The 72,089-nt window shown below is 38.0% G+C and overlaps 2 protein-coding genes and 1 long non-coding RNA gene across 5 annotated transcripts; all 3 read left to right on the forward strand.

Annotated features, from left to right (window-relative positions):
* Positions 1-5,111: 5,111 nt before the first annotated feature.
* On the forward strand, positions 5,112-14,301 carry LOC113092851 (gastrula zinc finger protein XlCGF57.1-like). Of its 3 annotated transcripts, XR_003287633.1 has the most exons (5): positions 5,112-5,170; positions 5,702-5,858; positions 10,822-13,604; positions 14,023-14,109; positions 14,161-14,301. XR_003287633.1 is itself a non-coding variant. In XM_026258618.1 (3 exons), the coding sequence occupies exons 2-3, from the start codon at positions 5,774-5,776 to the stop codon at positions 12,171-12,173; spliced, it is 1,437 nt and encodes a 478-aa protein (XP_026114403.1). In that variant the 5' UTR covers positions 5,112-5,170; positions 5,702-5,773; the 3' UTR covers positions 12,174-14,010. The 3 variants fall into 3 exon arrangements, 1 of the variants encoding a protein (XP_026114403.1); XR_003287632.1 differs by having other exon boundaries at positions 14,023-14,301; XM_026258618.1 differs by lacking the exons at positions 14,023-14,109; positions 14,161-14,301 and having other exon boundaries at positions 10,822-14,010.
* Positions 14,302-32,385: 18,084 nt separating this feature from the next.
* Positions 32,386-45,468, forward strand: LOC113092859 (gastrula zinc finger protein XlCGF67.1-like). The gene is made up of 3 exons (XM_026258634.1): positions 32,386-32,456; positions 33,042-33,198; positions 43,714-45,468. Exons 2-3 carry the CDS (start codon positions 33,114-33,116, stop codon positions 44,166-44,168), a joined length of 540 nt encoding a protein of 179 aa, XP_026114419.1. The 5' UTR covers positions 32,386-32,456; positions 33,042-33,113; the 3' UTR covers positions 44,169-45,468.
* A 54-nt stretch (positions 45,469-45,522) lies between these two features.
* LOC113092863 (uncharacterized) lies at positions 45,523-47,428 on the forward strand. Its single transcript, XR_003287639.1, has 2 exons — positions 45,523-47,002; positions 47,157-47,428. It is a non-coding gene; the product is annotated as an uncharacterized LOC113092863 (long non-coding RNA).
* Positions 47,429-72,089: the final 24,661 nt, after the last annotated feature.

The following is a 72,089-nucleotide window of genomic DNA, read 5'->3' on the forward strand; positions in this document are numbered from 1 at the left end:
TGGACTTCCTATTTATTACAGAGACATGGATAAATCGGGATGAGTGTAGTCCTTGTGAGGAAATTTGTCCACCTGACTATATGTTAATTAATACCCTGAGACTGATGGGTCGTGGGGGGGGGGTTTAGCTACTGTTTGTAAGGGGCAGTATAAATGTCACCGATTATCGACCGCATGTTACTCGAGCTTTGAGGTTCAGTTATTGTTATACTGTTTCGGGAGTTGTTGTTTATCGACCTCCAAAGTATAGTCAAGTTCTTATCCACTATTTTATTATTGTCTGAACATATTTACTTGTTGGGGATTTTAACATTCATATTTGCTGCCCTAGGACGCCTTTGGAGAAGGAGTTTTCTGATCTGATGGACTCATTTAATTTTATACAACATGTATTCGGTCCCACACATGAAAAAGGACATACTTTGGACCTTGTTTTTTCTTTAGGTCTGTCTATCTGTGATGTTGTTGTTAATGATGCCTGTATCTCAGATCATTTGCCTGTTACTTTTAATGTAAATGTGCAAATTGAGAAGGTGGAGCATCAGTCTTCTTATATACGCTCCCGTACAATCACTCAGTCTACACCTCAGGCGTTTGGTGATATTTTTATTACTCTTTCTGATGTATCATGGCCTGAGTCTGTAGCTATTACGGTAGATCCAGATGAGTTACTTATGGCTTTTAATACTGTGTGTTCTGGAGTTTTAGACTCTGTTGTTCCTTATAAGATCAAGCATAGTAAGGTTAATCATCAGCCGTGGTTAAATGACCAAACACGGGATCTTAGACAGCAGTGTAGGCGAGCAGAACGGGCTGGGAAAAAGGATAAACTTATGGTCTCGCAACAGATTTTACATGATTTACGTATGCGATATCAGAAGGCTGTAAAGGATGCTAAAACAGCCTTTTTTTTCTAAAATTATATCACAGCATTCAAAATCACCTAAAATTGTTTCAATCTATTAATAGGTTTTTAAATTTAAATACTGTCTCAATACTACCATCCACTGAGTCTTGTGAGAAGTTTTTAAATGTCTTTTTAGACAAAGTTAATACAATTAGATCTGGTTTTCATGACTGGAATGGCTTGACAGGAGACATTTTAAAAAACGTCAGCACGTTTGATAAATTTGATTTGGTTTCAGTTAAGGATATTAGTCTTATTATTGGTAAGTTGAAACGCCCAGCTGCTAGTTGGGATGTTTTGCCTTTTGATTTGTTGGCTGCGACATTCGATTATACTGGGCCTTGTATTACTGCTATTGTTAATTGCAGTCTTTATACAGGCACTTTTCCTTTAAGTTTTAAGCAGGCGGTTATTCAGCCCCTTCTTAAAAAGACTACCCTTAACCCGTTGGATTTTAATAATTATCGGCCAATTTCAAAGCTGCCTTATATCTCAATAATTTTGGAAAAGGTAGTTTTATCTCAGTTAAGTTCTTTTTTTGGCTAAAAACGAGGTGTTAGATGTCTTTCAGTCTGGTTTTCGGGCAGGACACAGTACTGAATCAGCTTTATTGCGAGTCTCAAATGATTTATTACTTATTGCAGACTCGGGAAATACTGGGGCTCTAATTATGTTGGATCTTAGTGCAGCTTTTGATCTAATTGATCACGATATTCTTATTAGTCATTTGGAACATGTTGTAGGGCTGAGAGGGACGGTTTTAAAATGGTTTTCCTCATATTTAAGGGGACGTTCAATTTCTGTGAGGGTTGGGGATTTTTCCTCCAGGTCAGTTTCTCTGGATTGTGGAGTTCCTCAGGGTTCAATTCTGGGACCTATTCTCTTTTCTTTGTTTTTGCTTCCTCTAGGCCAAATGTTTAAGAAATATGGTATATTTTATCACCTATATGCCGATGACATTCAGATTTATTTACCGATTGGAGCTGGAGGATCAAGCCCTAATTTATCCCTGGTTGCTTGTTTAAAGGAGGTGACCAGCTGGTTACAACAAAACTGCTTGCAGTTAAATGCCAGCAAGTCTGAAGTCATGGTGTTTGGGATGAAAAAGGATGACAGTGGTTTAGCCGATTTTCTAGGTATATGGGAAATATACGTTCAGCCTAAAATAAGAAATTTAGGTGTAATTTTTGACTCTGCTCTTATGTTTGACCATCAGGTTAAAAATGTGGTAAAAAATTGTTTTTATCAGTTAAGGACTATTGCGAAAATGAAATCTTTTTTGTTTGTTCCTGATCTGGAAACAGTGATTCACGCATTAATCTCTACACGCTTGGATTACTGTAATGCTCTATATGTAGGAATCAGTCAATCTCTCATCTCAAGATTGCAGCTGGTTCAAAACGCTGCAGCGAGGCTCCTGACTGGTATTAAGAAAAGGGAGCATATTACACCTGTTCTGAAAAGGCTTCATTGGCTCCCTGTGAAATATTGTATACAGTATAAGGTTTTGTTATATGTTTATAAAGCTGTTCACGAGTTGGCCCCGGAATATATCAAGGATTTGGTGCTTATGAATTCTGGTAGATCTCAAAGGTCTACAAGGGGATCGAGCTTTCTCAGTCGTTGGACCTAGACTGTGGAATGCTCTTCCTCCTGATATAAGATCTGCACCGTCAGTTGATGTTTTTAAAACTCGTGTGAAAACGTATTTGTATTCCGTTTCTTTTAAATTTTTGACTTTGTCATTCCATAATTTGTTTTTTGTGGGTTTTTTTGCTTTTAGATGTACAGTCCTTTGGTCTACCTTGTAGTTGAAGGGGCTATATAAATAAATGAGACTTGAGACTTGAATGAAAAAGTGGGACAGATGCTCAATTTGCTTGAGGCGGGACAAAGGGTAAAATTGCTGTACAGTACAACAAAGTGTCACAGGTGGTCACTCTTATTCGCGCCAGTTATTCAGCCAATATAGTGTAAGCCTATGTATTTCTCAATTGTGTCTACTATATAAATTACAAAGGTATTTCAAACGACCCGCGACCCGAATATCATGAAAAATATTTTTGGATGACTCATAACCGCGGGTTACCGCGGGTGACCGCAGGCACCTGCTCATTTCGGATCAACCCGCGCATCACTGCTAGTTGTATGTAGGATTGACACGGAGTGGTTGAACTAAGTATTGCAGTCCAAATTCAAAATACTGGAGAGGGGTCCCTCCTCATCAGACTTGACACACATGTAGGTTGCCAGATTGATGAAATTAAATATTCTGTGTTTTCCAACAGCTGGTTACCCGGGATGCTGAAATACAATTGGGTAAACTGGCATTGGATGTGTTTCACAAACCAAAACTGGCACATTTTCAAAGGAGAATAACTGACTGTAGCATTGTTTTTCAGATAAACAAATATGTTAACTTGGCATGTTTCTTAAATATCTGCAAACATATTATGGGATTTTTGAGGAATGACTTGCTGTAGCCTGCAGTGGACATCCAGCCAGGCCCACATCCAAGTGTGACGTCACGTCACAGACCACGCCCATGTCAAAATACATCACATTCTCATTAATTTTGAAAAAGAAAGAAGCATCGATAAGAAGATAATTTGTATTGTTTGCCAACCGCTAAAAAAGAAGCTGCTATTTGCAGTGTCGGTAAGTAAAAAAAAAAAACAATCTTTGGTCTTCACTAACACTTAAAACGTTGACAAATGTGGTTTTATTAACTAAGTTCAGGAGGAGCACGATCAGATAATCATCCAACTTGGCACAGGTGCATCTCGTTTAGTTAATCGAGCTAAACTTGAGACCAGGACAACTAGAGCCCCAGATACAGATCCCCTGTAAAGACCTTGTCTCAGAGGACCACCAGGACAAGACCACAGGAAACAGATGATTCTTCTGCACAATCTGACTTTGCTTCAGCCTGGAATTGAACTACTGGTTTCGTCTGGTCAGAGGAGAACTGACCCCCCAACTGAGCCTGGTTTCTCCCAAGGTTTTTTTTCTCCATTCTGTCACCGATGGAGTTTCGGTTCCTTGCCGCTGTCGCTTGCTTAGTTGGGGTCACTTCATTTTATCTTAAAACTTCATTAATATAACATTCATGTGTACTTTTTTATATCATTGTGTGCTTGGACAATTTTAGTATTTCTAACTGGAATTTTTTTAATTATTATTACTGACATTTTTTTTACTAAATTATTTTAGCCATTTTAATTTTAATAGTCCCTATCAGTCAAAATCAATTGTTTTAAAATCAGTATTGTGGTATTCCTTCCCAGTCATTGACTTTTAATAAAATCATCTTTACCAAGAAAAGCTGAAATTTAATTTCTTTATATTCTTGAGAGACACTGATGGAATGAAATGAATACAATTTCATAATGATTTAATATAATTTAATAAATGAACAGATGGTTAAGTCTCTCTGCAACCACAAATTTAATTTGAGTTTGCAATATTCAGAAGTTATTTCTGAAGATGTTTATATTTGATAAGAATATCACAAATGCTCTGTAGTTTATCATGAATTTAAAACACTTCACACTTGTTTATATTAATATATAAGATTAGATATAAAGCTCATCTGGATTGATGGCTCTTTAAAATGCACAGTAAATAATCTCTTCAATTCTTCTTCTGTCTTAATATTTAATATTCGTTTTCTAGTGTGAAATCCGTTCAGATGTACAAGCACCAATAAGTAGAGCAGAGGTTAAAACCATCATAAAGCAACATTCACATAAAATATGACAGGAATATTGGAAGACAGCGGATACAGGACGTAATTTATACAGTTTACAAAATCAAGTAATCACAAGCATGAGGAAGAGCAGAAGCCCTAGGGATGAGATGTTAGTCTGGTTTAAATACAACAAAAATAAATGCACAAGTGGATGAACTAACCATGACAGTTGAGTATTCATTAGGGAAGTATCTGGGAGAATAAACAATTTCATTAATTGCATTTCTGAAAAACACGGGGCTAAGTAACAGAATTTAATAGGAGGGGTTTTTTTGTGTTATTTTTTCCCCTTTTCTCTACCTCTCATTTGACGTCATTCTAGTACCCACAGTCCAGTTTAGTACGTGGCAGTAATGCACCTTTGAGATGAGTTGCCAACCGCCATTAAACGTGGAAGAAGAAGAAGAAACGCAATCCTTTCTTTTTAGCGAACAAGACTTTTATTTTGGTTTGGCGATGTGACGTCATACGGTTGCGCCGCTCTCCTGCGTCTGCGATTCGACTAAAGAAAGGTGTGTGTTTTTAATAATTTAAAGCGGTTAAATCAATACAAGTCATTCCGATAATAAATATGTGTAAAGAAACTATTACATAGTTTAACATTGTAATGCTTTACCTAGTGATATAAGGGTGTGACTAAAGCGCAAACACATAATGAAGTAAACACGAAATGTCCGTCTAATTTCTCTCATCATATCGTGAATCAGTTTATAATAAACACGATTTCAGTCACTTGCTACTAAGTACTAATAAGATGAACAGAGCGTTTTAAACCTAATGCTTTAAAATCTTAAAATAGACTGCACGCTGCTCAAAACAGTGTAAATGCAATAATGACATTTAAAATAAAGTGCAAACGTCTCCATGAAAATTTATTAAATATAAAATTGAGAAAATATCGAATAGAAATCTTAATGAACCTTCTATATATTGTATCACTGTATTAATTTGAGTTTTTATTATTCTTTATCTTAGGTCACCATTAACTCTCACCAGTGTGCTGACTAAGTTACTGATATTTTTATCATTCTCATCTTAAACAGGACAAAGTGTCCAAACACACAGAAAAACTCCTGCTGAAGCGACAGAGATCCACGTGACACTCTGTTATAAAGATGGCATTTATTAAAGAGGAGAGTGAAGACATTAAGATTGAGGAAACATTCAGAGTCAAACATGAAGATACTGAGGAACAAACAGGTTGGTTTTCATTCTCAAAGCTGAACTCACTCATTTGATCTTTAATTAAATGTGCAGCTGTACAGAAATTAATGATATTTCTAAATAGAGCCCGACCAATATGGATTTTTGGGGGCCGATGCAGATATTAACTCGAAAAGAGCCGATTTATAAGCCGATATTTTGATTTTGAAAATAAACTGGATATTAGACCCATTTCCTATAAACTGCACTTACACAACATTCAATAGCAAAATATCTGCCTGTTCTATGTATGTGTGCTGAATAAATGATTTTCCAGAAGGGATTTATCTTTAAAAAAAAAAAGCTTTAGATTACGGTCTCAATGACTAAACAATTGCACATCAAAAGTATATATATTTTTTAATGATCAAAAAACAGTCCGATTTAAAACATTTAACACTTTTACTTTCTTCCAGTTGAAGCTGGTTTCAACAGTCTGTGTGTGTACTGTAAATAAATTATAATACTAAAGTTAAAGTATTTGCAGAAGTAGTCCCACACTTTGCTGCTACAGCATTCACCTTTTTCAACCATCTGTAGGGCAGAAAGAGAGACAGAGAAAGAACAAGCATGTGTATTAATAATATCACCATGTATCATTACTCGTACCATCATTAGAATTATAATAATAATAAACAGGGATCTCCTACATAGGCAAAATTTATATATATATATATATATATATATATATATATATATATATATATTTTTTTTTTTTTGTCAAGCAATAGGTATTACCTTTTACCTACTTATATTTAACAATATTATTACAACATTTTCCTGTTATGTCTGTAAAGCTGCTTTGAAACCATCTGTAAAAAAAAAGAAAAAAGCGCTTGTTCAGCTCACATTTATTTACATGTCCCCTCTGGTTTAATAATTTCTGACGCACCTACTGTAGTTACTGTAACTACACTATATTTTTCTCTCACAGACACATTCACAACGGAGCCGTATATCTCCTCTTCTCTTTGTGCAGTCTGAATCAAAACATCGTCATGCACTGGCGAACGTAAAGTTAGCCTACCGTTACCGGAAGATTACGGAATCAATTCGAAGTTGAATGGTTAACGTTAGTGTCATGAACACACCGCTGTCAATTTTGAGAAAAACCACCTTCAAACAATGCATTTAAGGGGCCTGCTAAAAAGGAAGCTATATTAGCTTTAGAATAACATAACAGTTGTTGTTTTTTCGAGGCACGCTGTACATAACTTCTAGTCATTGACTACATTCGCCCCCCTGCCACAGTTACGCGGTCATTATGTGGGAAACACTGCAGATATATTTAGAATAAGTTAAACGCTTACGTTATAGTTTGAGTGAAGCGTGAGACTCTGCTTCTCATGTTTCGGGCCGATGCCGATTTAGTGCAATAAGCTCATATCGGCCGACCGATATATCGGTAGGGCTCTATTTCTAAACCTGCGATTCTCAACTGGTTTGCCCATGGGACCCTCATTTCCACACGGTCTTGAAGCAGTGACCCACACACAAGTACTGTACCTTACATGACACTTAAGGGCACCTTACAACAAAACAATCAAGAGTAAATAACAATAATCACTATAACCTCTTAAAAGACCCAATACAAACAATCACATTTAAACGAATCCCCAAAAAGACAGTTGTGAAAGGGGTTAAAAACAATCCAACAGATGTCGCTGTGTGAAATTACAATTTGCGCCTTTACTTCTCTTCTTCACTCCTCAAAGTAACAAATTCTAAACGGCTGGCGGCATAAAAAAAGGTTAAAATGAGTGCAGTAAAAAAAAAAAAAGTTAACTCTGAATGTCGAGCATTCAATAAAGAATGGACGTCAAAATATTTCGTCACGAACGTCGGCTCAAAGGTGATTTGTCTGATATGTCAGGAGAGCATCGCTGTCTTTAAAGAATATAATATTAGCAGGCACTTCAATGGTAAACATGCTAATTATGCCGTGAATTTCTCCGCAAAGGAGAGAGAAGAAAAGCCACGAGATTGTCCTCCAATTTAACTGCCAGGCAGAATATTTTTACCAAGCAGTCTAATGAAGTTGATCTGCACTTAAATTGTGTTCTATTTTATAAAAGATTTTAACAAAATATGTGAAAGAAATAAAAAAAAATAATAATAATCACAACTGAAAACTGAATATGTTTTTCATGCAGTTATGAAGGTCTCCCTCTGATATATAGCCTCAATTAAATTTGATAATTCCAAGCCAGATTGCCTGAAGTCTGTATGTTAATGTAACTTGCACACATACATTTGCAGTGTTGTTAATAGTTTTCTATCTTGAAAAGCTACAGCTGGTATGAATGACAGTTGAACTATATGCAGGGTAGTGTAGGAAATGAATCCTTGAAAGTAAATCCAGTTATTGTAACCTTAGAGTAGCCTAGGTAAGACAGGCCTAGCAAAAATAAGTATCAGGCCTTGAAATAGGTTGTCAAAGTAACTGTAGAGTAGCCTTATACATATTTGCATTGCATTTATTTGTACCATTTAATCATGTAACTATGTTTAATTGCAATTGTCCAAAGTGTGGCCCTCTGTTTACTTTGCCAAAGTAACTGTGGCCCTCAGACTAAAACTGTTGCCCACCCCTGGTCTAGTTGCAGATTGTAATCTACAAGATTCTGTGTAGTGTTTTTTGGTCCAATAATGAATATCTCTGTCTTATCCGAATTTAATTGGAGAAAATTATTTGTCATCCAATCTTTTACATTTTTAACACACTCTGTTAGCTTAGATAATTGAGAAGTTTCATCTGGTCTCGTTGAGATAAATAGCTGAGTATCATCAGCATAACAGTGGAAGCTAATTCCGTATTTTCTAATATTACCAAGGGGCAAAATGTATATTGAAAATAGAAGGGGACCTAGGACGGATCCTTGTGGCACTCCATATTTTACTGATGATAAATGAAATGACACCCCATTTAAGTAAACAAAATGGTAGCGATCGGACAGGTAGGATCTAAACCATCTTAGAGCCTGCCCTTGAATACCTGTATAGTTTTGTAATCAATCTATGAGTATGTCATGATCTATGGTATCGAACGCAGCACTAAGATCAAGTAAGACTAGAAAGCAGAGTACATTAACTTCAAAGTAGGAGTAAAAAATCAAGTTTGAGCTCACAATTTTTTTATGTAGATAATTTTCACTACTAAATCATCTCATTGTTACGTTTCCAGTGTTCTACCTGTAATTAATTTGGCTGGACAAGTAAAAAACTGTAAAATCGTTTTTCTCAGTTTCACACTCTAGCAAATTTAGGTCTTTTGCTTTTGTAGAGGAGTATTGCTGTGCATGTCCATAAGTGTGTAGCTTTCATACTTGGCTGAATGCCCTACAAAAAAAAAAGATGGGAATGTAACTCTTCTTCAACATTTGATTATATAAACTTCATACATAATACACAATCAATAAAATAATACACTTATAACGACTTATGGCTTACCTGGGGAGTGCATGCATATCTCCAGTTACAGCAATCTTTCCTTTGTTTTGTAACTTCTGTATAAGGTTTCGCTGTTCACTTTTCCACGTATGAACAATTTCTGCAATGTCTCCGGAATGTGTCGTACTGGTAAATGTGTAACTCCATGGCCTTGCAAATCTATGAATGTGGAACATTAAAAGTATATTTATAAAGAATATTAACAGTTTTCATGTTATGAAAAAAATGTATTTATATTGCATTGTTCATTGATTTACTACAGGCATATTTTTTGTAGTTGGATGAATGATCATCCATTAAAATAAGTTGCTGCTGATAAGAGGAGGTTTCCGATGGGTGTAATTCCAACTATGGCCTGGCTCTGCCTGTGCAAAAAGAACTGGCTTTGATTTGCAAATTAAATTAATATATGTGTATTACTTATGACATTTCAGATTCATGTAAAACAGAGTCGCATGGGTTGAAAGTTGAGTCATGTGGTTCTGTCTCGAATTGTATGTCTGATTCTTCCTCTTCCAACTCCAGATGAGGTCTTTTGGGTGGTCTGAAAGCAGGAGTCTTTATAGGTGTTGATGAGAACAGTAAATCATAGGAGGTTGATGTGGTTATACTGCCAATAGTCACACTTTCCTGTGAAAAAAAAAACAAAAGTAACATACAATTCTGACTTTTTGGTAATACAAAGATGGGCTTTATAAACTGCTAATTAAACCAAAAAATAAGTGTGTGTGTTAAGGCTGGTTCACACGGCAGGATAATTAGGCCGATTTTAGCCCCAATTCACCCCTTCCGACAATCTTAGGATGCTCCGATTATCGTAAAATAATCTGATCAAATACTCCTGCCGTGTGTGGTGTGTTAAGACTGCTCTCCTCTGCTCGGAAGAATGTCAGGACCGCTCCGATCTCAAATCGGGGATATCCAACATGTTGGATTTATTTGGCCGATTTCTTCTCGTGTGTTTTGTCCCCCGAGGACAAACAATCACGCAGCCTGTGGACTGTGGCATGTAACCAATCAGAAAGCGAGGTGACGAGGCAAGTGAGGGAATACAGAGAAACAAAATCAAAACAGCCGGCGTATATAATATAACAAATACAAATAAAGTTGATGGGCTTGATGTAGCAAGTATAGTCCATGATCGCGTTGTCTCCACCTCTTTGACCATCGCCTTTTCTTGTTTTTGAATACTCGGAATACTCGGGAGTCAAATCGGTTCGTGTGTGATGTGTTTATATTGCCGTGTGGCTGCACACCACACACTGAACGACCAAAACTGTTAGACCCGTGATTTTTTATCGCTGTGTGTGGGGTCTCTCAGGTTTGGAAAATAGGCAGACAATTTTAAAATCGTCCCGTGTGAACCAGGCCTTAGAAAGAATGCAAGATCGATTTGCTTGCAATGACATCACAGGACACCTCATGTCCAAAATCTGAGAACATTCATTAAAATTGAAAGCTTTGTGCCATTAAAATAAGATTAACTTGTATTGTTCTATTTTTACTTTAGACATCATGCTCCTGAAAGAGGAAAGTGAAGAACTAAATGAAGTGGAAGACAAAGATCAGTATGAGAAATATGATTTTATTGGAGAAAGTTTGTATAGTTGCTCACAAACTAAACAGATTGTACAAAACAAAGCTCAAAAGACAGGAGATTTAACCTGCCAACAGTGTGGAAAGAGTTTCACTAAAAAAGGAAGCCTTAAAGACCACATGAGAATTCACACCGGAGAGAAGCCTTACTCCTGCCAGCAGTGTGGAAAAAGTTTCACTAGAAGTGGAACCCTTCAAAGGCACAATAGAGTTCACACTGGAGAGAAACCTTACATCTGTCAATTATGTGGAATGGGTTTTACTGAAAGAACAAACCATAATGTTCACATGAGAATTCACACCGGAGAGAGGCCTTATACCTGCAAACTGTGTGGAAATAAATTCAATCGAAAAGGATACCTTTATAGCCACATGAAAATTCATACTGGAGAGAAACCTTACACCTGCCAGCAGTGTGGAAGGAGTTTCACTAGAAGTGGAACCCTTAAAAGGCACAATAGAGTTCACACTGGAGAGAAACCTTACACCTGCCAACAGTGTGGAAAGTGTTTCCGTCAAAAAGGAAACCTCAAAGGCCACATGAGTGTTCACACTGGTGAAAAATGTGAAGAACTAAATGAAATGAAAGACAAAGATCAGTCTGAAAAACATTTTACTGGAGAAAGTTTTAGTTGCTCACAAACTAAACTGACAACACAAAAGAAAGGAGATAGAAATCATTTCACCTGCCAACAGTGTGGAAAAAGTTTCTTTGAGAAAGGAACCCTTAACAGGCACATTAGAATTCACACTGGAGAGAAGCCTTACTCCTGCAAACTGTGTGGAAAGAGTTTTACTGATAATGGAAACTTTAATTGTCACATGAGAATTCACACCGGAGAGAAGCCTTACTCCTGCAAACTGTGTGGAAAGAGTTTCATTCAAAAAAGAAGCCTAAAGAGACACATGAGAACTCACACTGGAGAGAAACCGTACACCTGCCAACAGTGTGGAAAGAGTTTTAGTCAACAAAGAGACTGTAATTATCACATGAAAATTCACACCGGAGAGAAGCCTCACTCCTGCAAACTGTGTGGAAAGAGTTTCATTCAAAAAGGAAGCCTTAAGAGACACATGACAATTCACAATGCTGGGAAACCGTACACCTGCCAACAGCATGGGATGAGTTTTAGTCAAAAAAGAAACCTCAAAGGCCACATAAGTGTTCACACTGGAGAGACATGTAAAGAAGTAACTGAAATGGAAGACAAAGATCAGTCTGAGAAACATGATTTTACAAGAGAAATTTCTTTTGAGCTCTTTTGAAAAGAAGCCGTTGAGTTTACTAACTGGAATTTACAAAAGAGAGCTCAAAAGATGGTAGCTACAAGTCATTTCACCTGCCAACAGTGTGGAAAGAGTTTCACTAAAAAAGAAACCCTTAAAGTCCACATGAATGTTCACACTGGACAAAGCCTTTTCAACTGCTAACAATGTGGAAAGAGTTTCAGATGCAAAATATCCCTTAATAACCACACAAAAATTCACTTGAGAACAGTTTAAAATGTTCTCAGTGTGAAAGGTGTTTCACAGCCAGGAAACTCTGCAACAGTCATGTAATAAGAAAGAATCTGTGAAAAATCTGGCTCAGGCAAAGCAAAAACCTTAGGATTCACATGAGAAGTCAAAGTGAATAAAACTGTTTCACGTGTCAACACCGAGAAAAAATTTGGGCCTGAAGAAAACTTAACAGATTTGGTGTAAACAGAAAATAATAACAAAACACAGAAATGGTGAAAGCAGGCCCAGTACGCCTGATACCTCCTTGACCCTAGTTGGGGTCATAACAAATAACTTTATTCATTTAGCAAAAAAAAAAAAAAAATTCTAACATACCTTACTTATATAATTTCTCACCTATTTTATATATAATTTTTTGTTTAAACTCTTCAGTGCACACTAGGTAAAGACCATGTTATTATACTTATAAAGTTATTTGGAAGGAAAAGAGATAATCCTCCTATTGTTCAACCTCTGTTTACCTTGTCTAATTGGTCAGTGCTACAGGAACCGGAAACTTTTTCCATCTATTTTCCTGAAGCTGTTTGTGACCATCAGGGGTGCTTCATTTGCCCCTACGTGGGCTGGCCTGGGTCAATGCATGATGCACAAGTGCTCCTCCATAGCCCTCTGTACAGGAGGTCAGTGTACCCTCCTCCAGGGCACTTTATCCTGGAAGACAGAGGATACTCATGCCTCTGACAGCCACTCCCCCTTATCACTCCCCATAAGAGTCCAGTATTCACCTTATTTTCCATGGCAACAACGGTGCCGCCATTGCGCTCTTTTTGTCATCTTACTTCCGGCTGAGGGACCGGATGTAACGTAACTAAGCTTGTGGCTGGCTAGAGATAACAGAATGCAGAACGAACAGAAGTATGATATATGGTCAGTTAGGGGCTGCATAACAATTGTATTAAAAAAACAATTGCACCAACGATGTGTAAACGCATTGTGACGCGGTCGGAGTGTTGTGGTGCACTTTACAATTTACACCCACCACCTAAAGAAGAGAAGCACCTGAGGAAATGGATGAAGGCGCTAAATTTGAAGCGCCCACCCAAGCGCTCTTATGTGTGTTCGTACCATTTCATGGACGGGAAGGCGACTGACGAACACCCTTACCCCGAGAAATGGCTCGACTATGATGTCTCGTTAAAGAGGTCACGCTGGGGATGAAAAGTTTGTCAGATTCGGGTAAGCTAACCTTAACTAGCTATGTGTTTGCCCGCCTAACGTTAGATTTATGAAGTCCGTTCTATGAATACATTTATGATCAGTAACAGGCAGTTAACAAAGTACAACGAATTTTCCATGATTACCATTGTCCACCTATTTAATATATACGGTAGTACAAGATATTATAGTACATTACAATAGCTCACATTATTCCTGTTACAGAGATTGCAGGTGATAGCAGGCCAGCTAGCTACATTTCTCATTCAGATACTGACCTACGTTTGAACACTACAGTTAAGAGTGTGTATACTGTTTTGTCTCTAATGCATCTCTCTCTCTCACACACACACACAGTTCTAAGTTCAGGTCACTTAATATATTAATTCTCATGATATATTGTAAGTACTAATGTAAAAATGTTTAATTATTTACACAGATGTATCGATGACCGCCAGCGATGCAGTGGACAACTGTGACAGTGATCAGATCCACATGCCTCTGATCTTGCTGAAAGTCACCAGAAGTTACCTGCTGTGATAGTTATTTTTTATGAACCTTTACAAAGTCACCAGAGGTTACCTGTTGTGATAGTTATTATGAACCTTTACAGTGTCACCTGACATTACCTGCTGTAAATAGTTTTTATTTATTTATCTTAATTTGATCTTTTTTTCATCTTTAATCTCTGATTTGAAGGAATAAGTCATGTCAAGTTTGCAAGTTAATTTCATCTTGGTTTATTACATATGGAAATTAAATTTTGAAATTTTATAGGATGGTCAGTAGAAGGTGTCTCTTGCTTCCTGAAAACAACAAACACTGATCAACAAATCACAAATGATTTTATACAACTTATACTAAATTATCCATGTTCTAAAAAACAAATCACAGTCTGTCTCTTGTTTAACACAACTGATTTAAAACAACTTATTTCATATAGTTAGTCTTCACCCACATCCTCTACATCCCATCCCAATTTCCTAATATCCTATCCTTAACCTAATTGTTTTCATTCCTTCTTGCTTAAAAAGCTGCAACTATCTTGTGGAAAGCAGCAGGTTGCCTGCCTGAAACTCATCTGACATGAGGAAGCATACACTTAAAATAAAAGGTTTGTAGTCTAGCTACAGTCTTGGCTCAAAATCGCTGATTGTGTGGCACATGTAACTTGCTGTGATGGACCCCAGATGAGCAGCTTACAGGTCCTCAGCCCTGTACAGAACATGGCAAACCTAAAATACATTTCAAAGCTTTCACAGTTGTCTTATTTCAGAATCATTCATTATTATTACACTTGACGTTTACCTACATTATTCATTGATTAGACTTAATGTACACCTACCAAATATTACCTTTACCTTACTTTTTGCATATACACTGTGCAGAATTAAGAGGCAAGCTGATTTTCTGATCATATTTTTGGGTAAAATTTGCCAATTCCAAACCAAACCAATCTTAACTATTAATTTTGCATTAAGTTTTTTATAAGTGATATATAATATTTTTTTGGCTTATTTTATCTGTAAAATAAAATCTGCCTAATAATTATGCATACCTGGATATAAGGCGTTTTTCACTTCCAAGTTCCAGCCTCCTCGTTTTCTAATGTATAATTGATAAACGTTCACTTACCTTACTCCACTGTGCAATTAAGTTATTAGACAAAATACTTAGTCTGATGATGGTCATCAAACACGTTATTATACTTTTAAACATTTATAACTTCGTGTATATTAACATCACACACACAAACACACACACACACAAAACTAACCAGTACCATGCTGAGAGGTTTAGACTGCTCGACTGGCTGGTTGCACGTTCAATTTTAAAAACCTCGCTGTGTAACAGTACACGACCCACTGTCTCACTATGTAAATACTGGTAAGCCTCGGTACATTTAAAAAAAAATCATTTTTCCTTGCTGCTCCATCAACTCCTCCTGACAGGGTAGGTTAACTCTGGCCACTTCTTCATATCGTCTAACATTACCCAAGTTAACAGCGACGATGGATGGGACAATTTGAGACCATTTGATCCTCGTAAGACGTTTTCATCGTGCTCCCAATTTATAACATAACGTTCTTTGTCATTTCGCCACAGTTATAGCTAGCTATAAACAATCTTACAACTACTAAACTAGTAACCGGACGTGCCGTATCGGTTTAGCGGAAGTCGGATGACAAAATGCGGAAATGCGGAGTATTAAAAGTGGGCGGGGCGGAATAAGGTGAATAAGGTTACCTAACCAGCGCTTTAACTTCCATCATTCCAAGGGGATGATGAGGACCAGATTCAGGGCCATCTTCCTCCAAACACTGGAGGTGCACCAAACCTACGTAATTAAGCAATTTACATAAGTTTGCCAAGACATTTTTAAAATGCTGTAAAAGAATAAACAGATTTATTTTTTGAAGATGTACTTAGGTTTCCTTTTTTACCATTTCGGGTCCTAAAAGCCAGTGTCATCCTCCATAACATCTGCCTTGGGGTTGGTGACATCATGGCCCCAGAGAATGAGCACGAGGAGGAGATGGCTGAGGAGGAGGATGAAGGGGAGCATGCTTTGGAGACAGTCAGTGGTGCTCCATGGTGTGACCAGCTGTCTGCCCTGGAGGAGGTACCTTTTGAGAGTTGTTGTTAACTGAGGAGATGCGCAAATCCATGTTCATTTTCAGCGTTTATTTGTGCATCTTCTCAGTTACAAACGGCTGTGTGTAGTAAGAGCTGCTCTATGTGAAATCGGCACCTGAGGGAATTTACCGCTGATTAGAGAACCGGCTTTACTGACGAGATGTGCATTAGCAATCGGCCGATCGTGACCGGAGTACCACTAGTTACAGCCAAGTAAGAGAATTGTAAAACTATGACCATAACGGACCATAAAACTGTTTTGCATAGATATATTTTATGGATTGATTTGAGTGTGCAAGTCGATTTAATTTTTTTCCTTCCCTTTCTGAAAGCATCTCAGTGACATGACAGCTGTCAATTGTGTCAGCCCTGCAAACCTGTTGGAAGACGATGCAATGGAGAGTGGGAATAATGCACCCAAACACTCAGGAGACAATCCCAGATGATGTCCCACCAATAGAGAGGCCTTACCAGGGACTGTATTGTGGCAGCCCTTCCAGGTCCTGCAGCTCCACCAGGCCCTTCCTGCTCAGCTGAATGACAGCTTGTGCACAAAAATGTTAAATATTCTGTTATTATAATATTGTATGTTGTTTTTCTGAAGGGAAACCTAAGTTATGTTGTAAATAGTTGTAAAAAGTACTTTCAGTAATATATAGAAAAATTTTAATGTGTAGGACATAATAATAAACATATAGAATAATGTTTTGTATAAAAAATTATAAGCTGCATTAAAAAAATTAACAATGTACATAATTCTCTTTTAATGCATCTTTTAATTACACATGCAAAACAAAGTACTCATTTACAAATAAATTAAACTAAAGAATAACATATACAACTTAATTTCTGTAGATTATGTGATACAAGTTAAAATTTAAGTTGTTTCATTGGCAATGTGACATTTAAAAATTATATATACAGAAAATTTGTAACGTGCCCATTTTTACCACTGTTTTCCCTTGGCTAATGCAGAATGTATTTAAGCGTTCTCTCAAGAAGAGAAAACATTCCCTTCATTCTCTCCTTGCTCTCCTGTGCTTTTCTCTCCTCTGTCTCGCTGGAGTTTAAAGGGGGGGTGAAATGCTATTTCATGCATACTCAGTTTTTTACACTGTTAAAAGAGTTGGATTCCCATGCTAAACATGGACAAAGTTTCAAAAATTAAGTTGTATGTTTGAACGAGTATTTCTGTTCCAAAAATACTCCTTCCGGTTTGTCACAAGTTTCGGAAAGTTTTTTTCGAGTATGGCTCTGTGTGACGTTAGATGGAGCGGAATTTCCTTATATGGGTCTTATAGCAGAGCAGAGAGAGGCTGAGCACAGATATACACTGATCAGAGCAAGAGCGTCGCAAAATGTCACAAAAGGAGTGTGTTTTTGGTTGCCAGGGCAAGACAACCCTGCACAGATTATCAAAAAAAAACAGCATTAAGGGACGAGTGGATGGAGTTTATTTTTACAGAGCATCAACGGAGTTGTGCAAGTGTTTTTGTTTGTTCCCTGCATTTCGAAGATGCTTGTTTTACGCGGGATTTGCGTATCGTTTATTTCTTAAGGATGATGCAATCCCAACGAAAAAGGGTCACGATCGTGTGTTGGAACCGCAGGCGGTGAGTAAAACTGCTTAAAATATCTCTGCCTTCTTGTTAGTGCGTCCGCCTCCCCTGCCGGAGACCCGGGTTCGAGCCCCGCTCAGAGCGAGTCGTTGCTGCTGCTGCTCTCGTTCAGTTTCAGCCTCGGGATCTGATTCTGGATCATAAATAAACGGCTGAATCTGACTGTTAGCCATGGTTTGTTTTGGATGATTTGTCATGGTTGTTTTTTTTTTTCCTCACGGTAATGTGACAACTTCCAAACGCTCTCAACGCAAAAGCCTACTGGCGCTCGTGATTCTTTAGCTCCGCCCACACGTCACGCCTCCAGGCGCTCGTGTTTTTCCGGGAAAAATCGGTACAGACTATCTTTCTCTTATGAATATAATAAAACTAAAGACTTTTTGGAGTTATGAAGGATGCAGTACTACTCTATAGGTACTCAAGATTAACAGGATATTGAGTGAAAACGAGCATTTCACCCCCCCTTTAATGTCCTCTCTGAGCCGTTCCACCAGCTTCCACTCACTCCCTCACCTGTCCCAGGACACTTGCAATCTTAAGGCAGAGCAAACAAACCATGCCTGTTAACAACAGCACAATGATTTTCAGTAAAAATGCGTCTATTAATTTGCTTTGTATTTTATTTTTGTATTTCCCCGGCAGGCTCATATTCTCCAGAACAGTCCTAAAACAAAAAAAGACAGGTTTGCAGTCTTTAACATGAGAAAATATGACCACAGGACATGCATAGGAAATACTGAAGTACAAGATTTTGGTTAAAACTTTAGACATCTTGAATGACAGCACAATAAAAACGCAACAAAGGATAAGACTATTGACTTGTATAATGGATGTCTTATAGTTTGTGGGCTTTGTTTAAAAAAAAAAAACCTGGCTTTTAACACTTTTGCTAGGTATTTGAGTAAATGAAAACACAATACTTAGATTTCAATGTGAATTCCACCACAGATCTCTCTCATACTCCATGTTCTTTGAATATAAATTCCATTGTCGTCTGCTTGCAATTGATTATGTACGGAGCCCGGGGTGTCACCTGTAGGAGAAATAAATGCAATCCGTCCCCTCAGTTTGTAAACCGTACTCACAAATTCTTTAACTTTTACATCTGTTTAACAAATCATGCCCACAGATTAATAAATCGTCCCCACGAATTTCCAATATGTGCTCTCGAAATTTGGAAACTGTATCTTCAGTTTTTGAATCCATACCCACAAATTCATAATCCGTGCGCACGCTTTCGCAGTCCATTCCCTCGGATTTGTAAACTGTACAGTATCTCACGGATTTATGCAGCAAGCTCCTAGGTAGCCTGCGTGTTAATTTACAGTTTTATTGAATATTATTATGTGGAATAGGTTTACAGCAAAGTGTCTTAAGTGATTCTCTATCAATTGTAGTGAGAGGTGGAATAGAACGATTTAATAAGAAAGCTTCGTATCAAAATCGTGTTTGTGTTAATCTTAGCACTTGATTATTATTGTATAATAAACCTGGCATTGTGACTGACTCTGGAGTAATTTGTTCTCTTTTGTAAGTCGTTTTGGATAAAAGCTTCTTATGCATAACCGGTATAATAATATATAATAATAATAGTTATTTTTATTATTATTTTAATTTATAGGCTAAATAAATGAGTGCAATGATTTATTTTTAAATAACCTTTTACAGTTTTGGAAATGTGTTTGTGTACTATTCTTTCTTAACATGAAGACTTATTTTGATGATTTTATTATACTAAGCTTTTCCCCACAGAGTTTCACTGTTAATGTTATCATTAAATAATTAGTCCTATTATAACATTGCATTCCGTTAGAAAGGAATGACAAAATGTAATAACTTGTACATTATTTGTTTTGCTTCTCTCTAAAGTATTTTACTTTTTTTTTCTTAGAAAATTAATCTAATTTTCTATTCTCATTTTGAGCGTTTATTTTAGGCTATAAAACACGGGCGTAAGTAGCTCCTAGTGACAAAATTCTAAGAAAATGTGGATTCTTAGAAATGTGGGCGTTTATTCTTATAATTAAAGAAAAAATCCTAGTTAAGAAAAAAGTAATTCAGAAAGCACCTTAACCCTTAAAAGAGGTCTTAAGGTCAAACTTGTTTGGAGCACAGACAAGGACTTTTAAGAGGCTTAAGAGTTTCTTTAGCAGAGGAGAAAATGGGAGAAAGACAAAGAGGCAGAAGACAATGGACGACAGTGAGTTAATAAGACACTATAGATTATATCTTGCAGGGATCATGTTTGTGACTGATCTTATTAGAGACGCACTAACATCTCCGAACACAGCGAAATGTCATAGCGCCAGAAATTAAAGTAATCACTACATTACGATATTTGGCAACTGGGAAAATGCAACCTTGCAGTAGTGATGATTTGGGTCTGTCACACAAACAATTACAGCACTTTCAGAACATCTTATTGTGTCGCAGTTCATTTCGTTTCCACTGGACATTCCCACCTTGCAGGCTCAAAAAACTGCATTAATGAATATAGCAGGCTTATAGGTGGCACAAGCATGGGGAATGAAATGTTAATAGTTTGTGCTATACGCTCCCATGTCTGCTGCTTGTCCCTTGCTGTGACACGGCCCGAATTTTCCTTTAAAAAATGCCTTGTGTTCGTCCACTAACTGGGCTAACAGTAAACACTGTTCCTCTGTCCAGTTTGGCTTTCTCACCCTTCTTGGTTTTGATTCCATGTTTGATACATTAAAACCAACATTCAAACCACTTAAATAGGACAGCAATCACTGTAATTAGAAAGAGTGGAACAATTTTTACAATTTTAAGCCAATCAAATACCTTATAGGAAATTAAAAGCATTGTAAATAAAAAAAGGATTTATATAAACCCACATATAATGTGTGTGTGTGTGTGTGTGTGTGTGTGTGTGTGTGTGAGAACGGTCAAATAGGAAAAATTACCCATGTAAATTCAAAGTGAGAATTATAATAGACCCTATACTTAAAATCGCTCTTTTTTTCCTTCTTGTACAACCAACCAATCACAGTCTTCAAAAGATTGTGTCATACATAGCAACAGGGTTAGCCCCGCCTCCTCACTAAGATGAAAGTTTTTGTCTTTTCCTTGCTCAGATTTGCTCTCAGATCGGTCCCAAATCACTCTTAAGCTAAGACTCCTACGTAAAAGTTTTTAAGCTAAATTAAGAGTTTTCTGCTTTTTTAAGTTTCTTATAAATATCTAAATGGGTAAAGTGTAATCTCACTTTAATCAGCAAAAACTGGGCTATAATAATATGTGAAATGCATGTATGTACATGATTGTGTTTTTGAGAAAAAAAAAATATGCGTGGTTATTGAAAAACTAAAAATGTTAAAACACTTGAAAAAGGCCATAAAACACATAGAGAACATTGGTTCCCGGGACTTTTGAGAACTGGAGCTTGTAGCCTAGAATTTTTCTTCCGTAATTATGTGAAAATCTTGTTTACTCACTCACAGAAAACAATATATTGATTTAAATTTTCGAAGACACTTTTTGTTGGTAAAAGTCATATGCGAGTAGGCGTCAACTATCATGAATATCAATTTGATTTACACATGAGAAGACAAAGGCCTGCATAATGAGCTGCATAATGAGCCTCTCATTCAACTGTGCCACTGTGAGGGGGGACTTACAAGAAAGAATGTGAGAACAAAATAAATGTATAGAATTTTATGTTTGTAGTTTATTAAAAATATATTTAATTATCCCACAACATAATTTAATATCCACTTGGGGGAGCAGTTAAACAGTTTATTAGGAACAATCAAAGCTTACTTTCAAACAAATTTTTTTTCATCATTACTCCAGTCACACAATCCTTCAGAAATCTTATTTTCTACAAAAAAAAAAAATATATATATATTGTTATTATTATTATCATTATTATTAATGTTGAAGAGAGCTGAGAATATTTTTCTGGGTTTTTTGGGGGAATAAATTTAAAGAAAAGCATTGTTTTTACATTTGTTACAGTTATCTATTTGTTACATTTATATTATTTACATCAAGCTTTTGAATGGTATAGTATTGTATATTGTTATTGAAACTTCATAATGTTTCACTTGATTATACATTTAGTCAGGAATTATAGTTTGGAAAAAGTATTTGGAAAAAGTTTAACTAGTAGAATGTTTACACGTTATGTGAAAACTAGTACAAGTATATAAATAAATAAAAAGACTTACTCATGTTTATGATCTCTGCTGAATAAAGTACTTCATTCTTTTTTTCTGAAGCAATCCATTTCTCAAATCCTCAACCACATCACATCTTTTTGGGGTGATTTGTCTTATTCCTCTCATCGCGAAGCAAAGAGTAAAATAAAAAAAATTTGAAGAACAGTCTCACTGCTTTTTCTTCTGTGTGGGTGTATTCAAGCCGCGCGCTTCAGTTTGAATCTGAATAGCGCGTTCAGCGCGGGGGCGTGCTCACAGTAAATATAATGAAGGGAGACGTGAAAAACATACATCGTGTTGTTTTCATATGGATTACTTTACCACAGAATATCTGTTTTCAGCGGCACTTGTTTAGTTTAAAAATAGACATGTCAAGCTTTCTATACATATCTCTCTCATGTCTTTTTTTGTTGAATATTCATGGAGTTACAGTTCATTTTAATGACGTGTTTGTAAAAGAAGATCAGCGCAGACAAAGGCTGCAGACAGCACACCTTGTTTGTTATCTTTATTTTATAAGACCCTTTAAAAACCCTTTTCAGATTCGATTGATGTATTGCTCTTATCTGTACGATTAAAACTGAAAGTGTAATTTAAGTTCTTTTTGGGGTTATCAGGAGAAAATCACTAAAAACGCGTATCCACGTTAATTGACTCCAGAGGGTTAAAGATGTTATTTCGCCCGTGTGTTTCAGGGTGCCTCCACCCCGCCGCCAGTGCAGTTGCCTCAGCCTGCTTGTCGCTGAGGGCACCCCCCTGCAGGCTCCTCCACTCCTGTGTGGCCACAGCAGCAGCCTTCACCCCGGCCGCAGCGAGGAGGTGGCCGCCAAAGGGCAGCGCAACCAGTCTCTGTCCCTTAAGCTTGCCAAACGTCAGGCCAAGTGCCGTTCCTGAGATGGGCGACCCGGAGTTGGAGACATCAGCTCATCAGGAGATGGTAGCAGGAGAATCCTTTGTTCTTGTTTTCTTTTTGTTCCGCCTTCCCGCTGGCTCATCTGGATGCTCAGGCTCGGCTACGTGATTCAGTTCACCCAGCGTCCCAGGGTGTCAGCACGACGATGGTGGGCAAAGATTCCCCTGTCATGCGCGTTGAGGTCGCGACCCTGCTGGCAAAGGGTGCGATAGAGCGGGTCCCTCCAGCTGACATGAAGTCCGGCTTTTACAGCCCTTACTTCATTGTACCCAAGACAGGTGGGTTAAGGCCAGTCCTGGACTTGCGTGCCTTGAATCGAGCTCTGCACAGAGTCCCGTTCAAGATGCTAACGCCCAAGTGCATTTTTTAATGCACTCATCCGATGGATTGGTTTGCAGCGATCGACCTGAAGGATGCGTACTTCCATGTCTCCATTCTTCCTCGACACAGACCGTTTCTTCGGTTTGCTTTCGAGGGGCAGGCATATCAGTACAAGGTTCTCCCATTCGGGTTGGCCCTGTCTCCCCACATCTTTACGAAGGTCGCAGAGGGAGCCCTGGCTCCTCTCAGGGAACAAGGTGTCGTATCCTCAACTACCTCGACGACTGGCTCATCCTAGCTCACTCTCAAGAGCAGTTGTGCAAGAACAGGGATCTGGTTCTCAGACCTCGCTCGACTGGGTCTTGGGTCTTCAGGTCAACTGGGAAAAGAGCAAGCTCTCCCCTGTGCAGAGGATCTCTTTTCTCGGTATGGAAATAGACTTGGTCGCCATGTTCGCGCGGCTTACAAACGAGCGTGCGCAGTCACTGCTCAATTGCCTGAGACAATTCAAGGGCAAGAGAGTGATTCCACTGAAACTGTTTCAGAGGCTCCTCGGTTCTGGTCCGTACAGACAACACTGCGACTGTAGCATACATCAACCGTCAGGGTGGTCTACACTCCCGCTGCATGTCGCAACTCGCTCGCCATCTCCTCTTGTGGAGTCACAAGCATCAATTCGTGCGATTCACATTCTGGGCAGGCTCAATCGTGCAGCCGACGAGCTCTCACGGCAGGGAATGGAGACGTTTGTGTACCATTGGCTCGTTTTGTACCACTCGAAGGTGATTGGGCTCTCGGGCGAGATCCCATTCGTAACGTCTCCGTTCTCTCCTTCAGGGAACGAGGGTTACATACGTAACCAAGACGTTCCCCTCTTGTCTTTTTGCACTTGAATTGTTTAAAAGACACCTGACTGTTTAAACTGGCAAGACTTAAAACGCATTCAAATAATGCAGTCACAAATGCCAGACCACCAAGTTTTTATCACACCTTCCGTTTCTATGCTTTCTTCTACGTATGTTGAAACAGTAAGCCTACCCTTTTCTGTTCTCATGCTAGATTTATGTGTGCTGCATTTTGATTGTTTCTTATTGCACACTGATGAGAGAGGCAAAGAATCACTTTCAGCAGTTGAAATTTTATGAATCCAACCCAGTTTCGAAGCATTTAATGAGTCATTTTTTAATTAAAATTTTAATCTATTGATTCGTGTTCATGGACTGCACTGCCACGGTTTGCGTGAAACAATGTGAAACCAGACCTCATTTGCACCAATCAAAAGAATGAATCTGAATCGTTCCACATCACCTACACTGTGCACTAGTGGCCATTCACTGTACAGGAAATACTACACTGTGAACAAGTGAATGATATCAGCTGGCTCTTGCGCATCAGTTGATGAGATGTACTATAATGTGACATCAAAATTTGTTGAGCCGTTTTGGCAGAAGAGATGAACTGCAATCTTTCAATGCTTATATCTTCTTAAAGTTTTTTTTATTTTCACTATTTTGGAGCACACTGCCTTATAGATAACTTTAAGACTAACCATTTAATGCTAACAATCAAAAAACGTTAATTTTGATTTAATGGGGACTTCAGATCTTCTTCGTATTTGTAAAACTAGAAATTATTGAGGATTTTTTGCTTATCTTGGTGAGGCTATTCCAAAAAGCAGGGCCTCAAACCAGAAAAAAGGAAAATGACAGAATATATTTACAGACACGTGTCAGGAATTCCCTTAAGGGTGAGCAGGAGAAGACATCCTTGTCCGAAGTAAAATGAAAGATCTTTGGTAAAAAAAAAAAGGGAGAAAATGGCCAAAGAAAAGAAATAAGTACACAAAAGAAAATGAGGATGAGACTGTGGAGTAAGAATTTAATTCACCAGAGGAGCGGAGCAGAACAAAACATCTTCCTCAAATGTAATGTAAAAGTTCTCTGCAGAAAAGGAAAAATAAGAAAGAAGTGTACAAAGAAAATGATGAGGAAAGTGAGGAAGAAGAAGAATACTGCATTGCCTGCCTGGAAGATGGCTGTCTTGATATACTTAAGACAATATACTAAGATAATACTAAGCCTGCACGGACGGCAGAACCAGACGTGAGTTTAACATTGTAATAATTAAGAATGGTAAATCCATTGTCATTGTTTAAAGGCAGGGGAGGTAAAAAATATATAAAAAACTTTTTTTCCAAATTTGTTTAAACTTTATTTATATATCAATACATAATTAAAATGTAAGTACTCTGAAAAAGAAAGTATAAAAATCGAGTGTCTGTAGACCTCTCACGACTGTTTTAAAGACAGCTCATTATTTCCATTCACTCCACCCCCTCCCTTCTGGGCTCCTTCCAAAGCCACGCTATAGCTATCATCTTGAGCTAGGCCTATAGATTATTTATCGTTTCTACTACGGCTCGCTAAGTAATGTAATGTTAGCTATATTATGCAGCTACGTGTGCTAATGACACATGCTTCATGAAAAAATAAACAAAAAAATATGTATGATCAAAATACAAAACTAAAGATTTACCTGTCCAGCAGAAATAAAGCCATCAAGGAGTCACTTTTCAGCCCCTTGAGTTCCCTCAGTTCTCGCATCGCTGGAAAGCCACGCCGATATTAACTCACGTTTTATTTCTTTGTTTATCCAAAGACTTTTTGTTCATTGCCTTTTCTTGTACTGTTATTGTCTTCCTTTTTTTGCCTGGTTTGCCTTCACTAACTGCATAGGCCGGTACTGTGAATTTTGCTTGCTGTTTCTCTGCCATTGTTTTGGTATTCCTAGGATCCGTGCCTCTTGAATTCCTCAAATCAAACGTACGCGCGCAAGTGGGCAGGTCATGTGTGGCAAAAGTGTGGTTGCCATGGTTGCGAGAGAGTGACAGTCACCTAAGCCAATCCTATGTTTCGTCCCGAATGGAAATAATGAGCTGTGTTTAATACAGATTAAACGGTCTAGAGTCACTCGATTTTTATACTCTTTTTATCAGAGTACTTACATTTTAATTATGCATTGATATATATAGAAAGTTTAAACGAATTTGGAAGAAAGTTGTTTATAAATTTTTTACCTACCCTGCCTTTAATGTGTAACACTAATAATTTCCATAAACAATGTATTGCTTTTAATCTTTAAAAAAAAAAAATATTTCATGGATTTCAATGTTAATAATGTTTATCTTGTACCATTTAATTAAAGCCTGGTTGAAGACTGATCTTGACTGATCAGCTGATTAATATATTTGAGTAAAATATATATTTAAATGATTAAAATCTAGTTCCCACTAGTGTGACGACTGGGTGAAGGAGTAGCTGGAAGCAAGTGTGAGTTAACAATGTTTAATGAGAGAATGCAGACAATACAAAACTGTAACACAAATAATGTTGGGATGAAGGTACTGTCCAAGATGGTGGAGGGAAGTAATGAATCCAGAAGGCGGAGGTGAGTAGGCAGCAGGAGAGGGTGGCACAGGAACTGTGGGGAAGCGAGCCGAAGGTAAGTCGTGTTGCTTGAAGGTGGTTGCGAAGAGTGAACAGGGTTCTGGGGGAAGACACGGACATCCAACGCAGAACACACAAGAAAGCAAGGCACGGTTAACAAACATGAAACTGCTCTCACGAACACAAGACGTAAGACAAGCCATTATATAGGGATGAGCAATGAGTGACAGCTGCTGCTGATGACAATTAACGCAGACTGTCACAAACTAATCAGTGCTTACGCGTAACACACAGACTTCACCCACAAAGTGCAAAACCCAGAGATCACGGTTTACTAACCGTGACAGTACCCCGCCTCTAAGAACGCCTCCTGGGGTCCCCTAAAGGGACTACCTTCTGATTTCTAAACATCAATCAGGGAGTGATCCAATATGTCCTTAGCAGGTACCCAACTCCTCTCCTCCGGACCGTAACCTTCCCAGTCCACCAGGTACTGGAATCCCCGCCCCCTCCATCTTGAGTCCAGAATACGATTAACCGAATAGGTCGGTTCCCCATCTACGAGACGCGGCGGCGGGGGAACCGGGGTAGGCGGATTACAGTTTTTCTCGATTGCTTAAACTATGCCTTGTATTCTCAAAACTATAAACACAAATCCATAACGTCTCACCCAGTTTCCCAAACAACCTATTTTCAGGTCAAAATGAAGCTCTACACTCAAAACCATTCACTCTTGCTACAGGTAGTTTGAGGCGGACTGTCACCGGAATAATGATCTTGGTGATAGTAAACGGGACAATAAATTTGGAAGCTAATTTGTTAGAGACGGAACACAGAGGAATGTTGTTGGTAGAAAGCCACACTTTTTGACCCACGACGTAAACGGGAGGCTTTGACCGGTGGCGATCGGCCTTGGCCTTAGTGCACTCCCTCACCCGGAGCAGAGTCTTGTGGGCTCTAGTCCAGGTGTGGTGGCACCTCTGGACAAATGTGTGAGCGGAGGGTACCGCGACTTCAGATTCCAGACTAGGAAAAACTGGTGGCTGGTAACCTAAGCTGCACTGAAATGGAGAGAGGCCTGTGGCTGACACTGGTAGCGAATTGTGACTGTACTCCACCCTAGAGAGTTGTTGGCTCCAGGAAGAAGGATTCTTGGAGACCAAACATTGCAATGTCCTCTCTAAATCTTGGTTGGCTCGCTCAGACTGCCCGTTACTCTGGGGATGATAACCCGAAGACAGGCTAACCGACGCTCCTACCAAATTACTAAATTCTTTCCAAAATTGGATATAAATTGGGATCCCCTGTCAGAAACCACGTATACCGGGAGGCCATGTAGCCGAAAGACGTGATCTAGGACAGTGACCGCTGTCTCCTTGGCTGTCAGTAATTTGGGCAAGGGAATCAAATGTGCCACCTTCGAGGACCGGTCCACTACGGTCAAAACGACCATCTGTCTTGACCTTCGACTCAACCTCCCATACGAGTGCTGAGACGACTATTTTCTCAGGTAAAATACACTTCGGAGTCACCGGGCAGGCGGAAGGATCAAAAAGACGTGCCAAAGAATCGGGTTTGACATTTTTGGTACCTGGGCGGTACGATTGAGTAAATCAAAACGACCGAAAAAAGTGCCCACCGACTCTGCCTGGAATTGTGTCTTTTGGCAGTTCTAATATATTCTAAATTTTTATGAGCAGTCCAAGCAATGAAAGGTACCCCTGAACCTTCCAACCAGTGACGCCACTCCTCTAAAGCTAATTTGATGGCCAACAATTCTCTGTTACCAATGTCATAATTGGTACATTTATGTATATAAACATGTCTCTCAACACGTCATTAACAAGTGCTTGGAAAACCCCTGGCGAGTTGGAGAGCCGGAATGGCATCACCAAGTATTCAAAGTGCCCTCTAGGGGTGTTAAAGGCAGTTTTCCATTCATCCCCCATCCTGATGCGGACCAAATGATAAGAGTTATGTAAATCCAATTTTGTGAATATGGATGCTCCCTGTAACCTCTCAAAAGCTGAAGACATCAATGGCAAAGGATAGGTGTTCTTTATCGTGATGTTGTTCAGCTCCCGGTAGTCAATACAAGGTCGCAGAGACCCATCCTTCTCACCCTCAAAAAAGAATCCCGCCCCCGCTGGAGAAGAGGAAGGACAGATGAACCTCGATGCCAAGGAATCAGAAATTTATTTCTCCATGGCCTCCCTCTCCGGAATAGAAAGAGAGTAAAGTTTGCCTTTAGGCAGAGACTTACCTGGCACTAAATCTATCTAGGTAGATCTCCTTCTGAACACGGTCGGCCAGCCCATGCAGGAATCGATCCCACTGCACCGCCTCGTTCCACTGGCAGGCGGCTGCCAGGGTGCGGAACTGAATGGAATAATCCGCCACTGATGATTTTCCTTGTTTCAGGTCCAAGAGCTGGTGGGCGGCCTCCCTGCCTGGCTGCGGCTTGATCGAAGACCCGTTTCATCTCATCTGAGAGGGCGTGGAACGAGGCGCAACACGGATGTTGATTCTCCCACACCGCCGTCCCCCATAAGTCACGGCTCAGACTAGAAGTGGTCCTGGGAGGTCCCCAGGGGACGGGCGGCGCAGGCGTTGCGGTGGGTGCAGTGGGAGAGGTGAGTTGGTGAATCTGCTGGGTGAGCTCGGACACCTGTGTCACCAGTGCTTGGATCGCATGTCCGGTGTTCACGGTGCTCTCCTGCTGCTGATCCATGCGGTTGACGCTGTGGTGAAAAAATTCAGACAGTGAAGTGGTGCTCTCAGCTTCCATGGTTGGTGAGAGCGTTCTGTGATGACTGGGTGAAGAAGGAGCAGGAAGCAAGTGTGAGGTTAATAATGTTTAATGAGAATAAGTAGACAATACAAAACTGGAACACAAATAACGCTTGGAGGAATGCACTCTCCAAGATGGTGGTGAGGAGTGATGAATCCAGAAGGCAGAGGTGAGTAGGCAGCAGAAGAGGGTGACACAGGAACTGTGGGGAAGCGAGCCGAAGGTAAGATGGTGGTTGCGAAGAGTGGATGGGGTTCCGGTGGAAGACACGGACATCAAAGCAAAAACACGCAAGAAAGCAAGGCAAGGGTTACAAACAGGAAACAACGCCCTCACAATACTCAAATACTCATTGCTCAGTACCATTTATTACTCAATTTAAAGGTTGAAAATATCAAAATTTGACATATATTACAGTATTCAAATTTTTAGGTACTGATTCCGGATCCATTTAAGTGAACTATTATTATGTTTTTTTACTACTTCATTGAATGTAGTATTGCTGTATGGTAGTAATGTTGAGTAATGCTGGTCCATCAATCGACATGTGCTGCAAAGTTGATGTTTTTTACACTATCAATAACATTTTGCTTTTCAAGCAGGAATAAGCTGGTTGGCTAAACCTTGAGGGCTAAGACACTTGTTCATTTCCCTAAATTAATAAAATATAAACTGTTATACTTATTGCCATGTATTCATGCACAGTCAGACAAAACGAGATGCACAGTTATTAAAGGCGTGAGTGTGCGTACAGTCGTGGGAAACGTGTTCGGCAGTTAAAGACACGTCACAGCACGTCTGTATAGTGTGTGTCATTGGAATTAAGGTGCACAGTAATTAAAAAGCCTGGGTGGTGTTTCAGGTTGTACTCACACTAGCCAGTTTGAACCGTGCCCGAGTGTGTTTGACCACCAAAGCGCGGTTCGTTTGACTAGTGTGAGTGCTCCGAACGATGTGCTCCCTCGATTAGCCGGCCCTGGCCCGCTTGGAAGAGGTGGGCCAGAGCACGGTTCAGTTGGACTCGGGCGCAGTTCGCATGCAGTGTGAGCACTAACCGTGATGGAGCACAGAAAAGGACGCGTTGCGTCACGGTTTTGCGACGCTCCAAAACCAACATGGCAGGGAAAGGGTCGCTTTGGTCTACGGCAGAGGTGCAAAACGCATAAAAACTAAAAACTTCAAAGTCCTTGCTGCACTTCAGCTGGTACCTTGCAAACATCCAGAGAGGGAGTGGGGAGGGGGGACAATCATACTCGGGCCCGGTTCATGGCAACCGTGCCTAGTGTGAGTACACCCTCAGTTATTTGGTTTGTGATATTCTTTACAGTAAACACAGAATCATCAGAACACAACGCTTGGTCACGTGTCGCACCAGAACTGTTGTAGGAACCGAAACCAAAAATTGCTCACAGTTCCAGTTATAAAAAAAATAAAAAATAAAAACTGAACCGGTTCTGGACAGTGGAAATATGCACTTAAACACTCTGGAGACGATCCCAGATTTTGAGAAGTGTAATTGAAATCAAATAGAAATTATTTTGTGATTAGTTGTAGTAAGTAGTATTTTTTTTTTGTATAGAACCATTTATTTTCATTTACAATTGTTATTGAGGGAAAATGTATAGTATAATTTCTGTCATTCTTGTAATTGCTTACATTCTTTGCATATATTGTCTTCTAAGGGTCAACAACTTTCTCTGCTTCAGTCATGAACAGTTTCCTGGTCTTGCGTCTGAGATTTTCCTATAGGCACAATTGGAAATTGTAGGTATTTTATCTTTAAACTTCAACTTCATTAATATCATAACATTCATGTGGACTTTTTTATATCATTGTGTGCTTGGACAATTAAAGTATTTCTAACTGGAATTTTTTAAATTATTATTACTGACATTTTTTTTATTAAAGTATTTTAACCATTTTAATTTTAATAGTCCCTATCAGTTAAAATCAATTGTTTTAAAATCAGTATTGTGGTATTCCTTTCCAGTCATGGACTTTTAATAAAATCCTCTTTACCAAGTAAAGCTGAAATTTAATTTCTTTATATTCTTGGGAGAAACTGAAGGAATAAGATGACTACAATTTGATAATGATTTAATATCTGCAAAAATTTTTGCAATCTTCAGAATTTCTTTCCAGTCCTACAATTTGAAAGCAGATACTGATGTTTATATTTGATAAGAATATCACAAATGCTCTGTAGTTTATCTTGAATTTAAAGCACTTCACACTTGTTTATAATCATATATAAGACTAGATATAAAGCTCATCTGGATTGATGGCTCTTTCAAAAGCTCTGTAAATAATATCTTCAATTCTTCTTATGTCTTAATATTTAATATTCGTTTTCTAGTGTGATGTACAAGCAACAATAAGTAGAGCAGAGGTTAAAACCATCATAAAGCAACACTCACATAAAATATGGCAGGAATATTGGAAGACAGCAGATACAGGATGTCATTTATACAGTTTACAAAATCAAGTAATCACAAGCATGAGGAAGGGCAGAAGCCCAAGGGACGAGATGTTAGTCTCATGTCTTAGAATGAGTCACACTGGTTTAAATACAACAAAAATATATGCACAAATGGATGAAAGAACCATGACACTTGAGTAATGAGTATTTGTTAGGGAAACATCTGGGAGAATAAACAATTGCATTAATTGCATTTCTGAAAAACACAGGCTTAAGTGACAGAATGTAATAGGAGGGGTATTTCTGTGTTATTTTTTCCCCTTTTCTCTACCTCTCATTTGACGTTATTCTAATACCCACACTCCAGTCTAGTACGTGGCAGTAATGCGCCTCTGAGATGAGTTGCCAACCGCCATTAAACCTGGAAGGAGAAGAAGAAGCGTAATCCTTTCTTTTTAGCGAACAAGACTTTTATTTTGGTTTGGCGACGTGACGTCATACGGTTGCGCCGCTGTCCTGCGTCTGCGATTCGACTGAAGAAAGGTGTGTGTTTTTAATAATTTAAAGCGGTTAAATCAATACAAGTCATTCCGATAAGTGTATATAAATATGTTTAATGAAACTATTACATAGTGTAAGATTGTAACGCTTTACCTAGTGACATTCTCTGTGACTAAAGCGCAAACACATAAGTAAACACGAAATGTCCGTCTAATTTCTCTCATATCGTGAATCAGTTTATAATAAACACGATTTCAGTCACTTGCAACTAAGTACTAATAAGATCAACAGATCGTTTTAAACCTACTGCTTTAAAACCTTAAAATAGACTGCACGCTGCTCAAAACAGTGTAAATGCAATAATGACATTTAAAATAAACTGCAAACGTGTCCATGAAAATGTAATTTATTAAATATAAAATTGAGAAAATACAGAATAGAAATCTTAATGAACCTTTTATATATTGTATCACTTTATTCATTTGAGTTTTTATTATTCTTTATCTTAGATCACCATTAACTCTCACCGATGTGCTGACTAAGTTACTGAACTGGGGAACTGATTGATTGAACCCAGAGATTTAGTTACCTTTTTTTTTTTTTTTTTATCATTCTCATCTTAAACAGGACAAAGTGTCCAAACACACAGAAAAACTCCTGCTGAAGCGACAGCGATCCACGTGACACTCTGTTATAAAGATGGCATTTATTAAAGAGGAGAGTGAAGACATTAAGATTGAAGAAACATTCAGAGTCAAACATGAAGATACTGAGGAACAAACAGGTTGGTTTTCATTCTCAAAGCTGAACTCACTCATTTGATCCTTAATTAAATGTGCAGCTGTACAGAAATTAATGATATTTCTAAACCTGCGATTCTCAACTGGTTTGCCCATGGGACCCTCATTTCCACCCGGTCATGAAGCAGTGACTCACACACAAGTACTGTACCTTACATGACACTTAAGGGCACCTTACAACAAAACAATCAAGAATAAATAACAATAATCACTATAACCGCTTAAAAGACCCAATACAAACAATCACATATAAACGAATCCCCAAAAAGACAGTTCTTAAGGTGAGATTTAAAAACAAAAAGTCTTTCTCACATCCTGTGGTAACGAATTCCATGAATAAGGAGCTGCACGACTAAAGGCTCGAGAGCAAATAGAAGCTGTTCGAATCTGTGGAAGAACAAGAGTGAATACAGATGATGTTATGGGAGTTCTGCATAATAAATAATTTTTAAAATAAACTGAAGTTCATGATTCTTTGAAGGCAGACTATAAAAAAAGAGCATTACATTAATCAATTTTAACAAGATCGTTGTGCTTTTTACTGAGAGGGTAGGACAAAGTTGATTAATATTATGTATATGGAAAAATGCAGAATGAATTACAGTAGGCGTATTTCCATTACCCTTAAAATTTTACAAATTGAAATTGCGATTGAAAAATATAATTTAAATGGAAATTGCGATTAAAAAACAAGCTTACACTGGAGAGCGGCCATGTATGAAGTGTTTATTGGAGGTTACAGTACATTGAATAATGATCACATGACTATTTACATGCACCATGTGACTAGTAAATGCATTTCCTACCATTAATGCTTAGACAATTTACACTGCACATGTCTGCGGTGTAGTGTGGCTCTAAAACGTCCACTGAAGCTGATTGCAGCTATTCCAGTCAATGCTTGTGTTTATTCCAACTGTGTCACGCATGTTTCTGAAGCAGCTCTCTGTACGCCTCCTTTGAATAAATGTAGTCAAAATCCCACCAAAATCTGTTGCTGTAATTGTGTCACGAGAGGCTACAGATTACGTTTTAATCACATAACATTGGTTAATGGAACGCAGTCATTACATAATACTTTTTCATCGAAATGTATAAATTATCACCAAAGTTTTACGCAAATCTGTAATGGAAACGCACCTACTGTTTATATGTTCTTCAAAGTACCATCGTAGATAAAACCCAAACTTTTAACCTGTTTAGACACAGGCACTAGAAATTTATCAATATTATTTACTGAGGAGCATTTTAACTTAGATCGGTTTTTGAGCCAACTAGGAGAATTTCAGTCTTACTACTATTTATTTTAAGAAGATTTGACGTGAACCAGTCTTTCATCTCAGCTACACAATCTGAGAGGACAGGAGGAAACAAAGAGATGAGTTTGATATTTAGAAATCAGGGCAGCCGATGGCCAGTAAATGATGCCAATTCCTTTTTGGTCTTTGTTTGGCTGATCTCCAGCTCCTCCCCCACCCCCTTTATATCATAAAAGAGTGTTTGAGTAAATGTTTTTTTGCAAGGTACAAGATAGCAGAGATAGGCACTCGAGTTAGGGACTCGGACTCAAGTCGCACTCAAGACATATTTTTATAGACTTCAGATTTGACTCAAACTCGACCTGAAATGACTCCAGACTTGACTCGAGGGAAAGGACTTGTGAGTATTTTAAAAGCAACTCAAGTCTTTTCTCCTTAAATACTTGTGTAACTGATATTCAAAAGGCAGACCGCATCTGCACCCCGGCATCCATCCATACCATGAGCCATAACAAAGCACCATTTTAAGTGAGCGCACCGGATCACATAACAAGCGCTCTGGGTCATTTATGGTAAATAACTTTCAGTGTTATATTCTCTAGTATTTTTATCAAAAGCCAAACACTGGTGGTGCCTCTGTAGAAGGTACACATGATGGGGGCCAGGGCTCTGGCTCATCTCAGTCTGTGGAGGAAGTAAAGATGTTGCTGTCCTTTTTTGGCCAGTGCTGCTGTGTTTCCAGTCCAGGAGAGGTCTTCTGTGATGTGAACACCCAGGAACTTGGTGCTGCTCACTCTCTCCACAGTCGCACCGTTGATGGTCAGAGGAACCAGAGTGTGCACTCTCCTGAAGTCAACAACTATCTCCTTTAGGGCTGAAACGATTCCTTGAATAACTTGATTACAAAAAATGATTGAGGCAAATTCTTCTGCCTCGAAGCCTCTTTTAATTTTTTTAAATTCTCTCGTCAGGTTCTTTCGCAGTGATTTTCAATGTGACACAACGCGTTTATGTCACCCATAAAGCGGAAGGAGACAAGCGCTGCATCCAAAATCGCATACAGCAAGGAGTCAGCAGTGTTTTGATTTGAGGGCGCGGGCAAACTTAGAGAATGTTGTGGCTTGTGTCCATTGCAAGATAGAGCTGGCATACCACAACTAGGGCCCTATGATTTCCGCGATGCCGAAAACGCGGAGGAAATCGCAGAATCCAGTCATAAAAACAGAATTTACAGTTTAACGTGGAATGGCACGGAATTTGCCAAATTTTGAATGAATTAATCAAACATAGGTCATTGCACTTACATCAAATGTAAGTCCACGATATGGACTAATATCTAAATATTAAGAAGGGACAGTCTATTTAAATATGAATCCTGCATGTTCTGTGTGTCTCTGTTAATGAATGGAGCAGAAGCGCGTCTTCCTTTATCACACACACTGCAGCGCGCGTGACGCAGATGATTTCAGCGTTTGCTGTCTCACTAAATAAGGACGTGAACACATGAACAACATCTCCAGAACTTCTCTGACAGTCATTTCATGAGCATTTGACCGTTTGATTTGAGTAAAACTTGCGTTGCATCACAAACAGAACTGTAAAGGTACGTCAACCCGTCAAAATAAAAGTCCGGTTAAAGGCTATTTTTCAGCAAAATGTACATAGCCTACAACAAAAAAAATAAAAAAAATCAAACATTATTATTTTTTCTATTTTTTTTTTTAAAGGTTTAATCACACAACATTTCTTCCATGTTTTATTTTTTATAGTAGATCCCCTTCGTTTACCAAAAAGTTAAGTTTGATTAATTTTCAATACATAAAAGATTAATTAAATTTATCTTTTAATTGTTTAATGTTTAATGTGCATCTCAGAAAATGCTTTATTTAAAACCCCAACTGAATGGCACTTAAATGCACTTAATTCATCTGTCAACTTTCTTGTCATTGTTTACAATTCAAGTACAGACAGAAACAATGGGTAATAATTCAATGTTTATTTTTGATGTATGCATTGCATTCTATGCATTTAAAGAAAAAAAAAGTTTTAAGAGACCCAGGAGTATTATTTTCTCTTGCATAATTAATATTGCACTTTAATTAAGCAAAAACACATTTTATCTGATTACTCGATTAATCGATGGAATTTTTGGTAGAATACTCGATTACTAAAATATTCGATAGCTACAGCCCTAATCTCCTTCATCTTTTCCACGTTCAGAGAGAGATTGTTGTCACTGCACCACCTGGCCAGGCAGCTCACCTTGCTCCTGTAGTTTGTCTCCTCTTTAGCCCTATTCGGACGGGACTAGTTTTACAGGGGGTCATTAGAGAAATCTGCGTTTCACAGACGAACTTGGTGATTTTAATCCCGTCCGAATCTGCCACTTCTGTGTTTTTCTCACACAACCTCTGTGATAATTCCAGAGCAAATTACCTACCGTTTTTCAGCAAACTCCGTGATCCTCTGAGAAAACTAATCCCGTCCGAATGCGAATGTCTGTAATTGCCAGTGATATTTTATTTCACAACGCGTTCCTTGTGTGTTTTGGCCAACGTGAATTACCATAGATGCTTTTAACGCGCGTTTGATAGATTTGCTTAGCGGCCAATAAATAATAATAAAAAAATTATACAAATAATAAAATCAAGAGCAAGATCGCGTAAACTGTTAATACCGGCTATTGTAATATCAGCATCAGGTAATTACTCAAGTTCATTTATGTACTCAGTTACATAATGTTTTAATTACATTTAATTAAAAAAAGGAAAACAAGTTAAACTAAAGGAACCACACATTAACATGGTTTTGTTATACTAGCCATTTAGTATTTATTGTGTAATAATACTAAGGCAATCATTCTGAATGAATGCAATGCACGCATACAGAGCGTGTGATCTCTGTGACGCCCAGATGCACAAATCAGACCCTCCCACCTCTGCAATAAACACAGAGATACTAGTCCCGTCCGAATTGGTACATGAAAATCACAGACGTCAGGTAGTAAGAATCGAAACTCAAACGTAGTTTAGAAAACTAGTCCCGTCCGAATAGTGCTTTTGTTGCTAATGAGACCCACCACAGTCATGTCATCAGCAGACTTAATAAAGAGGATGGAGCTGTATGACGGTGTGCAGTCGTCAACTCACCAATTTATTCAATAATAAATATTGTTGGATGTTATTGAAACGGACACTTTATTCAAACTTTTTTTTATAACAAGTACCTCTCAAGCTTTTGCGTGATTAGCCCCCTCCCCCACTGTCCTGTACTCACACTGGCACTAAACTTTCCAGACCGGAACACACTCGCGTCATGTGTGAAATAACGAAGAAAGCCACTTTGGCTAATACTCTGCCCTATTAATTGAATTAATGCTGTGCCTTGATTTTCACTTGTAAGTAACGTTATCAGAGTCCCCATTTACACTGCATGGTTCAAGTGACCCAAATCCGATTTTTTCATCTCATGTTGCACAGATGGGATATGACCGGTGACCGTGTAAGCAGGAAAAACCGCATGGATGGATGTGGTAATAAATTGGATATGAATCGGATACGTGCATTTGCGTGTGCCATGTAAGCAGACAAATCGAATATTCCCCAGTAAATGTGAGCCGTACGTCATTAAAAAAGTGACGTCAACTCAGGTGGACACCACCAACTGAGATCACATGACTTATTATAGGCGTGATGGAGGACGAAGGATACACACAGTGGAGAAATGCCGAGGTTTCATGTCTTTTAAGTCTTTGGGGCGAAGAGATGGGGCAAAAATGCAGGGTTGTTACAGAAATAAAGGGCTCTCCTTTTTTTCTCCGCCATACGAGACCAATGTTTTGCTGAATTGTGTTGTTGTTGTCTTTTCAAAATATTGCGGAAAGCAAAACACTATATAATAGGGCTGCACGATGTGTCGTTTAAGCATCGATATCGCAATGTACGAATCCACAATAGTCACATCACAGGATTTGCGATGTAGACTGTGGTAGTTGATCCGTTATTCATTAACTGTACGGGCCAGCTGCCTCGGCCCTTGACGAATGTAGATCGCGGATTAATTGCACAGCTTAACCAGAGAGTGAAAGTTTTGACAGGTCAGCGAGAGAGAGAGAGAGTGCGCGTGAGAGACAGCGAGAGAGAGAGAGAGCGAGCCCCGGCTGCATGCTCACCGTCTTCAAACAACACGAGTGCGGTCTTGCTCTCTCTCCCTCTCGCATATTAATCAATTGACACGATGGTGTCATAATCATTTAAAATAAGAATGTAAATCTGCTCACCCCATTTTTGTTTGTAAGAAAAAATTTGATTAGATTTCATATCTCAATATATATCGCAGAAAAATAAAATATTGCAATTTCATTTTTTTTTCAATATCGTGCAGCCCTACTGTATAATTTTATTTACATCTGCATCCATTGTATTTCATGCTGTTTTACTTCATTTTCTGGGTCAGAATGTCTACGTTTGGTAGTTTCAGCAGTGTATAGTGTAAATGCAAAAATCGGATACGGGTCACTTTTAAAAGATGATGTAAGTGGGTCGGATATAGTCAGAAAATCGGATTTGGGCATCAAGACCTGCAGTGTAAATGCAGCCAGAGAACTATTGGTATCCACTCAAGTTTATCTTTTAGTCTGCTTGTTATGGTAAAAAAACAAAAAAAAAACAGTCGTTTTATTGTATGCAGTAGCCTTTATGAGACGGTCCATAATCACTAGATTTTTTACAGGTGTCACTTTAACGAATTTGTAAATGGTGATCAGCAACCAAATGTTTATAATGTGGAAGTTACTGCTTTTGCCTTGGTGTGATTTCTCATGTTTTGCAGACAATGCAAAAGCAGATTCATTTCAATTCAAGTTTATTTGTATAGCGCTTTTTACAATACAAATCATTACAAAGCAGCTTTACAGAAAATTATGCTATAACAATATTTAGTAGTAGCTTATGGTGGTGACTGTCAGTTTGTGAACGTTTGACAGGATTTTTAGAAAAATTAATACAAGACGTGGTCAGCCAGATGATGAACATTATTAATAATATTAATTAATAATTATTATATGTTGCAGTCACACTTGTAGCAATATTTGTTAGCTCTGTTTGTTGATTCAGGGTTAGCATCCTCTGAGGTCCTCTGATGGTCAATTGAAGTTTTATTTATTTGTATAGCGCTTTTTACAAAACAAATCGTTACAAAGCAACTTTACAGAAAATTGTTTCTACAATATTTAGTAGTAGCTAGTAGTTTGTGCACATTTGACAGGATTTTAGAAAAAAAAAAAAATAATAATAACAATAATACAAGATGTAGTCAACTAGACGATGAACTATCAATATTATCAATTAAGGAATGTGTTTTTAATCTAGATTTAAACAGAGAGAGTGTGTCTGAACCCCGAACATTATCAGGAAGGCTAGGCTATTCCAGAGTTTGGGAGCCAAATGTGAGAAAGCTCTACATCCTTTAGTGGACTTTGCTATCCTAGGAACGACCAAAAGTCCAGCGTTTTGTGACCTTAGGGTGCGTGATGGGTTGTAACGTGGTAGAAGGCTAGTTAGGTACGCTGGAGCTAAACCATTTAGGGCCTTATAGGTAAGTAATGATAATTTGTAACTGATACGGAACTTAATAGGTAGCCAGTGCAGAGACTGTAAAATTAGGGTAAAATGATCATATTTTCTTGACCTCGTAAGGACTCCTGCATTTTGGACTACCTGTAGCTTGTTTATTGACGAAGCAGGACAACCACCTAGAAGTGCATTACAATAGTCAAGTCTAGAGGTCATGAATGCATGAACTAGCTTTTCTGCATCAGAAACGGATAACATGTTTCGTAGCTTGGCAATGTTTCTAAGATGGAAGAATGCAGTTTTTGTAACATTGGAAATATGATTTTCAAAAGACAAATTGCTGTCTAATATAACACCCAGATTTCTGACTGTAGAGGAAGTAACAGTATATCCGTCTAGTTGCAGATTATAATCTACAAGATTCTGTGTAGTGTTTTTTGGTCCAATAATTAGTATCTCTGTCTTATCCAAATTTAATTGGAGAAAATTATTTGTCATCCAATCTTTTACTTTTTTAACACACTCTGTTAGCTTAGATAATTGGGAAGTTTCATCTGGTCTCGTTGAGATATATAGCTGAGTATCATCAGCATAACAGTGGAAGCTAATTCTGTAATTTCTAATATTATTACCAAGGGGCAACATGTATATTGAAAATAGAAGGGGACCTAGGACGGATCCTTGTGGCACTCCATATTTTACTGATGATAAATGAGATGACTCGCCATTTAAGTAAACAAAATGGTAGCGATCGGACAGGTAGGATCTAAACCATCTTAGAGCCTGCCCTTGAATACCTGTATAGTTTTGTAATCGATCTATGAGTATGTCATGATCTATGGTGTCGAACACAGCACTAAGATCAAGTAAGACTAGAAATGAGATGCAGCCTTGGTCTGACGCAAGGAGCAGGTCATTTGTAATTTGAACAAGTGCAGTTTCTGTGCTATGGTGGGGCCTAAAACCTGACTGAAATTCTTCATACAGATCATTTTTATGCAGGAAGGTGCTCAATTGAGCAGACACAACTTTTTCAAAAATTTTAGACATAAATTGAAGATTTGAAATAGGCCTATAATTTGCCAGTACACTAGGATCTAGTTTCAGTCAGCATCATCTCTTCTCAGGTGTTCTGGATCCAGACTGGAGCTTGTGTAAATCCGAGTTACCACGGGATGTAAATCCTGTGGCAAAACATAGAAACAAAATAGAGACATCATTAGCATAGCTGCTGATCAAACAAAGTAAAATTAGTTTAACCCAAGCTAATGAATAAGAATGCACATTTGATCAGATGCAACTACACTCACAAATTAAGAGATACATCATTCGAATGCTTGGCGAAAGAGATGTGTTTTTAATCTAGATTTAAACAGAGAGAGTGTGTCTGAACCCTGAACATTATCAGGAAGGCTATTCCAGAGTTTGGGAGCCAAATGTGAGAAAGCTCTACCTCCTTTAGTGGACTTTGCTATCTTAGGAACAGTGGCGATTTCTTTAAGACTGCAAGGGACGCTCTGCTTTCCTTATAATGTCACAAAATGGTCAAATATGTACTATTGTATTAACATTTTATTGACTAAAAATGCGTTAGAAAACGTTCATCTCAAAGACGAGTTCGTTCAGAATCAGTTACATATAGCAGGTCAGCTGACTCGATTTCCTTCTCATACATTCCCGCAGCATCACAGTGCATTTCCGTATTGAAGCACAGCGTCCATTGACTTCAATGGGGCTGCTTTGTACGGTTTTTTGGATGCCCAGTCCGTTTTTGAAATATTAAATGAGAACATGCAGGGCTACAATTTTAAGGACAAGCTTGTGGCACAGACCTATGATGGGGCAGGCCAAAGTGAAAGCAATAGCCCCCAGTGCAATGTTTGTGCATTGCTATGCACACCGACTGAATCTGGTGCTGTCACAAGGGGCTAAATGCTTGCCTGAGTGCAGAATGCTTTTTTGCATCACTCTCTGGATTTGCCACATTTTTTTCAAAATCCACAAAGAGGACATCTTTTCTGGAGTCTGCAGGCTGTTCAAGGTTGCCCAGAAACGCTCCTACTCGATGGAATTTCACATCACGGATAGTGAGCACTGTGGCAAACAATTATGATGGCCTCCTGCAGATATTTGAGAACATCATTGCAGATACAACAATGGATGATGATACACTGGATTGTGCCAAAGGCTTTGTGAGGAAACTGAAGGATTTTGAGTTTGTGTTCATGTTGTACACATATGAACAAATCTTCTCTGAGACTGATGTGGTCTTTGATATTGTCCAGCATAGGGCGATGGATGTTCTTTACTGCAAGAACAGAATTGAATCTCTTCTTGCATTTGTAATCTATCTATGAGTATGTCATGATCTATGGTGTTGAACGCAGCACTAAGATCAAGTAAGACTAGAAAGCAGAGTACATTAACTTCAAAGTAGGAGTAAAAGATCAAGTTTGAGCTCACAATTCTTTTATGTAGATAATTTTCACTACTAAATCATCTCATTGTTACGTTTCCAGTGTTCTACCTATAATTAATTTGGTTGGACAAGTAAAAAACTGTACAGTCGTTTTTCTCAGTTTCACACTCTAGCGAGTTTAGGTCTTTTGCTTTTGTAGAGCAGTATTGCTGTGCATGTCCATAAGTGTGTAGCTTTCATATTTGGCTGAATGCACTACAAAAAAAAAAAAAAAAAAAATGGGAATGTAACTATTCTTCAACATTTGATTATATAATTTCCATACATAATCAATACACAATCAATAAAATAATACACTTATAAAAACTTATGGCTTACCTGGGGAGTGCATGCATATCTCCAGTTACAGCAATCTTTCCTCTGTTTTGTAACTTCTGTATAAGGTTTCGCGGTTCACTTTTCAATATATGAACAATTTCTGCAATGTCTCCGGAATGTGTCGTACTGGTAAATGTGTAACTCCATGGCCTTGCAAATCTATGAATGTGGAACATTAAAAGTATATTTATAAAGAATATTAACAATTTTCATGTTATGCAAAAAATTTATTTATATTGCCTTGTTTATTGATTTACTACAGACCTATTTTTTGTAGTTGGATGAATGATCATCCATTAAAATAAGTTGCTGCTGATAAGAGGAGGTTTCTGATGGGTGTAATTCCAACTATGGCCTGGCTCTGCCTGTGCATGTGCAAAAAGAAAAGCTTTGATTTGCAAATTAACTTATATATGTGTATTACTTATGACATTTCAGATTCATGTAAAACAGAGTTGCATGTGTTGAAAGTTGAGTCATGTGGTTCTGTCTCGAATTGTATGTCTGATTCTTCCTCTTCCAACTCCAGATGAGGTCTTTTGGGTGGTCTGAAACCAGGAGTCTTTATAGGTGTTGATGAGAACAGTAAATCACAGGAGGTTGATGTGGTTATTGTGACAATAGTCACAGTTAACTGTGAGCTAAAAAAAGGAACATACAATTCTGACATTTTTGTAATACAAAAATGGGCTTTATAAAGTGCTAATTAAACCAAAAAATAACTGTGTGTGTTAGAAAGAATGCAAGATTGATTTGCTTGCAATGACATCACAGACCACCTCAGGTCCAAAATCTGTGGCCATTTATTAAAATTGAAAGCTTTGTGCCATTAAAATAAGATTAACTTGTATTGTTCTATTTTTACTTTAGACATCATGCTCCTGAAAGAGGAAAGTGAAGAACTAAATGAAGTGGAAGACAAAGATCAATATGAGAAACATGATTTTATTGGAGAAAGTTTTTATAGTTGCTCACAAACTAAACAAATTGTACAAAACAAAGCTCAAAAGACAGGAGGTTTCACCTGCCAACAGTGTGGAAAGAGTTTCACTAAAAAAGCAAGCCTTAAAGACCACATGAGAATTCACACCGGAGAGAAGCCTTACTCCTGCCAGCAGTGTGGAAAAAGTTTCACTAGAAGTGGAACCCTTCAAAGGCACAATAGAGTTCACACTGGAGAGAAACCTTACATCTGTCAATTATGTGGAATGAGTTTTACTGAAAGAGCAAACCATAATGTTCACATGAGAATTCACACCGGAGAGAGGCCTTATACCTGCAAACTGTGTGGAAATAAATTCAATCGAAAGGGAACCCTTAATTGACACATGAGAATTCATACTGGAGCGAAACCTTACACCTGCCAGCAGTGTGGAAAGAGTTTTAGACAAAACGGAAACCTCAAAGGCCACATGAATGTTCACATTGGAGAGAGCCTTTTCAACTGCCAGCAATGTGGTAAAAGTTTCACTATAAAGGGAAACCTTGAAGTCTACATGAGAATTCACAATGGAGAAAAGTGTGGAAAAAGTGTGGAAGGCGTTTCTCTCCAAAAGGAAACCTCAAAGACCACATGAGTGTTCACACTGGTGAGAAATGTGAAGAACTAAATGAAATGAAAGACAAAGCTCAGTCTGAAAAACATTTTACTGGAGAAAGTTTTAGTTGCTCACAAACTAAACTGACAACACAAAAGACAGGAGATAGAAGTCATTTCACCTGCCAACAGTGTGGAAAAAGTTTCTTTGAGAAAGGAACCCTTAACAGGCACATTAGAATTCACACTGGAGAGAAGCCTTACTCCTGCAAACTGTGTGGAAAGAGTTTTACTGATACTGGAAACTTTAATTCTCACATGAGAATTCACACTGGAGAGAAGCCTTACTCCTGCAAACTGTGTGGAAAGAGTTTCATTCATAAAGGAAACCTAGAGAGCCACATGAGAATTCACACTGGAGAGAAACCGTACACCTGCCAACAGTGTGGAAAGAGTTTCATTCAAAAAAGAAACCTAAAGGGACACACGACAATTAACAATACTGTAACTGAAATGTAAGACAAAGATCAGTCTGAAAAACATGATTTTACTAGAGAAATTGCTTTTGAGCTCTCTTTTGTGAAGTCTGTTTAGTTTGTGAGAAACTTAACGAACTTAACAAAAGAGAGCTCAAAAGATGGTAGCTACAAGTAATTTCACCTGCCAACAGTGTGGAAAGAGTTTCACTAAAAAAAGAAACCCTTAAAGTCCACATGAGAATTCACACCGGAGAGAAGCCTTATTCCTGCAAACTGTGTGGAAAGAGTTTTTGTCAAAAAGTAACACTCAAAGTCTACATGAGTTTTCACACTGGAGAGAGCCTTTTCAACTGCTAACAATGTGGAAAGAGTTTCAGATGCAAAATATACCTTAATAACCACACAAAAATTCACTTGAGAACAGTTTAAAATGTTCTCAGTGTGAAAGGTGTTTCACAGCCAGGAAACTGCAACAGTCATGTAACAAGAACATTTACATTTAATCATTTAGCAGATGCTTTTATCCAAAGCGACTTACAAATGAGAACAATAAAAGCAGTCAGGTCAACAAGAGAACAACAACAGTATATAAGCGCCATGACAAGTGTCAGTTAGTCTAGTATAGAACACATAGCCAGGTTTTTATTTTAATTTTTTAATGAAAAGACAAGAAAAGGAAAAGTGCTAGTATTATTTGGTTAAGTGCAGGCGAAAAAGATGAGTCTTTAGATGTTTCTTGAAAATGAGTAAAGACTCAGGTATTTGAGTAAATGAAAACACAATACTTAGATTTCAATGTGAATTCCCCCACAGAACTCTCTCATACTCCATGTTCTTTGAATATAAATTCCATTGTCGTCTGCTTGCAATTGATTATGTACGGAGCCCAGGGTGTCACCTGTAGGAGAAATAAATGCAGTCCATTCCCTCGGATTTGTAAACTGTACTCTCGGATTTATGCAGCAAGCTCCTAGGGAGCCTGCGTGTTAACTTACAGTTTTATTGAATATTATTATGTGGAATAGGCCTATAGCAAAGTGTCTTAAGTGATTCTCTATCAATTGTAGTAAGAGGTGTAATACAAAGATTTTATCAGAAATCAGAAAAATTTGCATCAAAATCGTGTTTAATTTGTGATAATCTTAGCACCTGATTATTATTGTATAATAAACCCGGCATTGTGACTGACTGGAGTAATTTGTTCCTCTTTTGTAAGTCATTTCAGTTAGAAAGCAAAGGAATGACCAAATGGAATAACTGGCACATTATTTGTTTTGCTTCTTTTGAAACTATCCTCTCTTTTTTTTTTGAAAATTCAGGTAATTTTGTATTATTATTTTGAGCGTTTATTTTAGGCTATAAAACACGGGCGGCGGGGTCTTGTCCTACTGGTGATTAATGTAAAATAAACACTAAATACAGTGTTGGGAAGTCGTGGCCTAGTGGTTAGAGAGTTTGACTCTTAATCCTAAATGAGTCTCGGGCTGGCAACACCATGACTGAGGTGCACTCGGGGACGGATTGTTTTTTTTCTCCTACAGTAGACTTCTCTGGCTCTGTAATTATGGGATATGGTAGGGTTGGAAACGGAGGGTGCATTTGCTTTAGAATTACGACAGCCTTTTTTGTGCCGCAGTGACGCAATCGGGTGCATCCTGAATTGGAACAACTTATGTTGTGCCACAACTGTTTTTTAATTGTGCACACTTCACATTGGGATAGACTTCATCACGCTGCTGTATTCACACTTCAAATACGTACTTCCCTTTGGGACACAGCCTGCCTGTTGTGTAGCTATAACCATTTTTTTCATTTTATAATTTTTAGCAATTTATTCCTTAAACATCAATTACAGCTTGACAATGACATCTCATGCTGATCACAAGTTCGACTTATTGTCTGCTGAGGCATGGCATTCTCATCTTCTTGAAGGGCTGCCCTGAGGTCATTGAGGTTCTGGGGTGTAGGATTACGACCCTCTACACGACGACTCAGCTGACGGTTTTCTATGGGATTCAAATCTGGAGAAAGTGCAAGCCATTCCATTTGAGGTACCCCAGCCTCCAGCAGCCATTCCTTGAAAGATGAAACCAGGCCTGTGTTGTTCATGCAGAGGCACGATGACTGGATTAATGTTATTCAGGTAGTATTGGCTTGTCATCGTAACATTCACAAGGTGGAGGGCAATTCTGTAGCGACAAGACACACCTACCCAGACTGTAATACCACCACCTGCAAAGGCTCGTCTGGTGACAACAGTGGCTGATGCATAGCATTCATTTTTATGTCTCCAACAGCATTGATGGCCATCACTTCTGCTCAGTGAGAATCAACTTTCAACAGAGAACAGGACTGAGGCCCACTGGTTCCTCATCTAGCATTTTAGATGAATATTCATGACTTTTTGTGAGTAATATAGTTGTTCTGAGTTTGGTGAAATTATCTCATTCCATTTTAGATATATATTCCGACAACCATTATTTTTTCACCTGCTGTTGCTGTTATTTCAGTAATTCAACTCAACTGGTGAACCTCTTGTATTAAATAAATTCAATGCACACAGACTGAAGTAGTTTGGATTTTTGGTTCTTTTAATTGTTATGATTTTGGCTCACATTTAACATAAATCCACATTCTGATGATGACTTTCATACATTTCTGGACCTTGATAGTGTTCGTTACTAGTTTTCATCCAAAATATCTGAAATTGTGTTTCGAAGACGAGCAAAGTTTTTACAGGTTTGACATGGGGGGGAAAGTGATTAATGACAGAATTTTCATTTTAGGGAGGAGTTACCCTTTTTTTACCCTGATTCGTGTAAATTACACATTTAAAGTCATGTTTGACATTTATATTTAAAAAAGTCCAATCAATGATGCATTGTACAAATGAAGTGTAAGCTAGCATTATTAAATGTGGAGAAAGTCAGGGTGCTTGATAATGCATGAAAAACAATATTTTCCATGGACTATTTATTGCATAGGACTGCAAAAAAATATTATTTTGATAATCAATTAATATATTTGATTATTTTATTTTAATGTATCCAGCTTGTTCCAGGCCATGCTGTCATTATGCAGCCATCAAAATCAAAATTTGTTATATGCTACTTCAAAAATTTTTCTTTGTTTGTTTACTAAACGTCCCAATTTTTCTTATTTGGGGTGATAGTTAAAGTGCTAGAGAACATGAAAACGAACTTGATTTGTACGATATCTCTGAAGCAGTTTTCTGTGCACATACATTTTATGATACAAGATTTTATGTTCTATTATTTTCTTTTATGTCTGTTATATTCATGTTGGTTATGTTTTATGTGAACAAATTTCAGCAGTACAGAATTGAGTTCCCCTCGTGTCTTTTTGCACTTGAATTGTTTAAAAGACACCCAAGTGTTTAAACTGGCAAGACTTAAAACACATTCAAATAATGCATTCACAAATGCCAGACCACCAAGTTTTTAAATCACACCTTCCCTGTTTCAATGCTTTCTTCTACGTATGTTGAAACAGTAAGCCTGCCCTTTTCTGTTCTTATGCTAGATTTATGTGTGCTGCATTTTGATTGCCTCTCTCATCAGTGTGCAATCAGAAACAAAGAAACACTTTCAACAGTTGAAATTTTATGAATCCAACCCAGTTTCACACCATTTAATGAGTCACAAAAAAATTAATCTATTGATTCGTGTTCATGGACTGCACTGCCACGGTTCGCGTAAAACAATGTGAAACCAGACCTCATTTGCACCAGTCAAAAGCATGTTTACTCTGTCTGAACCGTTCCCCATCACCTACACTGTGCACTAGTGGCCATTCACTGTACAGGAAATACTACACTGTGAACAAGTGACTGATCTCAGCTGGCTCTTTCCATCAGATTCTAGAGAGCATTTGATTGGTCAGAAGATTTGACGAGATGTAGTATAACGACCGTAAGGGGGATGTTAGTTTGTTTAGCTGGGAGGTTCTTGCCGATGTATGATGGGAGCGTGGCATCGAACGGGTAAGCCTATGCTGGCCGTAAATCGAAAAGGTAAGGTTGTCTAGCTGGAAGGCTCTCACTGGCATTCGGTGGGAGATTAATGTTTGCGGCACTGAATGGGTACACCTGTAGTCGGACGTGAAGGCCAAGGATGCTTGACCAAAGCTCTTGCAGCCTTTGGCGAGAGTTCAATATTCGCGCACGGACAATTAAGCAACGCCGTTAGTTGGAGGGGAACATCCACTTGACTGGGACATCTCTTGCGGCATCTGACGGGATTTAAATACTCACTGCATCAGATGGGTAACTGCTCCGGTAGTTTGTCGGGAAAAGCAAGGTTTGCTCGACCGGGAGACTATCTGGCGGGAATTCAATAGTCGCTGGATGGGTGAGCCTTGCTGGTAGTTGGAGAATGTATTTATTTTGTTTTATTATTTTTTATTTATTAATTGAAAAAAATATATATTTTACTGGGAGCGCTTTGCAGCACATGGCGGAGAGTTCAATACTCAGAGCAATTTGAGTTGTCTAAAGGGGATGCTATGATGGTTACTTGCGTAGTGGTTTAGCAATCCAATACGCTGCTACTGATAATGTCAGAAAATCTTTGATCGGCTTGCATTCGAAGTTAAGCGTACAACTAAATGGAATTCCCTGTCCTGTCAGTGTACCTCGAATAAGTGCCATGAATCTGGATGCATGGGCATAGCTTGAAGCAGAGGTGATGTGATCCTTCCCAGCCGAGAGCTTGAGAATTATTATTTATTTTTATTTATTTATTTATTTATTTATTTTTTCTCTCTCTCTCCATATTGATCTCGTGATCATTGTTCTAAAGTTGTGAGAGAGTTCTTAAAAGTTTTTAAATGGCAAATTATATCGAGCTGACGGATTGATTAAGAGTTTCCAAATTCTTGGTCAAGAATTTTCAGATTAACCACTCCAGTGGGCTAATGAGTGAGGAAGAAGAAGAATACTGCATTGCCTGCCTGGAGATGGCTGTCTTGTGTCTTGTCAGTCCTGGGAATACTTAGCCTGCACGTACAGCAGAACCAGACGTGAGTTTAACATTTGAATTAAGAATGGTAAATCATTATGTCATTGTTTATGGAAATATTAGTGTTACACATTAAACAATGTGTTGCTTTAATCTTTTTAAAAAAATACAACAAATATGATCTCCTCATGATCTCATGGAGTTTAATATGTTAATCTTGTACTATTCCATTAAAGTTTGGTTGAAGACTGATCTTGACTGATCAGCTGATTAATATATTTGAGTAAAATATATAAATAATTCAATAGTTCTCATAGTTCTCACTAGAATACAGTAGTTGTCTTGTCTTCTACAATAACAGAAATAGACTTTGCTTTTTGAATGCATATGATGCCTGACATCTAAAAGAATTTGAACCATATAACAAAAAACTTAGGTAATGTTATTAGAAACTACAGCAAACTGATTACTTCAAGGTAGTCTTTCATTTAAGATACAGTGGGTTTATATTACTTATTTTTCATTTACAATCACCCTAGTCTTGCATAGCCAGACCTTCTTTGGCCAAGGCCCACCCATGAAGCTGTTGATCAACATGCCAAAAAACAATCGCAGTTTGTTTAGTTTAGAGTCATGTTTTGGTGCATGGAAATGTCACCACAATAACAGACCAGTGTGTAAAACTCTTGGACGTATATAGGTATATTTCACATAGATTTGAAAACCCATTGTTTAGTTGATCCTGATAAGCGCTTGTCATCACAGTTGTAAACACTACGACTTTCTTCTTTCGTGAGGGTTTGGTGCCACAGCATCTTTGTTTTCAGGTGGAACATTAAAGAACATGACAGTAAACCAGTAAACAACAGTAAAACATGGTAGTGTTCTTGTGTGAGGCTGCGTGAGTGCAGCAGGTTTCAGGGATTTGAATTTCATAGATGGCGTCATGAATACACAGATGTTCTGTGAAATACTAAAAGAGAAAATACTACCTTCACTCCACCCTTTGAACACGATTATGACCAAAACCATTCACCTAAAGGCCATTGGTTTATTTCTGAGGAAAAAAACGGTAAAAGTGGCCAAGTACGTCAACAGACCTCAACCCAATATCACACCTGATGGGGCAATGAGAGATGGTGTCTAAACATTTGTTATGACCCCAGTCTAGGGTCAAGGAGGTAACATAAATAAATGGGTTGGGTTAGTTTATTTATATAGCACAATAAAACATAATCAACCGTTGTGCTGTACAACAATTGTAAAACCAAAGTAAAAACACCAATCTAAACAATAAAACAAACTACAAGGCATGGTACATACGGAGGAAGACAAAGCTCAAGCCAACTCGCAGGTTTTAAGTCTTCTCTAGAACATGGGTTTTAGGTCTAGCTTTAAACTAAGATTCTTTAGATATTATCCTAATAAGCAAAAGTAGGCTATTCAACAATTTGGGGACGACTATGGTAAAAGCCCAGTCTCCTTTAACAGTTTCTGATATGATGACCTTGAACATCTAGCAGATATGTTACCAGTCACAAATTCAGATTATTAACCCTTAAATGCACAAACTGTGTTGTATGTAGTTATGGCAAGTTCGGATAATTTTACTGACTTGGTCCTTTAGGTCTCGTTCAGCAAAATGAACAAATCTTTTTTTGAGTCATTTCATTCATTTTAGCAAAATGTAATTAAAATGTTATATGTTACTTCCCCAACACATCTAATGCTTATGCAGACGTTGATCACACTACAAACAACACAAAACTATAATGCTATAAGAAAGAGAAAAGTTTAATTCATTCTTTACGTGGGTCTTCAGTCTGTGATTAGCTCAACTCAACACTTATCTGACAAGTCTTCGAGGTTTGAGTCATTCGTTCATCACATGACAGACCCATAAACTAAACCTATGCTGTCTGTGCCGGAAAGAGAATTGATTGGTTCAGCATTGGATAGAGAAATAAATTTTCTTACAAATGGGTTCATAGTTATTATTATTATCATCATCATTATTATAATTATTATTTACTCTTACAGTTACGTGATGCATTTTTGGTCTCAAATTTAAGCTTTTTATTTTTTGCAGTATATAAATGTGTGAATTTCTGTCATGAAGGTTATTTTCCATAACACTGAATGTGGTGACAAAGGTAATAAAGAGTTGGTTATTATTATTAAGACTCTTTCCAGCTCAGACTGCACAAGTAAAGCTTATGGGGTTGTCACATGATGAACTAACGACTCGAAAAACCCGAAGACTTGATAAATGAACTAATCGATTCTCTTTCCGGATCAAGATTGCATTTGTTAAGCTATGAGGCTGTCACGTGATGAATGAACTTCGAAAAACCCGAAGTCTGAAAAGAGGTGAACTACTTTAGTACAGAATCCAAAGGATATTGCGACTGAACAAATCACTCCCCGAGAAGACTCCTTCGTTCCAAGTCACATTAAAGATTCATTCAAAATGAACGAATCGTTCAAGAAACACCCTTCACTAGTTGTATGTAGGATTGACACAGAGTGGTTGAACTAAGTATTGCAGTCCAAATTCAAAATACTAGAGAGGGTTTTTTTTTTTCACCCGGTCCCTCCTCGTCAGACTTGACACACACGTAGGTTTCCAGATTGGTGAAATTAAATATTCTGTGTTTTCCAACAGATGATTACCCAGGATGCCGAAATACAATTTAGTAAACTGGCAGTGGGCAGGTTTCACAAACCAAAACAAAAACCGATATTCGGGCCCGGAACACACATTTTCAAAAGAGAATAATGGACTCTAGCATTGTTTTTAAGATAAACAAATATGTTAACTTGCCATGTTTTTTAAATATCTGTAAACATATTATGGTATTTTTATGTTTTAGCAGAGTCAAAAACGTACATACAGCACCTTGACTGTTTCGACAATCCTTATTACACTTTTGGGTCTTTAGCGACCCTGACCTGTATGTCCAGCATGGATGGATCTCTAATTGCTGCAATAGCAAAAAAAAACGATCTTTATATTTTAAGAACAATTAAAGAAGAAGATGATAAAGCATATTTCCTTGCCTTTTTAAACTTAGAAGTGTTTGATTGAGAACACAGTAATATTTACACTATTTATAGTGAAATAAAAGGGCAACACACCTACAATTAAATGAAGAAAAAAATTGGTCAAATAAAAAGACTGATTAAAAAAGAAGATAAACATACAAAATCTAGAGAAAAAATAAATAAATCACTCTACACAAGAATGAAACAATTCGCTAACTTTTTCTACTACACACAGATTCACTATTTTCTTTCTGGTGTGAATTCTCATGTGGACATTAAGAGTTTGTTTACGTGTAAAACTCTTTTCACACCGAGGACATGTGTACGGCTTCTCTCCAGAATGAATTCTCATGTGGCTTTTACGTCCTCATTTCTGAATGAAACTATTTCCACACATTTTGCAGGTTCAAGGTTTCTTTCCGATATGAATTTCAATGTGCCTTTTGAGGGTTTGTTTGTGTGTAAAACTCCTTCCGCACTGAGTGCATGTATAAGGTTTCTCTCCAGTATGAATTCTCATGTGGTTTTTAAGTGCTTCTTTTTGAATGAAACTATTTCCACACAGTTCGCATGTGTAAGATTTCTTTCCGATATGAATTTCAATGTGCCTTTTAAGAGTTCCATTTTTGTTGAAACTTTTCCCACAGTGTTGGCAAGTGAAAGGCTTCTCTCCTGTGTGCATTCTCATGTGGCCAATAAGACTATATTTTTGTGTAAAACCCTTTCCACACTGAGGGCAAGTGTAAGGTTGCTTTCCAGTATGAATTGTTATGTGGCTTTTAAGGCTTCCATTTTGACTGAAACTGTCTCCACACAGTCTGCAGATGTAAGGTTTCTCTCCAGTGTGAACTCTAGTGTGCCTTTTAAGGCTTTCTTTGTGAACGAAAGCCTTACCACATTGTTGGCAGATGTAAGGCTTTTCCCCTGTGTGAATTCTCATATGGATTTCAAGATGTCCTTTTTTAGTGAAACACTTTCCACAGTGGTGGCAGGTGTAAGGCTTTTTCCCTGTGTGAATTTTCATATGGACTTCAAGATTTTCTTTTTTAGCGAAACACTTTCCACAGTGTTGGCAGGTGGCATGAATTAAAAAATTTTCTCTAGTTAAGAAATCATCATATTTCTCCAATTGAACTTTGTCTTCAATTCCATTCAGTTGTTGACTCTCCTCTTTCAGCAGATCTAAAACAAAAAAAAAGTTAACCTCATTTAAATGGCACAAATTAAGAGACTTCAACATATTCAGACATATATAGCATCAAAACAAACCAATAAAACTAACACTAACCACTTATCAATAGTGTTAAGTCTTTGTTTTATTTAGGAAATTAAAAAAAAAACTTTCAAGCTAGCAATTATCAAACACTTATCAAACCCGTTATGAAAAACCTTAACTTCATAAAATATACATTCCCCATCTGTTGGTCACTACGAGTTACGTCGATGACATTAGGGGTCTAACTTGGGAGACCAAAATCATTTGTGAGTTTAAGAAAAATACTACCGTATTTTCCGGACTATAAGTCACACTTTTTTTCATAGTTTGGCCAGTCCTGCGACTTATAATCAGGTGCGACTTATTTATCAAAATTAATTTGCCATGAACCGAAAGAAATGAACCAAGAGAAAACATTACCGTCTACAGCCGCGAGAGGGCGCTCTATGCTGCTCAGTGCTCCTGTGGTCTACACTGAAAACATAGAGCGCCCTCTCGCGGCTGTAGACGGTAATGTTTTCTCTTGGTTCTTGGTTCTTAATAAATGCGACTTATAGTGCAGTGCGACTTATGTTTTTTTCCTCATCATGACGTATTTTTGGACCGATGCGACTTATAGTCCGAAAAATATGGTAATAATTATTGGCGGGTAGATTTTGCATGCTGAGCCATAACCCGGAAACACATAAATGTGCAATTCACAAAGCCATTTCACCTCAGAGGGCTCTTCTGGGTTGGTGATACGCAGTGTACAGTAGTGTCCCTGATTCAATATTTCCCCATGGCATTTAATTACCATCTTGAGAAAATAATGGGTTGTCTTAACAGTTACTTCGAAAAGCTAAGGAGAAAACAAAAGCAGCTGTATAACACTCAAATTGAGTTATGGTGCTCTGTCTTTTATACTCATTTTCGAAGCTTCAACAAATTCTAAGTTAATGTGACGAGTTAGCTGCCTCCTTCCTGGCTATTATCGGCACCCCGTCCTAAATCCACCCTTCACCAGGCTCCCGAAAGGAGTGGGTGTGTGAGAGAGGAGGGGCCCTGGATAAGTCAGGGCTGGCAGCCTCATCACCGCCGCCGTTTAAAATCCCCTCTCCTCGGGAGACAAGTCTCTTCCCCGTGCATGCACACTGGTGTCCTCGTGGGTCCAGGAAGGGAGCGTTGAGGGACTGCCGCGCCACCAGAGAAGAGAACCGCACCCGTTTACACGGCTGATGGGCCAGGATGCCGGGGAATGAGAAAGAACCCCGCAGCATGACGAGGACACCAGATTCCCTGTTTGTTTGCGATACTCTTCCCCTTTGGGCACTTTTATTCCCTCTTTTTTTGTTTTATTTTCTGTTAATAAATGCCTCTCCGAGGCATGAACCATGCCCACTATGTCTGTCGTTTGCTCCTCGGGCCACACTGAGCCACTGATGTCACATGGACTACTTTGATTATGTTTTTCTTACTTTTCTGGACATGGACAGTAGACCGTACACACAGCTTCAATGGAGGCACTGAGAGCTCTCGGACTAAATCTAAAATATCTTAAACTGTGTTCCGAAGATGAACAGAGGGCTTTCGGGTCTGGAACAACATGAGGGTGAGTTATTAATGACATAATTTAGATTTTTGGCTGAACTTACCCTTTAAGTGTTGTTAAATTTTAAATGTTTAATATTCAAGTTTAAAAATATATATATAATTCAGAACTATTAAATGCCACATAATTTTCAGTTTTCTTAAATGACACTTGCCAATAATTCAAATTGACACAATACAAATTAAATTAGTTTTGTCATATTATAAGCTCCATATAAATACATCATACAAGAATAAATCACAGTAGGCCCATGTATCATGATTTAAAAATGCGACTTTACAGTCTAGAAATACTTAAGGGGTCTGCAAAATAATCTGCTATAGCCTTATCACTTTAAGAACTGCTGGTCTACACAGAAGAAAGCCCTGTCTAGATTCTGTCCCGGTATGAGTTGTGTCAAGCTATTCATTAGTCTGTTTGATGAAAAAAAAATTAAATGTATTGGTAACATTTTAGAATAATGGTCCATTAGTTGATGTTGGGTAACTTTCTTTAATTAACATGATCTAAGCAAGAACAATCGTTCTACAGCATTTATTAATCTAATTAATGTTAATTTCAACATTTATTAATGCATTATTCAAATCAAAAGCTGTGCTTGTTAACATTAGTTAATTCACTGTGAATTAACACATGAACTAACAATGAATAACTGTATTTACATTAACAAAGATGAATAAATACAATAATAAATGTATTGTTCATTGTTTGTTCATGTTAATTAAAGAATTACCTAACATTAACTAATGGGCCATTATTCTAAAGTGTTACCAATGTAGTTTCAATAAATGCATTAAGAATCTGTACATCTGCAGCAAGGGACGACTATTATTCTGCTGCATGATACTGCAGAAGAACTGATGACGGCATGGCAACTAACTACCTTGAGTTCACAGAGACTGAGACAACAAGACATCATGTCAAGGATGTCTGTCAAGGATCTACAAGTAAAAGTACAGGGCAGACAGGGTAGGAGACCATCTGCCAGTGGCAAATTGATTAAGAAAATATACAGAACAAAATAGCTCCGATTTAAGAATGAAAACCAACCTGTTTGTTCCATAGTATCTTCATGTTTGACTTTGGATGCTTCTTCAATCCTCGTGTCTTCACTCTCCTCTTTAATAAACACCATTCTGGGTATTTCCAGAATTTGTCCTGCTTAAGATCAAAGTAAAACAAATCGAAACTTAAATCTCGCAGATCTTCCTAATATAACAAGAAAATAAAAAAAGCATACACATTATGTTAATAAGAGATTCACTGAGTAGTTAGTCATTGATTATATCAAGAATTTTCCCCTGAGTGAATTCAGTCAACAAGTTTGAAGAAAAGTTTTTGTTGTTTAAGAGGGCTGAACATCAGCAGAAACAAGTCTGTGTTGGCTAAATATATTTAGCAGCTTCTATATTAGGATAAAATGTAATGCATTATTATTTATTTTAGTCCTAACATTAATAATTAACTAATAACATTTTTAGTTAAGGAGTTAGTATTTAAATAATAAACCATTCTAATGTGTTGGAGTAGCAGAAGAAACAGAACAAATCCAGAAGAACTGCAGCAAATTCTCCAAAATGTTTCAAGAGACCTAAAGTTTGTTCTGTTTCTTCATGTCATTCCAGAATGGATCTATGATCAACTTGGCTTACAATGCTTTTACGATGCATCCTCTTCCTCAATTTAAATCTTCTAAAATCATTGATATTTTTATGGAGCAGTACTCAGTTTCTGATGTTTTCTCACCGGTAAATCAATCCTTTTCATGGATCGATTCATTTCTTTTCAATAAAAATTACTTTCTTCAGTCAATTCCTGCTCGTGCCCTGGAGTTGGATGTAATCTCATTACCTGGTAGCTACATGACTCACTGACCTAGGCATTTTCAGTTTCTATTACTCAGTGATCCTGAGTTTGTTGGAAATATAAATAGCCATATTGACCTTTTTATGTCGATCAATAAAACTCCTAATGTTCCAAAATCAACAACATGGGAGTCATGTAAATACTTTCTTAGGATGAAAATAATCTCTTATGTAACTCAGAGAAGACTAAAAAATATCTGAATTCCAAGATATGCCAGTTTGCCTGTTAATGGATTTGGTTTTACCAATGACCTTACTACGGTTCTGGACCTGGGAACATTACAGTTGCGTTGCGGTCTATGGGAGGGTACCTTACCTTAAGGTAGGGTACCGGTTACTCTCATCTGTATGATCAAAAATGACTGAGTATTTTTAATCATTTTTGCAGTAATCAAGAAAATACGAGACAGACCACTTATTTGCTTTAATCCTGCCATTGAACAAGCTTTTTATCATGACTTGTGGATCTCTGACTGGAAAAAGATTTTTCTTATTAATGATGTAGAACTAGCTTGGAAATTTGTTTATGATGCCTTGTCTGAAATTATCAACAAACATGCACCGTTTCGTATATTTAGAGTGAAGGGTCGCAACAATCCCTGGTTCTCTTGTGAGCGGTCTGAACTTTTGAAGGAAAGAGATCATGCTTGGGCTAAGGCCAGAAAAACAAAGTCTCAGGTTGACTGGCTGAGTTTTAGACAACTCAGAAATCGTTGTACTTCCCTTATTAAAAAGAGCAAATCTGAATATTACTTGTCTAAAACCACAAGTAATCTTAATGATCCCAAAAATTTTTGGAAAGTTATTAAATCATCCTACGGAAACATACAGACCAATGAACTCCCAACATGCATTATGGAAAATCCACTTATTCTCACAGATAAATCTGAAATACTAAATTGTTTTAACAAACATTTTGTTTCATCAGGTTGTCTATATGAGACATTGAATCCAACTACCAAAATTTTTGAACAAAAAGGGATTTCATCGCCCCCTCTATTAGCTTCCTCAATAGGCTCATTTGTTTTCAGACCAGTGACTGAGGCAGAGGTCTACAGAGCTCTTAAAGAGCTGGAAACAGAAAAATCTGCAGGTCCAGACAATCTTGAACCTTTTTTTCTTAAAATGTCAAAAGATTTTATAACTGAACCTTTAACATATCTTTTTAACTTAAGCCTTTTAAACAATGTCATCCCTATGGTCTGGAAGTCTGCTTTTGTTCTTCCCTTGTTGAAAGGAGGGGACTCGGCCAATCTTAATAACTATAGGCCGATATCAAAGTTATGTATCCTGGCAAAGGTCTTTGAGAAAATTTTTGCAGAACAGCTTAGAAAATTTATTGAGGCTCATGAAATTTTATGAAACAATCAATCTGGTTTTCGAAAATTACACAGTACAATAACTGCTGCAGTTAAAGTAGTTAATGATATCATTGATGCTCTTGATTGTAAAAAGTTCTGTACAGTGTTGTTTATTGACTTGTCAAAGGCCTTTGACACAGTCGATCATGTCACCCTGTTAAATCGGCTTCATAAAATTGGTCTGTCTGACAATGCTATTGGCTGGTTTTCTAACTATTTATCAGGTAGAACTCAGTGTGTACACCTAGTTGGCATGTCTTCCTCCTTTCTTTCAATAACTAAAGGAGTACCCCAGGGTTCTGTTCTGGGGCCATTGCTGTTTTCTATTTACGTGAATGATCTTGGTAAAAAGGTGTCAAATGCTTTTTTTCACTTTTATGCTGATGACACAGTTATCTATTGTTCGTCTCCTTCAATTGAACAAGCCTTTGATTTCTTACAGTCTGCGTTTGATGCTGTTCAGTCTCATCTAAATCAGCTGAGACTAGTGTTAAATGCGGACAAATCTAAAGCTATGGTTTTCTCAAACAGAAAACAGCTACCCTCTCAGCTTCCTAAAATAAAAAACAGCTGATGGAAAAGAAATCCAAATGGTCTCTTCTTATAAGTATTTAGGCTTTGTTATTGATGAAAATTTGTCCTTTAAACAGCATATTGAGCATCTTGTACGTAAACTGAAGCTAAAGCTCAGTTTTCTTTTCAGAAATAAATTATGTTTCTCTGTTTATACAAGGAAATTCAACTTTTTTACCTTTATTGGATTACGGAGATCTCCTTTTTATGAATGCATCGGACCATCTTTTAAAAAAGCTGGATACTGTTTATCATTGTGCTTTACGTTTTATGACTGGCTGTGGAAATCGTGTTCACCATTGTACACTGTATGCTGCAGCTGAGTTTCCGTCCCTGTATGTTCGCAGGTGGTCTCATTTGTTGACTTTCTTTTATAAATGTATTCTTGGGCTCCTTCCATCTTACCTCTGCAAATACATGCGATAAAAACCAACAACAGTATGCTCTGCGTTCTCAGAGGAACATTGATGGTGGTTCCCAGAGTGAGAACAGAGTTGGGTAAGGCAGCATTTCAGTACACTGCCCCCCGTGCATGGAATGAACTGCAAAAGGACCTAAATCTTTCTGAACTTGTGACATTGGGAGAATTTAAATCTATTCTAAAGAAGCGTGAACTCAATGAACTTGGAAAATGTAACTGTTTCTAAACTTGTACACATTGACTAAATATCATTTGTTTTTTTGATGTCATGTATGTTTTTAAATTGTATGTAAATGCTGTTGTCTTGGCCAGGTCACTCTTGAAAAAGAGATTTTTAATCTCAATGAGTTTTTTATCTGGTTAAATAAGGTTAAATAAAAAAAAAAAGAAAGAAATTGACCCTGAATGCGAAAGATGCCATTCTGTTCCTGCCACTTTAATGCACGTTTTGGTCCTGCCCAGCCCTCTACTAATTTTGGTACTAATCTCTCAAGTCATTTCTTCTTCAAATATTCAACCCTCACAACACATTGGTCTGTTTGGTGTCCTGCCTGATAATTATTTTCTTCCCTGCTATTTTGCTGATTGTTTTTCTTACACTGCTGGCAAGATGACATTTGGCTTAAATGGATAAACATCACACTCTCGGTGGATTAGAGATGCCTTAAAATTACATTCTCTCTTCACTGACCCAACACATCATCCTTTTGCACTCCAACTAATAGATTCCCTATTACATTGATATTTAGGGAGTTTCAATTCGTTGTCTAAGTGTTGATATTGTACAGTATACTCCCACTCACGCGATCACTTCTCAGCACTTAAATGCGCACACACAACAGTCCAAATGTTTATTGTGTAGAGTATCTTACATAAATACAGTAGGTTATGGATTAATGAACGTGAACAGGTGGGTGAAAACTGAACATGTTTCTGTATTTCATGCATGCCTTCCGTCTTAATAGGACAGGATTCCAATTAGAGTAGAAAGCATTAAAGCCGTTCTTATCATGGCAGGATTAAAAAAGCTGCTTTTGCTTTCTTTTTTTATTTATTTGCTGTTGGGTATACTTTTTCAGACTTTGAAAAGGTTAATAAGCAAAAGTCCATCCAGAAATCGAGGGTCAGTCATAGCGTTCATTTTGGAATGATTTTAGGCGGGAGATTAGTGTAAACACAGATATGGGATACGAGGCGTGTCTAAAGTGAATAAACTGGCCAAAAAATATGGGTATGGTGAAAAGATCAGATCTGTGAATTAAGACTTGCAGTGTAAACGCAGCCTTACACCTATGATGCTTTGAGAGTGAGTAAAACATAGCCCAAATTCCATTTTTGGGTGAACTACCCCTTTAACGCATGAGATTAATACAAAACCCTTATCGTATTAATATAATTTAGTGCAAATAAATTATTGAAACACATAGGTGTGTCTTTAACAATTTACGTCATGCCGTTGATATTGAGCCAGGAATTTAACACTCTTAACATAACATTATGAATGACTAATGCTTATTATTGTTAATAATAATAACATTAATGCATTATTTAATAAACATTTTTGCACTAGTAGGGGTTGGCGATATCTGGACATTTAAAATATATTGAGATATTTTTTAAACACGATAGGGATTTTGACATATCGTATATATCGATATATTGTTTATATTTAATTCTGATTCCGCCACTTTGCTTGTTTGTCTTCTCTGTGCTGTGCTCACCCCCGCTTCCTTGACTTTGTTCCCCTTCCCCTCGCGTGTTGTCTCATTGAACATGGCGACGTCTGCGATCAGACCGGAGGCTACAGAACTAGTCTAAAAAAAAAACTGGTTCCATTATATGGATATACTTCGGTTTTAAAGCGTCGGGCGAACAGCAGGCAGATGTTTACTGTAGGGCCCTATGATTTCCGCGATGCAGAAAACACGGACAGAATCTCGGAATCCAGTCATAAAAACAGAATTTACAGTTTAACGCGGAATGTCACAGAATTTGTCAAATTTTGAATGAATTAATCAAAAGTAGGTCATTGCATTAATTTAAATATGAATCCTGCATGTTCTGCGTGTTAATGAATGGCGCAGAAGTGCTTCTTCATTTTATTACGCACACTGAAGCGCGCAGGATGCTCACGGTGATTTCAGCTTCTGTCGTCTCACTAAATGAGGACATAAACACATGAACATCTCCAGAACTACACTGGGAGTCACTTCATGAGCGTTTGACCATTTGATTTGAGTAAAACTAGTGTCATATCACATCATAGACTGTAGTATCACATACACAGAACTGTAAAGGTAAACCCATCAAAATAAAAGTATTTGCCAGAAATCTATTACTAGCCTATTGTTCAGCAGAATGTACATTGCCTACTACTACTACTATTAAAATGAATCGAACATAATTTTAGAAATGATCACACAACATTTCTTCCATATTTTATTTTTAATAGTAAATCCCCTTTTTTTAACGAAAAAGGAAGTTTGCTTAATTTTCAATAATTAAAAGATAAATTAAATGAATGTTTTATGCCTTCATTTGATAACCAGAAAAATGTAAATACACAGAATTTCAGAGGGGAAAAAACATTTCACATAAGGCTATTTTAAGAAAAAAAATTCTAAGTTGTTTTTATGCATTTAAATAATTACACATGCTAAAACACAGAATTAGAAAACAATAAAACATGTGGTGAAGAATAAAATAAAACATTTCATAGGGCCCTAAACATGTAATATTTGGGATATTTGTTTTTGCAGTAGTTTTTGGGGGGTTATTTTTCCTGTAAAGAAAAATCGAGATATATATTGTATATCGAGATATAACAAAATATATCGAGATATATTTTTTGGCCATATCGCCCAGTCCTATGCACTAGCACCAGTTACTCTGGTAGGCATTTAAAATGTATGTTTTAAAAGAAAACTGGATGATGAAGAACTGGCCTACCATCAAACTCATAGAGTTTATTATTAGAGTAAATATATATATATATATATATATATATATATATATATATATATATATATATATATACACACTCATAAAGAATATTATTTAAAAGCAAAACACATCACAGATCCTACTAGCTAACCAACGAGTAGTGTGCAACAGCCCACACTGGATCAGCGTTTACGGTGTGTTAATAGACCAGGGTCAGCCAGGCTTACTACTTCCATAGTGATTTACAAGGACTGCCATCCACTCAACAATTGGGCTTAAGCCCTGAATGTTTTGTCAAAAGCCACAAATCTTTTAGTTTTTTAAAAATAACTTCAACTTTGTTTCATTTCCTCTCAGACAGACTTGAGTGGCAAAAAAATGAAACGAAAGCTCTATTACCGTACATGGTGGTGGACAGTAATGCATCACGCATCACTCAGCTAACGAAGAAGAATATAAATATTTTTCTTAATCATTGTCATCACGGGCTGGCAGGGTTATTTATTTCACCAGTGTCGTAAGGGAGCTCACTGAGTAAAAGGCTGAAATTAACATTATGGACATAATTTTTTTTTTTAAAGGAACACTAACAGTAAACCTTGCCGTCCAGAGAGGGATTCAGAAGCAGCATCAGACGAACCGCGGACAAGCTAGCGAGTTAATGTTAGGTGTTATTAAGAGAAATTAGTTGCTAATAGTCTATTAACATCCCTAACATTTTTGGTGTTTTGGATTCACTACAGCTGTAGAACAAATAAATACAAAATAGGTTGTAGGCTCTACTGGGTGATTTTCTTTTTACTGAGTAGCTATCATCATCTTCCCAGATAGTGTGTAGATTTTTAGACATTCTTTTATCTCAAACAGCCTGAAAAATAGCGCATTTAGCTGACGTAAATGGGAAAAAAAGTCTCCCCAGGGGAGTATGTCCCTGGACCACCCTAGGTTTGGGCTAAGCCCCTAATGTTTACATTGTCTGGCTCCGCCCCTGCTCCAAATAATTGTGTTTTTGGATGTGAGGGAAAGTTTACCGTGTTCAGCTTCCCAAAGAACAAGAGTTACACCAACAGTGGATGCAGTTTGTTTTTCCAGGGCATAAATAATAAAAGAACCGAACAAGACCTATTAATCAAAATTTTATTTAAATTTATTTTAAATACATGTTAGGCTGAATAACATATATCTGCTCATAGGCAGATCCGCTGATAGATGCCTGCTTTCAAACACTTCTATGTGCATCGGTAAAGGGTGTGAAGTCTCATGAAACAAACAGGGAAGTGACTTAAAGGGGTCATATAATGCCCTTTTTTCAAAAGTTTATATGATTATTTAGGCTCTTAATGAAAGGTCTGTAACATTGTTTTTGACATTTTAAACAAACTGTCAAAAACAGCTCTTTTCCAAACACTCTGGTTTGTGGAATTCTCCTTTAATGCTAATGAGCTCTGCTGACTCCGCCCCTCTCTTCCATCTGCTCTCTGAGAGACTGTTTACTTTAGCCACATTCATAGTGAAACTCGCTAATTAGCACATTATTAGGAAAGGTGATTTGCAATGAATCATTTAAATACATTATACTCATTGCTTCTGTAGGTGAGGCTAGATCATGAATGATTCGAGTGAACAAACTCATTTAAGTAGATCAAGGGTGCATTTCTTTCAGTTCCCAACATTAGTAAATCCTCTGCGATTTCAGTCGCTCAGATGTCGGGAATAAATGACTACTGCTATGTTCATTATTACATCCAACAACAAAACACCTCAATTACTTAGGAGTTATGCTTGTCTCCATCTTGGACTGATGACGGCTCACTCAGGGCGGGGCTGAGGTAAAACACAAGTCCAGTCTGTGCTGAAATGCTGCTGTCAATCAAACAATAATGGGAGGGGCTTCCGACCGTGTGACGTCACACGGTCAGACGGCTCGATTTGAGAAAGGGAAAAAAAATTACGAGATAAAAAAAAACGGGATTTTTATCATTATAGGGTGGTTGTGTACACACTGCCAACATACATTTCAGTTCAAACAACTTGTAAAAGTGCATCACCGCTAGAGGCTGGCTCCAAAAGAATGTCAGTACCATAGACATCCATGTAACTTCATAGCAGAATTGTTTTTACAGCTTGGTACAAAAAGTGGTTTTGGTTTTTCTGTATAGCTAATTTTGCCCTTCATGACAACTGTGATTGGGTGAACGTTCCCATTTTCGATTACGCAGTAGTGACACTCATCCAAGATGGCGATGGCCGGCTCCACCCACTTTGGGCTTCAAAAATGCTCTTCACAAACCTTCAGATAATGTCCCGGACACTATCTGGATTTTTTTATAGGTCTATGGTATTTATGTGTTGTAGCAATTAACATTTTTTAATCACAGACATCTCTGATTGGCCATTGTGTTCATGTGCTTAACAGATGTATTTACAAATCCACTCAACAGTGCTCAAAATGTTATGGGGAAATGAGGGTATTGTCACTTTTTATTTTTTTCTAATTTCAGTGAATACTTGGTACCTGTTGGTATTTTCGACAACCTTATATTGACAACAGGAGGTCGTTTAAATTGTCAGTGTTGATATTAGATTATTATTTAGAATTTCCATCGATAACATTTAAAATTTTCCCACTTGAGGGAATTGCCACGTGTTACTTAAGGTTTCCTTTTCAGTCAAAACTATTTTACACTTTTGGCAGTTTGGAAGAATTTTCTTCCGTGTAAATTCTCATGTGAATCTTAAGGTTTCCATGTTGAGCAAAACTCACTCCACATTTATGGCATGTCTAAGGCTTATCTACAGTGTGAGTTCTCATGTGCCTATTAAGGCTTATTTTATGATTGAATCTTTGTCCACACTCCTGGCACATGAAGGGACTCTCTCCATTGTGTATTCTCATGTGGACTGTAAGGTTTCCGTGTTGAATGAAACTTTTTCCACATTGAGAGCATGTGTAAGGCTTTTCGCCAGAGTGAATTCTCATGTGCCTTTTAAAACCTATGTTACGTGTGAAACGTTTTCCACACAGCTGGCAGGAAAAAGGCTTCTCTCCATTGTGTATTCTCATGTGGATTTTAAGGTTTCCTTGTTGACAGAAACTTTTTCCACACTGAGAACATATGTAAGGATTCTCTCCGGTGTGAATTCTCATGTGAATATTCAGGTTTCCTTGTTGAGAAAAACTCTCTCCACAGTGTTGGCATGTGTAAGGCTTCTCTCCAGTGTGAGTCCTCACATGCCTGGTAAAGTTTTCTTTTAGAGTGAAACATTTTCCACACTGAGGGCATATGAAAGGCTTTTCTCCAGTGTGAATTCTTATGTGCTTGTCAAGACTTTCTTTACGAGTGAAACTTTTTTCACAGTGTTGGCAGGGAAAAGGGCTCTCCCCAGTGTGAATCCTCATGTGAACTTTAAGGTTTCCTTGTTGAGCATATCGCTTTCCACACTGAGGGCATGTGTAAAGGTTCTCTCCAGTGTGAAGTCTCATGTGAGCAGTAAGGTGTACCTTTTGAGCAAAACGGTGTCCACACTGAGGGCATGTGTAAGGCTTTTCTCCAGTGTGAACTCTCATGTGCTTGTTAAAATTTCCTTTTTGATTGAAACTTTTTCCACACTGTTCGCAGGATATAGTCTTCTTTTCAGAGTGAATTCTCATGTGGTCTCCAGAGTTTCCTTGAAAACAAGTAAAACTTCTAGTCTCTTGAGCTCTATTTCGTATGGAAGTCTTTTCAGTTGAAGAGCAAGATTTTTCTCCAGTTTTGAAATCATGAAGATTTTCACATTTATCTTCCTCTCCATTTTCATGAAGTACTACTGTCTCCTCTTTTGGTGCCATAAGGTCTAAGGTGAAAACACAAATAAAAGTTTTAAGGCACAAGACAACAGATAGAAAAACATTTAGATATGTAATACATCAAGGCCATATGGCAGAGGGATACTGGGGGAAAAACTCAGAAAAATATTTGTAGGGGTGTGGTAAATGTACAGTTGTGGCTAAACGTTTTGGCAGTGACATTTTGTGTTTTGCAAAGTTTGCTGCTTAAGCTGATGTGGTGTTCATTTACATTGTTTCTAGATTATTGTGCCGAGTGATCAGATGCATTTTAAATAATTGCTAAAAGCTTCATTGGCCAAAAAACTAACTTTTCACAAAAACTAAGTGTCACTGGTTTTTGATCCTGACACAAAATGACCAGCTAACATTAACTGACTAATTATATCAGCAGCACATATGAAAGTGTGAATGAGTACTAGTCAGGTAAAATCAATATCAAACTAATTAGATAAGAGCAGACTGATTGCTTCAAAAAGGAGGGAAGAAGTGCTTCCAATCATTGTTCTTGTTAGCAATGGTTACCTCCAAAAATACATGTGCAGCCATCATTTCTTTACATCAAAATGGCCTCCCATGCAAGAAAATTGCTACAAAAAATATTGCACCTGAAAGAAGCTTACTTAATCATGAAGAACTTCAAAGAGAGAGTGTTTAAAAACGGTGCTCTGGGGTACGGTTCATGTGAACTCTGGTATGGTTCCCTGCTGATGTGAACGCAATCGTACTAAGTCCTCAGTGCTCCTGTAGTCTACACTGAAGACATAGAGTGCCCTCTCGTGGCTGTAGACGGTAATGTTTTCTCTTGGTGCTTGGTTCTAAATAAATGTGACCAATCATGGAAAGTAGGGACACAAGTCGGTTCTGGGGCATTTTGAGTTATTCACCGAATTCTGAAAGTGTAGGCTCCAAGCTTTCCAACGATGTGCAACACATGGAAATCTGATCATATTTGGAGAAGTTGTGGCCATTTGAAGGTAGCCACTCAAAAAAGCTCAAAAGGGTGAAAAATGGCCTATGAACATTGTGCAGTTCTCACCTGTTCTCACCTGCTGGGAGTGACAAAAGGGCTCATTAACATCTCATTTAGATAAGCCATACCCCCTGTAAAGTTCCCCCTGTAAAGCTGCATGGTTGCATAGCACCGACAGACACAACGGGAAAAATCGGACCGTATACTATTAATAATAAAGGAGAATGTGCATTGTAAATGTCGGTAATTTATCTTTTTTGACTTTAATAAAAATGATTTAGAGGCTGAAATATGTGAGTTTTATATTTTTATAAAACTTTTTTTTGTCAAAACTCTATTTGAACTTGTGCTGTGTAGATAATGTTGCAAGACACTCCTTTAAAATCTGGCCATCATTTTTAATGTTATTATTTTAATGTTTATGTAAACAAAAAGTATATATTGATGCTAATTTTATTTGTTATTTGCTGGTTTTCTACATAAAACTTGGTGAATTGATTTCATTGTGTAGCATTAGGACTTTTTGAACAGGATTCTGTGATAACCGATGAGCTATGAGCTAGCTAATAACAATAGGTAGATATGGGAAGGTCTAAACATGGACTAAACATGAGATAACATGTACGTGTTCTTAGAATGAACACAGAGCAACAAACTTTGATGTTTATAGAAACTCACCCCATGAGAAACAGAAAAGTATTCTTGCAGATCTCGATGCCTCCAATGAAATAAGTCGTTTGGGCACACTTTCGGGGTCTTCTTTGTGGATGTAACCATCTCCAAAGTTTGCACTGTGCGTCTGTTTGCCTCTAAATGTCCAATAATTTGCGTGTCCTACCACTCTTTTTCCGCAGCTAAAGAATCCAGCCGTATGTTGTACATGATGTCTGGAGAAAGCTTCTGGCTACAGGACTGTCTCCCATGCAGAGAGTTCTCTTTTCTCCTCGTGTAGCATTTACAGTCAAAGTTACGGATTTTACCCATTTCTCTGTCTTTATCCCCATCAAATGTTACTATCAATATAGCCTCTGATATCTTATGGTCCAACTCGTCTGACGCCAGTCCAATACATTCTTCCTCGTCTTCATCTTCGCTCAGTTGTAGATTAGGGATATTATACAGTCTTATTATGCCGCTTTCATCGTCGCTCAGATCGTCTTCAGAATCAGTGAGCGCTTGTTCATAAGCATCCGGCCTGTCGAAGAAGTACTTCAAAACATTTTTGGTCTAACGGCCACGGTTCAGCTCGTCTGTGATCATCTTTGTGGTGTCCATCTTCATTGAATTTTGATATCAGCATAATAAGTAGCCACGCTTCCCTCGGAGGGCAGGGCCAATAACAAAAGAAACAAAAGCCGGCTTATTCAGTATGGAAATACACACAGACAATGACACGGCCCTATTGCGTGTTAGAATTTTTGAAAAACAAGCCGATTTCAACCTCAAAATGTATGCTTTTAAATATAGAAATACTGCTATCTCAAACACGGAGAGGCTTCTTCATGATCTCAACTAACAGATTCTGCAAAAAAACGAAAAACGAAAAACGCTTCATTCTCATTTTGCTCGAAAGTTGTGCTGCCGACTTGTGTCACTGGTTTCCGTGACGGGTCACAAATGCGACATTGTCCAGTGCGACTTATATGTTTTTTTCCTCATCATGACGTATTTTTGGACTGATGCGACTTATACTCAGGTGCAACTTATAGTCTGAAAAATATGGTAATAGATATTTTTTTTGTGTAGCTTGTCAGAGAACATTGGTTCCTATGTCGCGCAACACAAACCTGACTTTTGATTTCTTGAACTCCAGCTTTTGTTCACAGACACCGCATCAGAGACATTTATCTTGGCCGCATGACCGTGACAGAGGAAACGCTGCCCGAAAAGGGGGAAGGAGCTGCTATCTAATGTTCAGTCACTGGACAACAAACTCTGTGAACTGCGGACATGCATCTTATACCAGTGAGAAACAAGGGACTGCTGCATTATTTGCCTCACAGAAACCTGGATGTCTGAAGAGGTTCCAGACTTGAAGCCATCGAGCTTACATATTTCTTCTTGCTCTCGGACAGAACAAAAGAGTTCACAGGGAAAAGCAGAGGTGGGGAATGAGAGGAACCTAAACTATTAAATCCTTCTGTTCCCCTGATCTGGAATTGCATGTGCTTCTGTGTCGACCATTCTGGCTACCGAGGGAATTTGCAGTGATCATTATCACAGCTGTTTACATTCCTCCTCAAGCCAACACAGACCAGACATTCAAGGAATTGTATGGGAATATGAGTGAGCAGGAAACCGCATACCCAGATGCTACAATTATTGTTACGGGGAATTTTAAAAAAGCCAACTTCAGAACAATAGCTCAAAAATTCTCTTAACACATCACCATCAACACGCGTGGTGATCATGTACACGATTACTGCTACTCTCCTTTCCAGGTCGCCTAAAAAATCTCTCCCCTAACCACCTTTTGGCAAATTGGATCACTCCTCCATTCTGCTCCTGCCTGCTTATAGGCAGAAACTGAAACGCCCTTAGGACAATTCAGTGCTGGTCGGACCAATTAGACGCTATACTACAGGACTGTTTTGATCACGTGGACTGGGACATGTTCTGAGCAATGTCTGATAATGTCATTGAGGCATACTCAGAAACTGTAATGCGTTTCATCAGGAAGTGTGTAGATGATGTAGGTGCCGACAAAAACAATCTGCATCTACCCAAACCAAAAACCGTAGATTAACAGCGATGTTCAAGCAGCCTTGTCTGCTCAAGAATTTCACTCACCAAGGCACGTGCTGTGGTGATGTGACAATAAAAGTGATTTGATTTTGATTTGAGAACCATTACTTAAATGCTGCTCCATCTGAAAGCAGGTGAAAGGAGATTTACTACTAATCACAGAACTAGCTATACTGACAAGATGTGCATAACAATCGCATTCGATTAATGGAGCAGTCCTATTTGGAACCCTCAAATTAAGTTACAGTGCTCTGCATGTTTACCCATTTGTAAATATTACTGTGCTGCCCTGGAGTTATACAGTATTTTGCCTTTGTTTTACTGTCCATTAAAATCTGCCATGTTTAAATTACAGCATAACTTAACTGTGTACTTCCATACATCTGTCAGCACTTCATTAGAAAAACAATATCACACATTAAATCAGTAACTGCTCACAATTAAATAATTTTCCTGCCTTTTCTTGTAACTTGATAAAATCCATCGCAATGAAAGTCACCGGAAATGTTTGATTCACAAAAAAATTGAGAATTATTCCTGTTGGCGTTCACATCAATACGCAAGTCGTTCTTATAGGTTAAGCTATTTTCATTCAAATCGATTTAATACTTTAATGTTAGCAAACATTGCAAATAAATTGGTTGCAAAATTGATATCCATGCACATTTAACTTTTTACCTGGTTGTTAAGCTTATGGGGTTGAACAATATAACAAGATGCTTAGAAATTACAACCATTTTTATACACTGTCACCCCATTTTCAGTGACTCAAATGTAATTGGACAAATAAATATAATCAAATAAAATATTCATTTTGTTTTTAATCTTTTGCAGGCAATGACTGCCCTAAGTCTGGAAATCATGGATATCACCAGAGACTGAGTTTCATTCCTTCCTTGTGATACTTTGCCAGGCCTTCATCAGTTGTAGTTTGCCAGGCAGACATCAGCTGTAGTTTGTTTCTGCCTTTAATCTTGTCCTCAGGAAGTGAAATGTGAAATTTGGGTTGAGAGCAGGATACTGACTTGGCCAGTGCCGAATATTCCACTTTTACCTTCAAAAACTCCTGAGTTGCTTTTGCTGCATGATTTGAGTCATTGTCCACTTGTACTATGAAGCACTGTCCAATCAACTTTGCTGCATTTGGAAATCTGGTAAGAGAGTATATCCCTATACACTTCAGAATTCTTCCAGCTGCTTCTGTCCTCTGTCACATCACTAAACACCATTGACTCCCATTGCTCCACCATGTTTCACAGATATGTTGTATACTTTACAGGTTGATCTTAATTCCAAAGAAAGCTTTTCCTAAAGTGACTTTTTTAATGTTTTTTCTCAAAGTCTAATGTGGCCTTGTTTGCACCTTGTGGTGAACCCACTGTATTTTCTCTGGTAAAGTCTTCTCTTTATTATAGACTTCGTCAGGAGGAAGTCGTGGCCTAATGGTTAGAGAGTTGGACTCCCAATCGAAGGGTTGTGAGTTCTAGTCTCGGGCCGGACGGAATTGTGGGTGGGGGGAGTGCATGTACAGTTCTCTCTCCACCTTCAATACCACGACTTAGGTGCCCTTGAGCAAGGCATCGAACCCCTAACTGCTCCCTGGGCGCCGCAGCATAAATGGCTGCCCACTGCTCCGGGTGTGTGCTCACAGTGTGTGTGTGTTCACTGCTCTGTGTGTGTGCATTTCGG

This window comes from Carassius auratus, unplaced genomic scaffold (genome assembly GCF_003368295.1).
Source record: "Carassius auratus strain Wakin unplaced genomic scaffold, ASM336829v1 scaf_tig00214720, whole genome shotgun sequence".
NCBI classification, from domain to species: domain Eukaryota; kingdom Metazoa; phylum Chordata; class Actinopteri; order Cypriniformes; family Cyprinidae; genus Carassius; species Carassius auratus.

What these genes read in the sequence shown, in the direction of transcription:
- LOC113092851 (XM_026258618.1), top strand. Translation starts at nt 5,774, where the DNA reads ATGGCATTTATTAAAGAGGAGAGTGAAGACATTAAGATTGAGGAAACA. An exon ending in AGATACTGAGGAACAAACAG is followed by an intron (nt 5,859 to 10,821) that starts GTTGGTTTTCAT and finishes TTTTTACTTTAG; the next exon opens with ACATCATGCTCCTGAAAGAG.
- LOC113092859 (XM_026258634.1), top strand. Translation starts at nt 33,114, where the DNA reads ATGGCATTTATTAAAGAGGAGAGTGAAGACATTAAGATTGAAGAAACA. An exon ending in AGATACTGAGGAACAAACAG is followed by an intron (nt 33,199 to 43,713) that starts GTTGGTTTTCAT and finishes TTTTTACTTTAG; the next exon opens with ACATCATGCTCCTGAAAGAG.